The sequence below is a fragment of the Hyperolius riggenbachi genome, chromosome 9 (genome assembly GCF_040937935.1).
Source record: "Hyperolius riggenbachi isolate aHypRig1 chromosome 9, aHypRig1.pri, whole genome shotgun sequence".
NCBI classification, from domain to species: domain Eukaryota; kingdom Metazoa; phylum Chordata; class Amphibia; order Anura; family Hyperoliidae; genus Hyperolius; species Hyperolius riggenbachi.
The window spans coordinates 251,405,507-251,474,542 of NC_090654.1; the positions used below are offsets into that span (position 1 = coordinate 251,405,507).

At 45.9% G+C, this 69,036-nt stretch overlaps 1 protein-coding gene across 1 annotated transcript; it reads right to left on the reverse strand.

Annotated features, from left to right (window-relative positions):
• Positions 1–13,896: 13,896 nt before the first annotated feature.
• On the reverse strand, positions 13,897–46,629 carry PNN (pinin, desmosome associated protein). Its single transcript, XM_068254287.1, has 9 exons — positions 46,440–46,629; positions 31,713–31,790; positions 29,230–29,298; positions 23,316–23,388; positions 23,140–23,234; positions 21,580–21,655; positions 18,246–18,401; positions 18,021–18,159; positions 13,897–15,373 (listed from the first exon to the last, which is right to left on the reverse strand). Exons 1-9 carry the CDS (start codon positions 46,553–46,555, stop codon positions 14,085–14,087), a joined length of 2,091 nt encoding a protein of 696 aa, XP_068110388.1. The 5' UTR covers positions 46,556–46,629; the 3' UTR covers positions 13,897–14,084.
• Between the last annotated feature and the right edge of the window lie 22,407 nt (positions 46,630–69,036).

Below are 69,036 nucleotides of genomic sequence, written 5' to 3' on the forward strand. Positions count from 1 at the left end.
GCATATCTGGCAATCATCTGCAGATCTGAAAATCCATCCTGGTGGATCTGATCTGCAGATGATTGCCTGTTAAACAAGGTGTGTATGATGATCTGCAGATCTCCTAGACTAAGAATCAGGGGCGGACTGACCCGGGGGGACGGGTGGCATTTGCCCCCCGGGCCGCCGCCTCCTCACACATTCAGGGCCGGTTGGGCAGAACTAATTGTTTACACAAGTGTCGCTGCCGAGCATGACTGCAGTGCTGCGACCGCTCGATATGCAGACTAAGTCCCGCCCCCATCAGTAGCTGTTCCTTAGTGTCCAGGCTTTGGGAGAGACCTCCAGCTCCTCCCCGATGCAGAATGGTCCAGGATGGCTTCTCTGGAGTCTTAACTCTGCCCCCGGCCTGGAGCTGTCAGAGGAGAGGCCGCAGCAGTGCTAATACATGCCATGTGCTAGGGGAATTGGAAGAGAACATTGGCTGCAGGGAACCTGTGAACATCGCCAAAATCGCGGTGAAGCTCCGCCCCCAAAATTACCGTGAAGCTCCGCCCCCAAACCGGGTCAAAACTTCATTCCAAACCTTGGAGGTATTCTTGAACTCTGTCTGTAGTGGTGAGTTACATCACCCTTCTTTCACTTGCAAAATCTGTATTGGGGGGCTCCCTCTCTCCAACCACATAACCTGTAAGTTTTACAGGCTACCTATACTTGGGGGGCTCCCGATACCTATCCTGGGGGGTTTCCCTGGCTTCCTCTATGTGGGTCTCTGTGGCTACCTGTACTTGGGGGGCTCTCTGGTACCTATCCTGGGGGGTTTCCCTGGCTTCCTCTATGTGGGGCTCTGTGGCTACCTGTACTTGGGGGGCTCTCTGGTACCTATCCTGGGGGGGTTTCCCTGGCTGTCTTTATGTGGGACTCTGTGGCTACCTATACTTGGGGGGGGCTCTCTGGTACCTATCTTGGGGGGTTTCCCTGGCTTCCTCTATGTGGGGCTCTGTGGCTAATTATACTTGGGGGGGCTCTCTGGTACCTAGTCTGTACCTAACGCTAACCTCACCACTGCTGCAACTAACGTTAACCTCACTGCTGCCTCACCACCGCTGTACCTTACGCTAATCTCACTGCCGCTGCACCTAACACTAGCCTCACCGCTGCATCTAACGCCATCGTCACTGCCTCACTTAATGCTAACCTCCCTGCCGCTGCACCCAACGCTAACCTCACTGCCGCTGCACCTAACGCTAATCTCACCGCTAACCTCACTGCCGCTGCACCTAACACTAATTTCACCGCCACTGCACCTAATGCTGCTAGCCTCACTGCCACTGCACCTAAAGCTATGGTCACTGCTGCACCTAACGCTAACCTCACTGCCGCTGCACCTAACACTAATCTCACTGCCACTGCACCTAACACTAATCTCACCGCCACTGCACCTAACGCTGCTAGCCTTACTGCCACTGCACCTAACACTAATCTCACCGCCACTGCACCTAACGCTGCTAGCCTTACTGCCGCTGCACCTAAAGCTATGGTCACTGATGCACCTAACACTAATCTCACCGCCACTGCACCTAACGCTGCTAGCCTCACTGCCACTGCACCTAAAGCTATGGTCACTGCTGCACCTAACGCTAACCTCACTGCCGCTGCACCTAACACTAATCTCACCGCCACTGCACCTAACGCTGCTAGCCTCACTGCCACTGCACCTAAAGCTATGGTCACTGCTGCACCTAACGCTAACCTCACTGCCGCTGCACCTAACGCTAATCTCACTGCCACTGCACCTAACGCTGCTAGCCTCACTGCCACTGCACCTAAAGCTATGGTCACTGCTGCACCTAACGCTAACCTCACTGCCGCTGCACCTAACGCTGCTAGCCTCACTGCCACTGCACCTAACGCTGCTAGCCTCACTGCCACTGCACCTAACGCTGCTAGCCTCACTGCCACTGCACCTAAAGCTATGGTCACTGCTGCACCTAACGCTAACCTCACTGCCGCTGCACCTAACGCTGCTAGCCTCACTGCCACTGCACCTAACGCTGCTAGCCTCACTGCCACTGCACCTAACGCTGCTAGCCTCACTGCCACTGCACCTAAAGCTATGGTCACTGCTGCACCTAACGCTAACCTCACTGCCGCTGCACCTAACACTAATCTCACTGCCACTGCACCTAACGCTGCTAGCCTCACTGCCGCTGCACCTAAAGCTATGGTCACTGCTGCACCTAACGCTAACCTCACTGCCGCTGCACCTAACGCTAATCTCACCGCCACTGCACCTAACACTGCTAGCCTCACTGCCGCTGCACCTAAAGCTATGGTCACTGCTGCACCTAACGCTAACCTCACTGCTGCTGCACCTAACACTAATCTCACTGCCACTGCACCTAACGTTGCTAGCCTCACTGCTACTGCACCTAAAGCTATGGTCACTGCTGCACCTAACGCTAACCTCACTGCTGCTGCACCTAACGCTGCTAGCCTCACTGCCGCTGCACCTAAAGCTATGGTCACTGCTGCACCTAACGCTAACCTCACTGCCGCTGCACCTAACGCTAATCTCACCGCCACTGCACCTAACACTGCTAGCCTCACTGCCGCTGCACCTAAAGCTATGGTCACTGCTGCACCTAACACTAATCTCACCGCCACTGCACCTAACACTGCTAGCCTCACTGCCGCTGCACCTAAAGCTATGGTCACTGCTGCACCTAACGCTAACCTCACTGCTGCTGCACCTAACACTAATCTCACTGCCACTGCACCTAACGTTGCTAGCCTCACTGCTACTGCACCTAAAGCTATGGTCACTGCTGCACCTAACGCTAACCTCACTGCTGCTGCACCTAACGCTAATCTCACTGCCACTGCACCTAACGCTGCTAGCCTCACTGCTACTGCACCTAAAGCTATGGTCACTGCTGCAACTAACGCTAACTTCACTGCCGCTGCACCTAACGCTAATCTCATCGCCACTGCACCTAACGCTGCTAGCCTCACTGCCGCTGCACCTAAAGCTATGGTCACTGCCACACCTAACGCTAACTTCACTGCTGCTTCACCTAACACTAACCTCACTGTTCCTCACGCTAGCCTACTTTGGGCGGTGCCTGGAGGTGTGGCAGTGGCATGTATTAAAGCCTCTCTTTTTTCTGTCTTTAAAAGCTAGGATGTTTGTTATTCCTGTTGTACACTACAGTGAGTGCACTGTTCTTTCATATGTAGAGTAATGACTGCTGTTTCACATGTGGGGTAATGACTACTGCTATCATATGTCGGGTAATGACTGCTGTTTTCATATGTGGGGTAATGACTGCTGCTTGCATATATGGCACAATGACTACTGCTTTCTCATGTGGGTAATGTTGCTTCCACATGTGGGCATACATTTGCATTTCTTATATGGGGTAATGCTTGCTGCATTTCTGCATTTCATATCTATAAAGGGAAGTGACTGCTGCATTTGATATTTTTGAGTTATTGTTTCAGCATTTGTCATTGAGTGGCCCATAATCACATTCTAATACATGTCTAATACATGATCCAAAAGAAACACAATGATAGGAGAAATTGATATCTCTCACAACCATACATTTTCCTAGTACGGAGTTGGAACCCTTTTTGCATCCAGACTACCATAATACCTCATGGCATTCCTCAAAGATTTTGTTCCACATTGACATATTAACATCACACAGTTGCTGCAGATTTACCATCTGCACATCCATGATACATATCTTCCATCCCCCCACATCCCAAAAGTACTCTATTAGATTGAGATCTGATGACTATGGAGGCCATAGAATTACACTAAACTCATTATGTTCAAGAAACCAGTTTTAGATGATCTGAGGTTTGTGACATACATTATGCATTATCCTGCTGGAAGTAGCCTTCAGAAGCCATCAGGTGCACTGTGGTCATGAAGCAATGGGTATGGTCAGCAACAACATTCAGGTAGGCTGTAGTATTTAAACAAAGCCTAGATGGTGCTTAAGGGCCCGAAGTGTGCTAAGAATATATCCCCCACACCATTACACCACTACCAGCAGCCAGGATCAATCTTATTGCTTTTTTAACCCGACCGCCCATCGGAAAGCGACCAAATGAAACACCCCCCCCCCCCCCCCCGTAAAATGTATTGCTTCTTGACGCTACATATTTTTATACTACATATATTTGTACACAAGATAGATATCTGGTACATTTGGGCTGGGGGTGCCGTAAAAGGGCCTCTAGGTTTTGTTTTCCCCCCAGGCTAAAAGGTCCCAGTCCTCCCCTGCTAAGAATGCATTTTGCACGAAAAGATCTATTGCAGGAAGAGAGCTTTTGCAGATAATGATCTTTTGAATGTGTACGGGCATCTTTGTGTGCAGCATCTTGCAAAGATTTTATCTGATGGTGAGTGCAGCTCCATAGAATAGACTGTGTAGAGTATGGCTCTCATACTACATGGAATGGGGTAAAATTAGTCTGTGATCTTGCCTTTTCCAAAGACTTTTATCTCAAGTGTGTATGCAGCATACGAGTCAACCAGAGAAAAATATGAGTTGTCATTTATAGCCAAGTGCACCATTATAATTAAACTATTTTGCCTTTCGTTGTTACAGCTGATACAAATCCTTAAATCAATTTGCAGTTTCTACGTCATGTTTTATGGAAGCAGACATTGTTTACAGCCTGTACTTTCAAATGGGCTTATTCGCCATGAGCAGTCTTGTGAGGAGGAGGGGGGGGGGGGGGGGATTTAATTACAACTTGTGATTAGACACAAATGTGGGGTAATTACACAGGTTAAACAGGAGAGGTCCAAGGTAAAATCAAAATCCAGCCGTCCCATGCCCTCGCTGCAGCTCTGGTGGCTCCCGGTGTCCTCCGCTGCAGTTGGCTTCCTCTGCACTCCACGGCGTAGGTCACATGGTTTAGCTGACGTCATCAGGTCTGTACTGCGCCATAGAGCGCAGAGGAAGCCGACCTGGTGAGGTCAGCTTCTGCAGCAAAGGACACCAGCAGCCACCAGGCGAGGGCACAGGACGACTGCCAGGGGCTGTAGGAACCCCAAGGTAAGTGGATTCGGATTTTAACCTAGATGTATCCTTTAAAGGGAACCTTAACTGCATAAAAACGTACGCATGGCGGCCGGCCGACTCCCAGTCGGTAAAAACTAAAACTAGCTGGCAGCAGGGGACCAGAGGAGCCATGAGTGACTGAGAGGACACAGGATGGCTGCAGGGGGCTAGTAGATGCCCCAGGTAAGTAAACAATTTTTTTTTTTTACAGTTAAGGTTCCCTTTAACCACTTGATGACCACAGTGGAAAACCCCCCTAAAGACCAGGCTAATTTTTGTGAAAATGGCCACTGCACCTTTAAGGCCAAGCTGCAGGGCTGCACAACAGCGCACACACAAGTGATTCCCCCCTCCTTTTCTCCCCACCAACAGAGCTCTCTATTGGTGGGGTCTGATTGGCGTGGAGCGGTCTTTAAGTAGTTAAATACATACAGTATGCATTTCTGTTAGGTTTTCCTTGTGTCCTGTGCAAGAGTTCAGGTCCACTTTAAGCCACCTAAAAAAAAAAAAGTTTAACTTACCTAAGGCTTCTACCAGCCCCCTGCAGCCGTTCTGTGCCTGCGCCGGTCCTCAACGGTCCTCCATTCCCCTACCACCAGCTAGTTTAATTTTCGCCAACTGAGTCAGCAGGCCACTGTGCCTGTGCAGCCCTGGCCACACGTATCCTTGCTCTTGTTCCCATCCGCAGTAGCGTCCTGCGCAAAAGCTGCATATACATCCCCGATCCCACTCCTGTGGTCAGGAGAGTTCTGCACTTGCGCAGTTTGTAAAAATAGCAACTGCTCGTGCCGCCGCCCACTCCTGGCCATGGAGCACGATCAGGGAGGTGTTTGGCCAGGGCCACATATGCGCAGAAGCCCGTGATTGGCTCGTTTAGCCAGATTTCAGAGGGGCACAGCTGCTGAAAGGAACAACAGCGGTCCCTCCGGTGGTGCAATCATGACCACCAATAGCCCGCTGATGTAGTTACATTTCCGCAAGCAATGTACTAATGCAGTTTTCACATGCTACAAGTGCCACCCTATTTTAAATCTAGGTTAAATGTTGTAAATGTTTAAAAACCTCCCATGTCTTCTTAAGTCCCACCATTCCAACAGAGTCCATCTAAACCATATCTGACTGGTGTAAGCTTCATCTAGCTGTGTTCCCAGCCATGGATGACCTCATCCCAACTAGGCATACATAATGGTTCCACACATGCCCAGTGTCACTAAGCCACAGCTTTATTTTACTCCATGCTCAAATACTTGTCCATGAAGCCATCCGTTCCCCCAAAAGAAAATAAGTAAGGCCTCTTTTCCGCGGACTGTTGAACTGTGTGCTCAGCAAGCAGTTACCAGGCAGCATTGAGCAATTGTGAGTTTGAGAGACATTTCACTCCCCATCAACAGTCCGTGGAAAAGAGCCCTAAATGTATTATAGGACCATGATACTTATATGTCCCCTCAGTTCCTCTGCTTTGCCCCATTCATGAGTCTAGCTGAAGCCAGTGGCACAAAGGCCAAAGGAGCCATCTTCCTTCAGCACATGTTCTGTCCTACTTCACGCTCCATACCACCTAGCTGTGTACATTACAACAGCAATGACTACGTGCATTCAGGAGTCTGTACACTTCAGAAATGCCACTTGTGATACTACAATTTACAGCTTATATGTTACGAGGGGTGAAATTGGGATCAGCACCTGAAGTGCTTTTTGGTACAATAAACCATTTCAGCCTGCTGGGATATTTCACCTTATGCAAAAGAGCAATTTTAACCTGCCATTCATTCTCCAATAACTTTATCACAATGAATTGAACTATATCTTGTTTTTTCCGCCACCAATGGGCTTTCTTTGGGTGGTACATTTTGGTAAGAATTATTTTTTCTAAATGCATTTTAACAGGAATATTAAGAAAAAAAAAATGGAAAAAATCCATTTCTCAGTTTTTGGCCATTATCGCTTTAAAATAATACATGCTACCATAGTTAAAACCTATGTATTTTATTTGCACATTTGTCACGTTATTACACCATTTAAATTTTGTCCCTATCACAATGTATGGCGCCAACATTTTATTTGGAAATAAAGGTGCATTTTTTTCAGTTTTGCGTCCATCACTATTTACAAGCTTATAATTTAAAAAATGTTCATAATATACCCTCTTCACATGCATATTTAAAAAGTTCAGACCACTAGGTTACTTTTTTTCATTAAAAATTTTACTTGGGTAATTTTTGGTGTGGGAAATAAACAGTTAATTTTAAATGCAATAATGTGGGTTTATTGTATTAAAAAAAAAATGGTATGTAGATGTAGTGGTGTGATGATGAGTGATGAGAAGCAGTCGTCCTCTGTCCTATGGTGGTCTCACTGTGCACCCCTGAACAGCGGCCACGTATATATATTTGCCTTCCTGGCTCTAGCGCAGTAGTGGCTCTCAAGATCAGGTGGAAATAGCAGCTCCCAGTCAGGTCCGCTCTACTGCACAGGTGGGATCGGCCCATTGGGAAGTCACTACTGTGCCTGCTCTGGAGCAGGTAAATATTGCAGGTTCTACTGCACCAGAGCACAACAAATTGTCGGCTGTGGCTTCGGAGGGGCCCAGAGAGATCACCGTGGGAAAGAGGATGGGGGAAGCCTCGATAGGATCCAGAGGCTTCCCCCTCCCGAGGGTAAGTACTCCCCCCCCCCCCCCCCCCGGGCAGTACGGAGCCAACCATCTTTGGAAGCACTCGGCTACACAAGTGCTTCAGAAGCCGCCTAACACGGCAAATAAAAATGGGAGTGACAGCGCTGGAACGAGGGGTTACAAGAGAGGACAGGGAAGGCTCTATAGGATCCAGAGCATTCCCTCTCCATAGGCAAGTATCTAACTTTTTTTTGCCTACTCCACTCTTAGGCCCGGTGCACACCAAAAACCACTAGCAGATCCGCAAAATGCTAGCAGATTTTGAAACGCTTTTTCTTATTTTTCTGTAGCGTTTCAGCTAGCGTTTTGTGTAGCGGTTTTGGTGTAGTAGATTTCATGTATTGTTACAGTAAAGCTGTTACTGAACAGCTACTGTAACAAAAACCACCTGGCAAACCGCTCTGAAGTGCCGTTTTTCAGAGCGGTTTGCGGTTTTCCTATAATTAACATTGAGGCAGAAACGCATCCGCAATCCAAAATCTGCAGCAGCCTGGGAGTATGCGTTTCTGCAAAACGCCTCCCGCTCTGGTGTGCACCAGCCCATTGAAATACATTACCCTAGCGGATCCGCACCCGCAAGCAGATCGCAAACCGCAGCAGAACCGCTCTGGTGTGCACTAGGCCTTAGGGCATGTTTCCACTACACACAGATTGGATGCAGAAAAACTGACTCCAATGAATGCCTATGGGCCTGTTTCCACTAAACGCGATTTTTCTGAGGCAGATTTTCCCATAGGCATTAATTGGAGTTAGTTTTTCTGCATCCAATGTGCATGTAGTGGAAACAGGCACTTAACTCATTTTAAGGCCCAGTGCACACCGAGCGGTTTTAGCAGCGATCTGCCAACTGCCTGTGAAAACGCTTGGCTAATGTATTTCAATGGGATGGTGCACACCAGCAGTTTGAGGTTTTTTGCAAACCGCAAACGTGCCTCCTGCTGCGCGTTTTCAGAAGCGTTTCTGCCTCAATGTAAATTATAGGAAAACGCTCTGCAAAACGCTTTATCAGAGCGGTTTTCCAGGCGTTTTTGTTACAGAAGCTGTTCAGTAACAGCTTTTACTGCAACAACTTCACAAAAACGCTCCCAAAAACGCTAGGCATGTTTAGAAAATTTCCCTAAACGAGCCTAGAATTGCTCAGATCTGCTCCAAAAAACTAGTGTTTTGAGGATCTGCTAGCGGTTTTGGTGTGCACTGGGCCTTAGAGTGGAGATCTGAGATTCTAAATGCCAATGGGCCATTTGTTATTATCCTGACCACAAGTAATGTTACCATTTGTGTGGTAAGATATAGTTAATGGATGTGTTATACAAGATGCTTTAGAGAAATACATCTTTTATATAAAAACTTTAGACTCAGAACAGTTTTATTTAAAGTGAACCTGAGGTGAGAGCGTTATAGAGGCTGCCATATATATTTTCTTTTAAGCAATATCAGTTGCCTGGCTGCCCTGCCTCTAAAAAACTTTCAGCCATAGACCCTGACAAGCAAATGCAGGCGTTTCTAACAATATTGCCACAACTGCCAAGTTTAGCTGCATGTTGGTTTCTGGTGTAATTCAGACACTACTGTAGCCGAATAGATCAGGGCTGCAAGGCAACTGGTATTGTTTACAAGGAAATAAATATGGCAGCCTTCATATCCCTCTCACCTCCACCTCAGGTTCACGTTAAAGGAGGCAACAGAATGACAGCCTTTATCAACCTGAGAACAAATGGAAAGAGACTAGCACTACTGAAAAAATGAATTTATTTGCACATAACTGAACAGCTGCAACTGATTGTACAAAATCGTAATACACATACATTGCTGACAAAATATTCTGGTTACGCCAGAGATTTTATTTTCAGACTAAATATACCATATTCCAAACAGGTTTCATTAACAAAGGGATCCGTACATACACACCTCTTTCATTTGCTGAGAAACGCAAATCACCCTGAGATGCTGCCCAGACCAAATCCAGCAACACGGCAATTGTAGCACACCTAACGGCTCTGAAACAACACACTCTGCAAGATCTTGCCCTAGAATTGGACTAGGCCCTGCTTTCACTACACTGAGTCCTTGAAGAGGAACGAGCATGCAGACAGTGATGTATTAACGACTTGCCTTATAAAGCCTGTTCCAGGCCAGTGATTTAACAAGTAGTGAAGCAGGATTTGAATAAAGTTGAAATCGACAAAGATAATTTGCAATAGAAACTCCCATAGGTAAACTACTGACAGGGTCCTTTAAGATCCAGCAACTCAAGAAAAAATGAAAGAAAAGTGGTATGGCATGTATAAGTGCTACATGAATTATCTTGTAACTTAATATTCTTGAAAATTATCTTTTGCCTGGAGATGTACGGTAAACTTATCAATGACATCTCCTGACAGGCACTAGCGGGGAGGGACATGGTCACTGGACATTTCAAACCTGCAACCCCCCCATTATCATTGACAAACCTCCTTAGGGGGAGAATCATTTTAAATATTTTAACACAAGAACTACTCTGTACCCGTTTAAAAAAAAAAAAAAAATGATACAGCAAGGGATAAGGTAGAAAATTGATTACAATATCAGTGGTGAGTGTAACAGATCACTACACACTGCAGTTAGCTTACTACTAAGTAACCTTAGTCCAAGAAATAAGAATCACTAGTTTCTCTGGGCATTTATTGTTCTTATTTGATAAATAAAAGCTGTGTTTTTTCCCTGGCCAGTAATGGCATGGGTTAAAACAGGAGTTGTTGAAAATGTATAAATCCATATAGACTGATCATTACTGGTTGGCTGCAATTGTTATCCCAGCAGCAGGCCAACCCCTCCCACCTTCCTCTAATACCTTTCCTCTCCACAGAGCAGTAGCTGATCAGTGTCTGTAGAGTGATCCCTCCTTGAAGGGTCACCTGAATCAGTCTGCTGTAAGAGTGGCTCATTTAGAATAAACTTTGTTCCATTGTAAGCTGGCGGCTGCATTCCTAAGACCAATCATGCACTAAGTTCTGCATACGGTCGTGTACACATGGTCAGTGCCCTGCTCACTTTCTCAGCTTGCATGCAAACTTAAACCAGCTTGGAACTGGGACGATGAAAGCAACTTCCTGCCGATTTGGACTGGTTTAGTTTCCAGGTAAAACAACACGAAAGCCAAAATCATTAGCATGACACTGACTATCTCTAGTGTAGTGCGCCATACAGATCTAACCTACAGATACAGATCTAACCATGTAGTCATGAGTGTAGGTGAAAAAAAGCTGAAAGGATGCCCTTTTCTTAAAGCACACCAGGTGAGAGGGATATGGAGGCTGACATTTCCATTTAATCTATGCACATTGTCTGGATGTCCTGCTCTTATAGCCCTCCAATTGCCTTTAGCCATAGACCCTGAACAAGCTTGCAGACCAAGTGTTTCTGACTGACGTCTGACTAGATTAGCTGCAAGCTTGTTTCAGGTGTGCGATTCAGACAGTACTGATGCCAAAAAGTAGGGATAGTCAATGAGATGCACATAATTTTAAGTTGATGCATTATACAAATATATGCAGCTTGGAAATGAACCAATCCTGCTGTGGTAAAATTGGACTGGTCCATTTTCACGCTGCATAAATTTGCATAATCCTGTATCAACTAAATTTGCATCTCGTTGACTATCCCTACCAGGATGAGAGGCAACTGGTGATTTAAAGGATACCCGAAGTGACATGTGACATGATGAGATAGATATGTGTATGTACAGTGCCCAGCACATAAATAAGTATGCTGTGTTCCTTTTTTTCTTTCTCTGTCTGAAAGAGTTAAATATCAGGTATGTAAGTGGCTGACTTAATCCTGACTCAGACAGGAAGTGACTACAGTGTGACCCTCACTGATAAGAAATTGCAACTATAAAACACTTATCAGAAAATGGCTTCTGAGAGCAAGAGAGGTAAAAGGGAATTTTTTTTTTATCAGTGAGGGTCACACCGTAGTCCCTTCCTGTCTGAGTCAGGACTGAGTCAGCCACTTACATACCTGATATTTAACTCTTTCAGGCAGCAAAGAAAAAAAAAAAGGAACACAGCAGTTATTTGTGTACTAGACACTGCACATACACGTCTATCATGTCATACGTCACTTCGGGTATCCTTTAAAGCAAATGAAGATGACAATCTCCATACCCCTCTCACTTCAGATGTACTTTTAAAAAGGGCTGGGTCACTGGTAGAACAAGTGCATTTTAGGTTAAGGAAGGGATCTGAACTAAAAACTATGGGGGTTGTCTACAATTATACCAAAGTTAAATGCAAATTAAAACCTATACATATCTGTACAAAATATTGCAGAAGTGGGCATATAAAGCCTAACAGAACCCAAACCATTTAGAATTCAGAAAGGAAGTGTCAAAATCTGCTAAGAGTTCTTGCTATTTGGGTTCACAGTGAGGAGAATTTGACTTGCTCGCTGCTTGTGAGGCAACAGGCAAGGAGGTAAAAAACACAGGTACACTGTTCACACTATGTGTGTTGCTCATTACTACTACATGTGAAATCACTGCCCGTAAAGGTTTTTCGGCATGTCCACATCACTGTGTTGTAACTAATAGAGTTTTCTTTTTTACTTTCTACTAATCCTCTCAGATAAAGTTCTCTTGCTGGGTCTTTATCTCACTCCTCGAGCCCTTTGTCTTCCAACTTCGAGTGCAGCCCTGCCTCCTTTCAGAGAAATGCTGCAGCACTCCATCTCTGATACAGAAAATGCCCTGGCACTCTTCTGAATGGGGGCAAGGCTACGCCTGGAAAGTGGAAACCAGCGGACATGGGGCTCAGGGAGTGAGCTAGAGGAAAAAGACCAGGCAAGTGATTATAACTATCCGAGAAGAGGATCCATAGAATATTTATTTTACACTGAATAGTCTCTTTAAAAGGATACCCGAAGTGACATGTGACTTGATGAGTTAGATGTGTGTACAGTGCCTAGCACACAAATAACTATGCTGTGTTCTTTTTTTCTCTGTCTGAGTTAAATATCAAGTATGCAAGTGGCTGACCCAGTCCTGACTCAGGCAGGAAGTGACTACAATGTGCCACTCACTGATAAGAAATTCCAATTATAAAACACTTTCCTGGCAGAAAATGGCTTCAGAGAGCAAGAAAGCGATAAAAAGGGGAATTTCTCATCAGTGAGGGTCACACTGTAGTCACTTCCTGTCTGAGTCAGGACTGAGTCAGCCACTTACATACCAGACATTTAACGCTTTCAGGCAGAGAAAGAAAAAAAAAAAAAAAGGAACACAACATAGTTATTTGTGTGCTAGGCACTGTACACACCCATGTCTATCTCATGTAATTTCAGGTATCCTTTAACAGGAGCCTGAGGTGACAGGTATAGTGAGGCTGCCACTTTTGTTACCTTTTAAATACGGGCAGTTACCTGGCTGTCCTGCTGATCCACTGCCTCCAATCCTTTTAGCAACACACCCTGAACTAGCATGCAGATCAGATGTCTAACGGGATGAGCTGCATGAATGTTTCAGGTGTGTGATTCAGACAACACTGCAGCCAAATACATCAGCAGGATAGCCACAGGTATTGTTTAAAAGGAAATAAATATGTCAGCCTCCATATCGCTCTTGCTTCAGGTTCCCTTGAACTCTGGATGCAGTGCGTTTTCAATAGATGAGCATGAGATGGCCAATAGATTAGCATTGCTTTAACATTGGGCCGGCTATGTAATTATGTGTTCCAACACTTGCAGTATGCACTGCAGCACACACGTTACAATGCACATGTTACGTAATGCGCAGTGCGACAACCTTCTTTTCTTGTGACCACTTGATGCTCCAGGGCCGTAAATATTCGTCTATGCAAGTAAATAAGAAATGAATGGGCAGAGAAAATTGCTCTGGTCCTCAAGTGGTTTTTATTAATACAGCAGTCTGAAAACCTACTGTGCTAATGTCCTGTTTCACTCACTGTGCTACAATGCCAGAAAAATGAGAAAAAAATATATATAGGTCTTCCCCACTTGAGACACAGATAGAAATAACAAAGATGATGGATCTAACCACACCCTGCTCTCACCTAAGGTTAACAAAAAAGGAGACATTAGATTTAGGATTTAAATTTTATTATGTATAACTGCCCAAACTGGCAAAATGATCAAAGTAAGATCAAGCAAATAAAGAGGCAAAGATAGGGGAGAAAAACCCGGCATGGTTTTTATTTAGAGATCTGAGCTTACATCTCTCAAACCAACAAATTACAAAAAATATGTCATTAAAATAAAAATAAAAAGGTCTCTGTGCTTTCCCAAACAATTAGTACCATGCTATTGTTGCGGGAGCACCAGGCAGCAACTACAGTTCATTAACAGCGCATCTGTCAACGCCTTTTGTCTTTCCTGTCTGATTTACGATCTCTCTCACTTCTTGAGGGTCTTTTTGCAGACCGGCTACCTTCTGCATTTGTCCTCTTGTGATCAGACCGTGATGAGCCTTTGTCCTTGGATCCTTTGGAGTCTCTGCTACTGACTTTTGAAGATGACTTGTGACTCCTCTCTACTCCTGAGGCATCTCTTCGCTTTCGCTCTGTGCTCCTCCTGCGTTTCTCCTCTCTGACATGACCTCTACCTCTGCTCCGGCTTCGACTTTCACTGCTGCTACTACTACTGCTGCTACTGCTGTCTCTGCTGCTGCTCCCACTACTGCTGCTGCTACTGCTTGAACTGCTGCGGCTACTGCTGCTACTAGAGCTGCTTCCGCTACTGCTGGAACTGGAACTGCTGCTAGAACTACTGCTGCTGCTACTACGGCTCCTGCTCTTCATCTTGTTTTTGGTCCTGCCCCTACTCCTCTTCTCTTTGTGGTCTGGGGAACTGACAGGAGGCTGCTCTACCACAGCCTCAGAAGAATTTTCAGCTATCACTGTACTTTCATCTTTTTCTGCCACTCGCTCCTCCTCCTCTAACACGCTATAGTGTGGATCCAGCTTGGTCTGAGGCTCATAGTCAAGAGGTGGACGGAACATTAAATCTGGCTCCCGTTCAGTCTCCCGCCTTTCTGTCGATTCAGGCTCTGTTTCAGGTTCTGGCTCATCTATTTTTTCTGTCTCAATCTCATCAGTTTTGTTTTCCAACTGTTCTTCAACTCGCTCTTCACTTTCTACTTCCTTACTATGGTTACTGTCTTCAGCTATTTCCAGACCACCTGACTGACTGGTATCTACAACTTCCTGATGATCCTCATCCATACTATCTTTATGCTCCTCCTCTTCCTTTACTTCCTCCTCCATCTCAACTTCCTGTTCCTCCCTGGGACTAGCCTGGGGCTCTTCCACCTCAACTCTACCCTCTTCCTCAATCTTTTCCTCAACCTTGGAATCTTCACCATCTTCCATAAGGCTAGTCTCCTGTACTATTTCTACCTCCCTCACAATAACATCCTTCTCTTCCTCAAAGGTATCCTCCATCTCTATGTCATTAGGCAGGTTACCTGTCTCCTCAACTCTCTCATGTCGAGCCACCTTACCATCTTCTCGATCCTCCTTCTGTTCTTCATTATCGACGTCGTGCTTCTTTTCGTGATCTTTTTCTTTCACAGACTGCCGTCTTGGCCTAGCTTCCATTTTGTTTAATTGCTCAGCAAATTCAGTTTTTCTATTTTCAAAGATATCTAAAGGAGAGAAGAAATAAATTGGATTGAACAAACAAGCTATTTGTATGTTTAACATAAAAAAACACTTATTTTAGGCTATTTATTCCCATGTTAAAGTGAATTGAAGCCTTTAAAAACAAAAAAAAAAACAAATACCTAAGGAAAGGGAAGGCTCTGGGTCCTACAGAGCCTTCGCAGTGTTCTCCCCAGGGCTATTTAGGTGGGCGGGCCACCCAGGTGTTTTCAATCCCCGCCCGGCTGCCAATAGTCTGTGCTGAGGGTTTGATTGGCTGGCGTGTCATCGGCGATTCGGCTGGGGGCAGCGTGTCTCAGCCACAAGCAGTGTGGAGTAGGGGAATGCCCACAAGTGCAGAAGCTGAAGTCCAACCTCTATCCCCCCTACCTCTACCGCCGCTCAACCAGCTCCTCTGGCGGTAGATTCAGAGTCACTGGCTCTGCGCTGTCTTGAACGCTAGAGCACAAGCCAGCTGCCTGATCCACACTGTCCTGTCCTCTCTCCGAGATGCTGCACATACTACTTCCTGTTTTAGTGTACGCAGCATCGGAGAGATCTAGGCGTTCAAGACAGTGCAGAGCCAGTAATGCTGAATCTACTGTCAGAGGAGCTGGTTGAGCGGGGGAAGAGGGAGGGGGGATAGAGGTCATACTCCAGCTTCTGCACTTGTGGGCATCCGAGACACGCTGAAGTGCACCCCCCCCCCCCCCCCCGAATCGCCGATGACGCTGGGGGTTTGAGAGAGGAGCCAGTGACGCTGTATCTACTCCGGGGGGCGGAGCCGAGGTAAGTTGCACCTCCTCCCCACTAGCCCACCAGCCTAACCACTAAGCCCGCCAGCCTAACCACTAAGCCCGCCAGCCTAACCACTAAGCCCGCCAGCCTAACCACTAAGCCCGCCAGCCTGACCACCTACCGACCCCACAAGCCTCACCACTTACCAACCCACCCCACTAGCCACCAGCCTGACCACCACCCCACTAGCCACCAGCCTGACCACCCACCCCACTAGCCACCAGCCTGACCACTTACCCAACCCACTAGCCACCAGCCTGACCACTTACCCAACCCACTAGCCACCAGCCTGACCACCCACCTACCCACCAGCCTGACCTACCCACCACACTAGCCACCAATCTGACCTACCTCACTAGACACCAGCCTGACCTACCTACCTACCCACTTACCCAACCCACCAGCCTGACATACTTATCCACTAACCCTCCTTTTCCACACAGCATGACCTTAGGGCCCTTTTCCAATAGCCGTGATCAGCTTCAGAAAGCAGATCGCAGCCGTTTTGATGAGCATTGTTATATCATGCAAATCACGGTGCTCATATCCCACTAGCATGCGTCGTATTTTTCAGAATCACAATTGTTGGGCAATTGTGCACTGTTCCCAGCAGCTATATGGAGCAATCACGGGCAGCGTAAATTGTAGGTTGCGTGATCGCAGCGCAATTGCGATCACACTTCCTAGTGGAAAAGGGCCCTTACTTCTCCACCCGGCTACTTTTTCATGCCACCCAGCTGAAAAAAAATTTCTGGGGAGAACCCTGCTTCCCGTTCACCTGCCGGTCTTCCTCATACCCTCGGAAGCACTTGGGCCTCCGAAGACAGACGGCTCTGTACAGAGAGAGAGCGGGAGAGAGAGCGCGAGAGCGAGCACGCGAGAGAGAGCGCGCGCGGACGCAGTAAGGAGCGGCCTGTCTTCAGAAACCCAAGTGTTTCCAAAGAAGAGCATCTATTTAAAAAAAAAAAAAAAAAAGGCTTCAGACGTCCTGTAAATCAGCTGTCAATTTAAACTGCTTACCAAAGCTTTTGCAATCCTACCAATTAACAAAATCACATTTGGTATAGATAGAGAAAGAATATAGTATATCCATTTTATCTCTATACCCCCGTCCATAACAGAATCACTGTAGCCTAGCAATGGATAAGTACAGCACTCTGCCTTGAGAAAGAAACACATGCAAATTCAGAGTTGGTGACATAAGTTTGACCATCCCTACATATAAGCTGCCATGTTTGCTCCATGTCTGGCTTCAAATGTACAGCAAAGTCCCCGTTATTCGGAACGCAGGCAACAGGAAGTCTCAACTCACCGGCACGCCTGAGCGGATAACGGGGACTATAATTTAAGGGGTTTTTTTGGGGGGGAGCGGGGGTTGCAGGCTATTAAATACTCACCGAGCCTCCAGCGACGTCTTGTAGCTTTGCTGAAGCTCCTGTCGGCTTTACAGCATCCGCGCACAGTTCCCGGTGTGCCGTATATTGAGGAAGCTAGAAAGCTACTAGGAGCTTCTGGAAGGCTACTAAACATCGCGGGAGGCTCGGTGAGTATTTTACACCGGGGGTGGAGTGGAGGAAGCCACGGGTAAGTATTGTTTTTTACTATTTCATAGTCTCTGGTACACTACGTACAGTTTTGCTTTGAAACACCATGGAATAAACCTAGATAAAACTGTTGGAAACAATTAAAGTAAGGGGGCAATATATACTATGGAAGTCATTTCACAGTGGATTATAAGAAAATTTCAATTATTTCTATAGCTTGGGGTAAACTATTGAACATGCGTGGAAATTCTTTTCAATGGGTTACAAAAAAACACAGACCTAGGAAGGGAAGAAAAACAAAAACACTTACTGTTCATTTTTTTCTGCGAATCCTCTAATAATTTGTGTGTCGGTGGGCACATCCTGCTTGGCATATAGAACAGGTGGGGTCTCGTTTTGGTTCTGATAAACTTGATAATTTTTATGTTGTGTTCATTCCACTCTTCTTGCTGGAAGATGCATTAAAGAAAATACATTTAGAAAATGTACAAGCGGAAGTGAAATACTGTAAAGAGACTGAGAACCATCCACTCACCAAGTGTGCCAGCTCAACCTTCTGCTCCAGCAGTCGCAGCTCTGTTTGCTTGGCACGTCTTTCCTCGAACAGCTCTCGCCGTTCATTCTCCACCTGTTTCTTCTCTTCCTCTGCCTGCACCTCGAGCTTCTGCTCAATTTCTAGTCGTCGCTTTTGCTAAAGTAAAAAAAAAAGACAGATTATAAGGACAGCCCAGCAACAATTTCTGGCTTTTACTAAAAGCAGACCTTTTCTTAGATGACCACTTATATGAATAAACTGTAAAAAAAAAAAAAGCCTGTAAACACATACAAATAAGTATGTTTCTTCCAGAGAAAAAATGAGCTATAAATTACTTTTCACCTATGCCGTCTATTACAGTAGTTAGTAGAAATCTGATGAAACTGACAGGTTTTTGACTAGTCTTCCCTTCCTGCGGGAGTCTCAGTAATTTAGTCTTTACGAAAGCACTCCCTGGAAAGGTGATGCAGGTCGCTCCCTCTACCTGTTCACACACTATTCCGGCAGTTGGACTGAGCAAGTGACGTTCACCAAGTGCTTTTGAAAAGAAAGAAAACAGACTCCCCCAACGAGGAGATGGGCTTGTCCTTAGCCTGTCAGTTTTGTCAGATTACTACCTACTGTAAGTGACAGCCACATAGGAGAAAAGTAATTTTACTCTGGGAGAAATGTACCTTTTATTTAAAGCACCTCTGACCTGGTTCCCTCTCCCCAGATTATTTTATTATGTGTTATTACTGGTGCTGTGTGACTGATAGGCCTGAAAGATAAATCGAATTTAGACCAAAATAGCAATCACCAAGATGACAATTTCGGCGATTATCGCAATAACGTAATTTCCACATGGGGGAAGTTTGAAGAAGTGGCTTCAAACTTCCACAAAGCCCCGGCGCGTGTGGCCCGCAGCGTTGGACATAGAGCTGTCCGTCCTCTATCGCCGTCTGCCGGCTCTTGTGCTTGGCAAAGCTCCAGGTTCCTGTATGTCACATGACATGCAGGAAGTATTCTGTGCATTAGAGCCTGCAGGAGGCAAAGTGGATAGACTGGCATCGCTGGACTCGTGCTGGAAGCTATGTCCAGAACTGATGCAGCTTGAGGGACAGAGGAGGCAGAGAGACACAGAAGACATAGAGGGAGCACAGAGAGAGAGAGAGAGAGAGAGAGAGAGAGAGAGAGAGAGAGAGAGAGAGAGAGAGAGAGAGAGAGAGAGAGAGAGAGAGAGAGAGAGAGAGAGAGAGAGAGAGAAACAGAGCGGGCACAGACAAAAAAGGCAAGAGAGCCAGGAGGCATAAAGAGGCAAAGGGGGCACAAAGAGACAGGGGGAACAAAGCTTGATATGAAGGAAATTGTGAATCGAATCAAAATCGCAATATCAGACAGAAATTGCTTAATTCAATTTTTTCCTAAAATCGTTCAGGCCTAGTGACTAACAGCACAATTCCCCCCCCGTGTCCCCTGTAGCCCCGTTACGCTCAGTCGTAATCTTCGACTGAGGCAGGTCGAATGTGAGGGGAGGAAGTGGCAGTTCTTACTCCCCTCTGTCCTTCCATAATTCAAGCCCCCTCCACTCGCCACTACAGTTACCCTTATTATTCTGTGTACACAGCATGCAGGGGAACTGCATGGAGCAGGGCTGTGGAGTAGGAGTCAGAGCAATTTTGGGTACCTGGATTCGGAGGTTTCAGTAAAATGAGGAGGCGGATGATTTTGCACCGACTCCACAGCTCTGCCGATGAGTGCGATTTTGTGGTATTTGAGTTTCGGATATCCTTCACACCTCAACACAAGACTGCACACCGCGCAGCTCCCCAGCACGCTGTTTGCAGCGATTCACATGGGAAGCTACATCGGTGAGTGAAGGAGTGGGGCTAAAGACGGGCAAAGGGGAGGAAGAGCTGCCACTTCCCTTCACCGCACATATTTGTTGTCAGAATGCGGGAGCTGGAGGTGGGAGGGTGGTGCTGTGTGTTAGCCACACAGCTCCAGGAGCAAAATATATTAAAAGTATCAGGGACCAGGTCAGGGGTACTTAAAGTGTTTAAGTATTTTCAAATTTTTTTTGCAATAGAGGTTCATTAACCACTTAAGCCTAACTGGACGAGATTTCTCGTCCAGTTAGGCTGCGTGCACTCCCGCGGGTCGCGCGCACTCCTGCGGCCCCCCCCCCCGTGCGCGCTCCCGCTACCTGCCGTTAGCCGTGTGAACAGTGAAAGGGATTATAGCTCCCTTTCACCGATCGCATCCCCCCGGAGAAAAGCCGACGGCGTCTCTCTAGACGCTGCAGCTTTTCTGCGTACCAAAAAGTTCCGTGTCTTTCTTCTTCCTGGGAGAGAGCTCGATCGCTCCCAGGACTATTTGACTGTGGCCATCTTGTGGCCAAATAGTAAAACTACACCCACATACATTTTCCTTTAGACATATACACTTTTTTACATAAAAAATAAAACTGTTTACCTCCCACACCAAAAATTACCCACATACAATTTTTAATTAAAAAAAAAAAAAAAAATGTACAATAAAAAAAAAAAAAAAAAAAAAAAAAAAAAGTTACCTAAGGGTCTGAACTTTATAAATATGCATGTGAAAGGAGTATATTATATTTTTTAAAAAAATTATGGGCTTGTAAAGAGTGATGGACGCAAATTGAAAAATTGCACCTTTACTTCCAAATAAAATATCGGCGCCATATATTGTGATAGGGACATCATTTAAATGGTGTAATAAGCAGGACAAATTGGCAAATAAAGTACATGGGAATTAATTATGGTAGCATGTATGAATTTTAAACTATAATGGCCAAAAGCTGAGAAATAATGATTTTTTTCCATTTCTTTCATAATATTCCTGATAAAATGGATTTAGAATAAATTCATTTTCAGCAAAATGTATCACCCACAGAAAGCCTAATTGGTGGCGGGAAAAAACAAGATATAGATCCATTCATTGTGATGAGTAGTGATAAAGTTATTGGCAAATGAATGGGAGGTGAAAGTTGCTCAGATGCAAAAAATAAACAACCCTTTGGGCTTAAGTGGTTAAATCTGCCAAAAAGTAAAACAGTACTATCAAACTACCAACAGTTATTTTTAGAGAAAATTAAGTGTAGTCCAGGTCACTGCTCAGACTTTACAGAAGGCTGAACCGGCAAGGCCGTCTCCTCTACAGCATATGGTAATACACTACATCACTTGCAGACTTACTTAAAAATCCTACTATCTTGTTGATGCCACAGTGCAGACTAGTTTAGCTGCACTGTGACATCATAAGAGGGGGGATATGGTTCAGAAAATACAAGCTAGGCAACCCAGCATTTCATGAATATAAAGTTACTTACTCTTTCTGAAGCAACATTTGACTCTTGCTTGAATTTTTGAAGCGTTCCCATCAACAGGCCAAATATTCGCCGATTTCTAAAAAAAAAATAAAAAAAAAATTATGAAAGCCTTGACAGCCATCAGTGAAACACAAAGTCCCCATTGCAAACCTTAATCTTCTCTTCCCATTACCAAATTACGTATATGTTATCTGCGTTTCTATCAGAAATTCAATCACACACTACTGCAGCCAAAAGGGCCAGGAAGACAGTAAGCAACTGTCATTCTTTAAATGTAATATGGCAGCATCCATAGCCCTTTCACTACAGGGTTCCTATAAGAGATCTAAAGCCCCATCTACACAATACAATTCCACATGCGATCAAATTTGATTGGATCAAATTCGATTGGATCGATTAATTCCGACATGTCCGATCGGGACTCAACCGATAGTGTGATAGAGTTTGGTTAGCTATCAATGCAAAAAAAATCCACCACACTATCGATTGAGTCCCGATCGGACATGTCTGATTTAATCGATCCAATTGAATTTGATCGATCGCACGTGGAATTGTATCGTGTAGATGGGGCTTAAGAGCCTAGTACCCCAAGAGAGACAGATGGGTGCATGAGGCAAATATATAAAAATGTATAAAAAGAAGAAAAGCAAGAAATAAAGAGAAGTAAAGAGTGGCATACTGCACCTTCAGGATCCCCCAAGGCCCACCGAATTCTCAGTATATTTTTAAAAGAATAAACCCCCATGCAAACTGGTATATTCAGCCGGCTATAGTGAGGCTTCGCCTCGAACAATTCAAGTGAGATTGTGGCTTTGCCCACTTGTAGAGCATAAGAACTGCTCAACACACAGGAATAGTGGCAGCTACACAGAGAGAAGGGAAAGCGAAACCGTTGGAGGTAGGTACCAACAAGCTCACCTGCCCCATGACCGCATTTTTCCTTGGTGGGAAAAACAACTAAACTGAGGTGGATTGGGAAAAGGTTATATAGGGTAAAAATGATCGTTCACTATTGTGAAATTTCTAAAAAAAAAAAAAAAAAAAAAAAAAATGTATTCTGGAAAGAATGCTAGAAGGGATAGTGAAGGGTTAAGAATTAGTTAAAAAAAAAAAAATCACCCTGCTGTTTACACATTCACAGCAGCATGAATGTGACAGCTCTACCAACAGATAGCACCTATCTACCTATCTGCCTGGCTAACATCACAGGAGGAGACAGATTTACTGCTTGAAAAGCCTGCAGTACAGTCTAATAATCTTAGCCAGCAGATAGGAACTATCCATCAGTAAAGATCGGTCACATTCGCGCTGCCGTGAATGTGTAAACAGCAGGGTTATTTTTTTTTTCTTAACGAATACTTAACCGTTCACCAATTCCTTCTACTAGCATTCTTTCCAGGATTTTTTTTTTTATTTTTTTTTAGAAATTTCGTGATAGTGGTCCTTCAAGTGTTTCCTTTAGGGGCGGAACTGGCTCCCGCTAGTATTCAGCCATCTTGGAGGACAATTAAAACAGACTGGCTATAAATCCGTCTAGTTCATCCAAGTACTGGCGCTTACCTCTGCTTCCCCTTTTCATCCATGTTTTGATCCTGTATAAGATCTCGGCGAGTACGTTCTTTGGAGGTAGCAACGACTGAGGATTGCAACGCTGGCTGTAATATAAAACAACAGAGTCACCATCGAGAGCAGCCAAAAGATTCTCAGTCTCACAAACCGCTTACAAAACAACATACCTTTTTATCATCGTCATCCTCAGCGTCGCTCTCCTGGCGTGACTCTCTCCTCTGCCGACGCTCCCCGCCCAGCCTGGAAAAGGTTAGGTGGAGGTTAAAAATATGGTCAACAAGTTCACCATTTCTGAACAGTTTAAAAAGGTGCTAAGCTCAGGCATAAAATAGACAGCCATCACAGGACCCTTCTGGTGTAGAGCATTATACACATACTAACAGGAAATCACCTGAGGCAGCCATCTGGGCAGTCTTAAAGGACGTGATCGTGTGGCTTATAGAACTGGGTTTGCCTATAGGTGGGGGTATCGCCCCTCTAGACCAATAAAACCAAAAGGTGGAAAGCCAGCTCCAATACAAGTTCCAACAGAGGCAGAGTCAGTGGCTGAGTCCGACTCCTCAGTTGTCAGTGGGAGTTCGGGGGCAGCCGGTGACCCTAAGACCTCTCCAAAAGGATCCAAAAGATACGATACTAGATCTAACAACAGAAAAAGGGTAAAAGAAACAAAACGTATCCCCAAGGGTGCCCCGAAGGGTCCAGTATGTGGTGGTGTTTCGGACTCTGGCCCGGGAGAGGGAGATGGCGATGGGTCCTCTGTGGGACCCTCGTCCTCACCTTTTTTAGGGTAGGTGGGCTGACGGAGAGGGGCGATTCCGACGCGACAGTACTTGAATTGGATCACAAGGATTTACAAGTTATTAATCTCACTGGTGAGGCCCTTTCCGCACCTATGCATGCACTCCTGTCAAGAGGCCTGGGGTTCTGCCCAACTTACAACTTTGATATGTTTGAGGTAATAACGGATATACATATCTTTGGACGTAAAATTCTCATGAAGCTGTTAAGCGATGGTTCGCTGCAGAGGGATATACAACCCCCTCCGCAGATTGTTCTATCGGATCAGGATAAACGGGCCCTTGCTGATCTCATGGATCTCCACGGTGAGATCAATGAGGCTGCTGGCAGCATTGATGCACTGCCGGATACCTTACCAGTGCAATATCAACCATCATTAGACGAGTTGGAATTGAGAAATCGGTCTCGTCGGTTTCCGCCCCTCTCTGTCAGCCCCAGTCTGCGGACATTTATATCAGTGGTAGAGAGAGACATCATGCGCCTCTCTGGCAGGGTCTCTGATGCTCAGAATCTGACGACGGAGGAGTTGGATGCACTTGAGGAGCTCGGGTCGCAGACGAGATGGGAGATTAAACCCTCTGATAAAGGGGGGAATGTGGTTGTAATGGGGGTGCTGGCCTACAGGGACATGTGTTTGCAGATTCTTGAGAATCAGGATTGTTATGTTCGTGTCTCCGCGTCCAGGGTCACCAGATGTCAAAAGCAGCTATTTACCATTATCGATGACGCGCTGCGGCGCAGTATCATTGGGGAAGATGGGAGTCAATTTTTGAAAGTGTTATATCCCATAACACCTACGTTTTATGCCCTACCCAAGATTCATAAGCAGAAGGAGCGCCCTCCTGGGCGACCAATTGTTTCAGGCCGTGGGTCCCTGACGGAGAGGGTGAGTGTGTACATTGATCGGCATCTTCAGCCTCATGTGCAGGCCCTCCCCTCTTATGTCAGGGATACCATGCACCTACTTAAAGTATTGGAGGGCACTCAGGTCCCCTCAGACGCGATTCTGGTGGCCTTGGACGTGGAGGCACTATACTCTAGTATCCCCCATGATTTGGGGGTGGCGGCTGTGGGTACCTTCCTTGGTGAGCTCGACGTGCGACAGACGGCACATAATATTTTTTTACTTGATCTGTTAAGATTCTTGTTGCTGAATAATATATTCGTTTTTGACGGGGCACACTACCTCCAGGTGCAGGGCGCGGCGATGGGCACTACTTGTGCCCCGTCTTACGCAAACCTGTACCTGGGGGAGTGGGAGCGCACGATTTTTGCCGACGATGGTCTCTCGATGTACCTGTGCCACGTTTTGATGTGGCATAGGTACATCGATGACATCTTTATCGTTTGGACGGGATCCTTGAGTGATTTGCGTTCTTTCGTGGGTGCTATTAACCGTAACACGAGGAACTTACATTTTACGCTAACTTATGATTTCAGCAGAATTCCATTTTTGGACACCTGGATATTGATTGATGATCAGGGCCGCCTGTCGACGGGTCTCTATAGGAAGGATACGGCTACAAACGCCCTTCTTCGAGCTGATAGCTTTCACCCCGAACATACAATTCGGGGTATCCCTGTGGGCCAGTACCTCCGTGTGAAAAGAAATTGTTCGGAAGCCTCTACCTTTGAAATGGAGGCAGCAAACCTACGCTCCCGTTTTAGGGAGCGAGGATATCCGGACAATCTCCTGAGAAGGGCATATCAACGGGCGACTGCGGCTGATCGCACGGCTTTGATTATGAGGGGCGGGTCTCGGAGAGATGGTAGTGAGGATATACGATTTTGTACCAAATATTCCGCTCAACATAAAGAAATGGCGCGTATTTTTGAACGCCATTGGTACATTCTGATCAACGATCCTAAAATCAATCCTCTGGTGCCATCGGAACCCAAAATTGCCTTTAAGAGGGCACCATCCCTCCGGGACCTTACAGTCAGGAGTCATTTCCGTGGGATTGAATCCACACGTCCCCATTGCAGAGTGACTGGCACATACAGCTGTGGTGGATGTGGTATATGTCGATTTCTATCTGTTGGGAGGGAAGTTGTACTCCCCAATGGACATCGTTGGCGATTGCAACATTTTGTCAATTGCAATACCCTGTTTGTGGTGTACCTCCTTTCTTGCCAGTGTGGGGCTTTCTACATTGGCAAAACGGGACGTGATTTGAAAAGTAGGATTGGTGAACATCTTACCAACATTAGGAGTATCACATCCACTACACCTGTGGCCAGGCACTTCAAAACGATGCATGGGGGCGATTACCGTGGCTTACGAGTCATTGGTCTTGACCGTATACATACAACGATTAGGGGAGGCAACTATGATCGGTTGCTTCTTCAAAAAGAATCCCGATGGATTTTTGAATTAGGAGCCACCGACCCCCCAGGTTTGAATGATTCAATCGGATTCTCAGCATTCTTACCCACTTAACCTGGGTCTATATTGACTGTGGGCTATCCACATTCATCTCCCTTCCCTGTATCCCGGTCCCTCCCTCGGTGCTGTTCCTACCGGTTAGTTCTGTGCGCCCTGTGTCTGTGGGCGTATTGCTCTTGTCGTGCTTTAGTTTGGGTTCTCCCTCTGCGGCATGGCTACATATGACGCAATTGAATTTCTGGATAACTAACATTTTTCCTTGTTTAGTGAATGCTATTTGATTTGGGACTTGTTGACTCAATGTTTGGGTCATTTTTGTCCCATAATTATTTATTAACTAACTTCGTGTGTCCATGCGTCGGCTCCATTTAATTAAGAAAATAAAAAAATTTTCTTTGCTATTTACATGTATCGCTGTGATGTGGGTGATAATCATTACCTGAGCAGATCGTGTGTGTTATGTGTTTGAGTGATGTCTGTCTGGGCCCCCCCCAGCCGTGGCCCTTTGCCATCCCTCACCACCAACCATCAGCGTGTGATGTTTTACACGCAGGAGTTGTTTACCTTTGTATCCACTCCTCCTGGTGTTCGATTGGTTCTTGGCCCGTCCGGGAGGGGGATGACGCGCACGCCTGCCGTTTTGACGGCGGCGTCGTGCGTATTTAGACAGCGCATGATGACGAGATGAGTCACGCCTCCCTTTGAGAAAGCCGGAAGTGGCCGGCGAAACATGTCAGGGCACCTGGCGTGACTTTGGCTACCGCACTGCCGCCCTGCCGGGCCTGCCCCCCCCGCTACTCTCTGCCAGTCCGCTACAGCCACCTCATGATCCTGCTGTGTCCAGTGCTAGCCACTACAAGCAGTGGCGGGAAATTACGCCTGGGAATCCGTGTCTGCATCAGCAACATCTGATCTTGGTGAGACTCCTTCCTGGTTCCTCCCCTAGCCTTGGGCCCTGGCGGTGGGTTGAGGAACCTTGAGCACAAGCAGCCATCCTAGAGTGCCGTCGCCCGGAGTGGGTACAGTATATGGCTTTTCTTGCAATCCATACACCTGCGAACTAACTCTATGTTTGACCTATATGCGGATCTGCCGCTACAGTCTACCCTGCTTGCTTAAGCCTTACCTATTCCTGGACCTGAACTGCATCTGGTCATCTGCTGAATCTTCTGGCTGGCAAATTAACACTCTGCATTTGTTGCCTCCACGGCACTACTTACAACCTTGCTTATGCTAACCTTCTCTGAGCAGGACACCAATCATTTGCTAGATTGATACGGTTATTTTTGAACCTTTTTTTTTTTGGGGATCCCTAACCACATTAGGTGGTTCAAACTAGGAGCGGTGGTGTGTGGTGATGTAAGAGAGTTGTGGTGCGGTGTGTTCTGGCGAGCGGCTGACGTGTGGTCTGTTTTTAGGGGTAACTCTCTGGGTTTTTTGACAATAATTAATAAAGGTTTTGTATTTTTATAATTCTTGTGTTTATAGTGAACTTATTACACATGCCTCCCAACCCCCCCTTTCCCTTGACCTTTACGCTACCAGTCTTAAAGGAAGACAGAGGCAAAATAAAAAAGGGGTAATCTGAGCTCACACATGTGTTTTCTCCCAATAGGCTCCATTTGCCAATCAACTCCGCTAGCAGCCGCAACTAGATTCAGTCGGTAACTTTTGAACCGAAGGTGCTTGTGAGGCGCATGCACAGTATTTCATTTCACCCCATGTCTGTGCTCCAGATCAACTTTACATTATTTGCATCCTTCACCATTCCTACTGGGGGTGGAAGTACAACTCTTCTCTCTATTGCTTGGGAACTGCAGTCATGGCTATTGAGATTATAGAAATAAACCTAATGGAATGCCAGCTTCCTAGAAGGCAGTAGATGGATGTCTACACCAGTTGCTGAAAGTTTAGAGAGTCTGCTGACTCTTGCACAAGCCTTGGAGACGTTAGCAATAATTTATGATTCCACTAACAATCTTGTTGAAAGTATTTTAAAGCTATATTAAAGTGAAGCTGAGCTGAAGCTCGGGTTCAAAAGAAGTTCTTACCCTGCAGAGGGAAGCCTCAGGATCCTATTGAGGCTTCCCTCGCTTGATGGCAGCCCCTCGTTGCAGAGCGAGGGCCCCCTCCGAGTCAGGCCGTGCAGTAGCCTCACAAGCCCGCCCACTCATGCACAGTAGCACGGAGCCTCCGGCTTACTGCGAGCTCAGTCTGCTATAGCGCGCCCGTGTACAAGGAAGAGGAGCTGCACAGCCCAAATCTGATTAGCGACAATGCATCGTATTACGTTACACTATTCACACCATGTCCTCCAGTGAAATGAGAAAAGTGGGTGGCAAACCCATGATGCAACCTGCGTTACTTTAAAATGTACATTGAGGGAAAAAAAAATGTCAATAGGGGGTAGTACCTCAGAAGGGAGAAGCCTCTGGATCCTAAATAGACTTACCCATACTCCTCAGCAGAGGGAAGCAGCGCAGGAACCCCTGAAGATCCACTTGGCTGGAGCAGCCTGCAGGCACATTATAGGCTTTGGCAGAAATAGCCTAGCTCAATCGGGTCCGCTCTACGGTGCAGGTGCAAGCTGTCTTGCAGGTGCTGTGCAGTAGAGCGGACCGAATCGGCCAAGTGGGTAGCTGACACTGCACCTGTGCGAGGCTCACAGATGTAACTATTATGGTGGCAGCTTCTCCAGGGGACCCAGCACTGGATCTGGGCTGCAGAGGATGGCATGCTGGGGGGGGGGGGGGTTGATTAAATGGGCAGGCATGCCTCATTAGGATCCAGAGGCCCCACCCAAAGAAAGTACCCCGAGATTTACTTTAAAGCTCTATGTTAAGAATGCTTTAAATACCTGACTAAAGTTTAATGACTTCATGCATAAAAGCCTTTACCTGCCCAGTGCACCTTCAAAGTCCCGCTGTTTGGCTGGGGGTCCTCCTCCACCTTCTGAGAGTCCACGCCTGGTTCAGGAAAGTAAGGAAAACAGTTTAATGTCCAGTAATTAAAGAATGAAGACAAGATTTTTACCACTTTCCTTCGCTGATGCTAATGAGATTGTAGGCAGCAGACAGTTTAACAGGTCTCATAAAACATCTCATCAGAGTTGGGACAAGGTCCTCCAGCACCCAAGGCTCAGAAACCAAATTGCACCCCTCCATCCCTCAGGACCCCCCCCCCCCCCCCCCCCAAAAAAAGGGGAATAATAGCTGGCCGAGTAGTGCACCCCCTCCTACACTGCGCCCTGAGGCTGTACAGTGTATGGCTTGGAACCCACTAAAAGCACTCTTCTAAGCGCTAGTGATTTGAAAAGCGCTTATGTAAATGCTATGTGGGATTTATTTACAACAGAATTCACATCCCTCAAGTGGGATCAGACACAGTGCATTACATTAGCAGATCACAAGTGCTTAGAAAAGTGCTGCTAGTGGGTTCCAAGCTTTACTATTTAGACATTGTCAGGTGTGGCGGATGCCCATTGACATACACCGACTTCCGCAGACTTAAAACTGATGGATCAAATAACACTAGTTTTTGATGGGCCAGTATACACTGACCCATTCAGTAGGGAACCCACTGTGGAAGTAAAAAAAAAAAACCAAAAAAACTGCACTATGTTGCCATTTGATGGATGTCATACATCTGCACCAGGGTGGTAGTGGACTTTGTCAGGGATGACAGTGCTTCTGTCAAAATAAATACAGTATGGTCCAACAATAGCGTGAGACAAGCAATCTAAGGCCATCTTAACATACATGCCTGCATGCTTTCCTGCTATGGGTGTAAATCCACACAAAAAATGTAAAGAATATAAAAATTCCCCACAGGTAGCGTCCTGGCAAGGGCTGCACGATATATCGTTTTGAAACCGAAATTGTGATAAGACAATTTCCTAATCGTCAAAACTGCGAGTTTTTTAATGCTTACAATTTTCAGCGTTCCATGCGTATAATTATTAGCCTCACACGCAAAGTGTTGGCCGCGTTCCATGTCACTACGCAAGGAGGAAACGCGGTAGTGATTAGTGTAATGCGCCCAACACTTTGCATGAAGAGGCGAGGGATCCTCACATCTGACACTTCTGTTCTGCACTTAACCCCATCTCCCACGGTGACACTGTCACAGTACCGTACATTCTGAATCCTGTTCTGTAGCACGTTACAAACATGACAGAAAATGACATCCTATCAATTTGATGGTATGATGTCATTTTCTGTCAATGCATGCTTGTAAAGGTTACTGTACCTCAGTGGTCCTCAAACTAAGGCCCGCGGGCCGAATGTGGCCCCCTGAGGCTTTTTTACCGGCCCTCCACACACAAAATATATTACTTATAGATGCGGTCAGCTACATCTTTAAATATTGGTGGTCCGCATATAGAATAGCAGTGCTGGCACCACCAATCCACATGAAAACCAGAAAGCAGTAATTTGCTAGTTTCCAATCAAATTCCACATCAGGTGACACTGCTGTCCAACAGGACTGCAAGTGGTCACCAGGGTACGCTTCACTGTCTGGCCCACAAAGACTTCTACATCATTTTATGTACACTCCGGCCCCTCAGCTGTCTGTAGTATTTTGACCCGGCGCTCGACCCAAAACGTTTGAGGACCTCTGCTGTACATTGTGAATTTAGTGCTTTTAGTGCTAAAGCTTAATTCAAAGAAACAAAATTGAGAAAGTAAAAAAAAAAAAAAATCGAAATTGCAACTAGACAGAAAAACTCCTAGACTTGTCATGGCTGCTTACAGCTTAGAACCTTTACACTAAATAATAATAATGTATAAATGACTTACTCAGTGTTTGCCCATTATAAACTCTTTCCTCTCCCTGATTTACATTCTGACATTTATCACATGGTGACATTTTTACTGCTGGCAGGTGATGTCAGTGGAAGCAGCTGCTGCTTGCTTTTTTGGCAGTTGGAAAAAGCGGTTATTTCCTACAATGCAACAAGGCTCCCACAGTGTGATGTCAGCACCATGGTCCTGACACTGTGGGAGGGGTTTCACCACAATATCAGCCATAAAGAGCCCCCTGATGATCCGTTTGAGAAAAAGAAAGTATTTCTAATGGGAAAAGGGGCATCAGCTACTGATTGGGATGAAGTTCAATCCTTGGATAAAACCAAACACATGTAAACTGTATCCACCACCTTCTTACGTCAGACACTACTCAATGGCACACAAAGGCCAACCGTTATAAAAAAAATACATGGGGGGGGGGGGGGGTTAGAGATTTGAGCTGAATTTAAGGAGTACTCTTGTATCTTGCAATAGGTACAAGAGTTTTCAAGTCTAGTTTCATCACCCCAGAGAAGAGTGAATGAAAAGGCGGGGGGTGGGGGGGGGGGGGGGGGGGGGGGGGAATCACCTACCGTAGCGTAATGCCACCACGGCCTCTACCTCCAATCGCATTTGGACCTGTGAGAGTCAGCCGTCTTGCTGGTGCAGGCCTGAAATAGAAAAGAGAATGTTAATTCCTACTATTGAAAAGATAATTTCTTAAATTGGTGTTAACTCATCCTACATATGTACCAGATACATATTTGTCTATTTCAGCTAGTCAACCATTCTGAGTGCATTGAAGTGGACCTGAACTCTTGCACAGGACAGAAGTTTAGCCTGTCTAATTACCCCTCATCAGTGTTCTCCCCAGAATTTTTTTCCAGCCGGGTGGCATGAAAAAGTAGCCGGGTAGGGCGAGATGAAAATGCAGGGCAACTGTGCTTACAGCATAGGAGGAGGTGAGCCAATGACAGCTGGGTGGTCACCAAATCTAGCCGGGTGGAGCACCCAGCTAAAAGAGCCTGGGGAGAACACTGCTCATATGTGACTAATCGCCAGCATAATCTGATTTCTCAGCTATATCAGCTGAGAAATCTCCTCTGCCACGGCAGAGCATCTAATTTGTAAACATGGGATGTGAACATGTCTGCTTCCATGAAAAAAGAAAGTAGACAAGATTCATTGTGGGATTTGTATAAGCTGTAACAAATGTTTTTCTTTAAAGGTTAGTATGCTGTTGCTTATTTTACAGCAAAGAGTAAGTTCTGAGTTCTGCTTTAAAGCAAACCTGAAATAGCAGGACGGTGGTGGGTGGTTCTTATAACACTCTAAACGCTCAAGAGCTGCAGCCACTGAGACACGCTCAGGGGGGCCACCCTGCAGTGCTAGGGAGTCTTGCCTTGAACTCCTTACTGAATAGGTTGAAGCAGACCTGGGCATTCTGCTAACCATTTGTTTTCTCTTCATTTCCTTTCTTGTCTCTCTTTTGCTGTCTACTGATCTCTGGGTCTGGTTTCTGTCTAAAGGTAGCTATACATTTAGCGATTTGGTTGTACAGTTGTCCAAATTCGACTTGAGAATTGTATCTAATTAAGCGGTTTCCAGTATGCTCAATCGATGAAAAGTAGCCAATACGTCGTTCGAGCAGAAGGAAGCTATCGGTCTATCACACAAGTATTGGCTGCGGTTCACACATCTCATTAACCACTTCATTTATGCATTTAGAGCATAGAGGCACAACATCGGTCACATCGATTAGTGAAGGTTAATCACATAGGATATCACTTGTGTGTGGGTCATTAGTCAGTCAACCACACTGAATCGCCCAAAAGAGTTGATTGCCTTATCGACAAATATAATCACTAAATTTATGGCTACCTTTAGGTAATCAAAACTAACTACAGGTAGTCCCCGACTTACGAACGATCCACCGATGCGAACGGCATGGATTCTCTGTTTCCATGGGAACAAGCCAAATTTTTTTTTTTTTTTTAAATTGGACTTTTAGTATGCAAAAATTGATTTTAAATAAAATCAAAGAAAAAAATGGCATTTAAACTTGTATAAACAGGAACAAAGGGAAGAGGTGACACAGAGAGGGACACTGAATGCACTGGGAGGCACAGAGAAGGTACAGGGGCAGAGATGGCACAATGTTCCGACTTCAGAACAGATTCAGGTTAAGATCAAACCTACAGTCCCTATCTTTTTCATTAACCGAGGACTACCTGTACTGTATGCAAAGTGATGGCTCAATCTCATATCCTACAATGGCCTTATAGAGTACCAGAGACGAGAAGCGTCTCTGGTACAATACTTACCTGGGGCTTCATTAAGCCCCGTTAAGGATGCTCATCCCTCGCCGTCTCCCTGGGTGGCTCCTGTCACATGCAACTGTCCCTGAAAGCCTGGCCGAGCAGCCCTTCATGCATCCATCCCTGGGAGCATTCTGTGCCTGCATGGTAGTACTGTGCAGGTACAGATTGTTCCCAGGGACAAGAGCGCGTCTGGCCGGGCTGTGCAAAGAAGCACGTCTTGGCAAGGCTTTTGGGGACAACTGCGGGTAACAGGAGTCACCCAGAGAGACTGAGGGACGAGCAGCCTTAACAGGGCTTAAGGAAGCCCCAGGAAAGTATGAAACATTAGCCGTTTCTCGTCTCAGGTTCACTTTAAGAAGAGGCACAGAACCAGGGCTGTGGAGTCGGTCCAAAAATCCACAGACTCCGACTCCTCAGTTTAGGATTCCACCGACTCCGACTCCTCTAATTTGCATATTACAATTTTGTTGATTAAAAGTATGTAACATGAAATTCGTCTCTTAACTGCCAACGCTTAGGAATTTTACAAGACAACTGAAGTGAGAAGGATATGTAGACTACTATATTTATTCTCTTTAGACTAAAACTAGTCCTTGGTAAGAGTACTTGTAAAAGGTACAAACCGGAACAAAGAACATCTATCAGGCCCTAGGCAATGCAAGTGTGGGTACATGTAAGAATGATGTGCAGGTACTCTGCAGGGGAATGAGGAGATTGTAAACAGACAACACCTCTGTGTTCAATGTGCACAACATTCTCAGTGGATTCCCTGCAGCTCTGTGGGGAGTGCATATGTAGAGTATAGTACTACTGTGTAACAAAGTAAACCTGAGACAGATGAAATTAAAGTTTTATACATACCTGGGGCTTCCTCCAGCCACCTTCAGGATAATCAGTCCCTCGTTGTCGTCCTCCACCACCTGGATCTTCTGCTATGAGTCCAGGTACTTTAACCAGTCGGGCGTAGTGTGCATGCACACACTCCGCCGCCAGGAGCATACTACACCTGTGCAGCACTATTGCGCAGGTGCAGAATGTTCCTGGCTGTGAGAGCAGCATGCGGCCGGACAGCGCTGACTGGCTGAATTACCAAGACTCATAGCAGAAGATCCGGGTTGTGGAGGACAGCGAGGGACTGATTAGCCTGAAGGGGGCTGGAGGAAGCCCCAGGTATGTATAAAAAAAAAAAAACTTTACTTTTCATCCGTCTCAGTTACCCTTTAATTTGTAGTCACCAAACCAAATTTTAACAACATATCAAATTATTTGATTTCATCAGCAAAGGGATTGCATACATTTGCATAAATCAGCATCAATGCAGAATTATTTCCATCTCGTTGACCATCTCTATTAGTGACACAGCTACACATCAGGCTTTATTCTTACAACACAGATGTTATTTAGTATATATAAGAGATTCCTGTGTACACATATATACAGTCACAATCAGATGTGTATATCTGACCTTAAAAATACGGGGGACTGCTTTATTGAAGCAGCACAAGTAACTAATTTTGATTGGTTTATTTCATTTTTGTGGACTGAGCACAGCTATTACTGTATATATACATTATTTTTAATGACTATTATCTGAGAAATAGAACATTTTATCATATTTTCTATTTTAATTACAGTTATAAATTCATTAGGAGTCGGTGCATTTTTTCCCGACTCCGACTCCAGGAACCCAAAATTGCCCGACTCCACAGCCCTGCACAGAACGATTAAAATGTGGTGTCTTTTTAACTGATTCTATGTGATTATGACTGTCACTTCTGTGATACGCAAATGTTCTGTGCAACTGTCCTCTTCTGCTACAATTGAAAATTCTAATAAATATCTTGAAGTAGAAAGCAAACCTAAAATGAAAATAAACTAATATACTTTTATAAATAGCAGTAATGGTAACATGTCAGTTATAACTTATCCAAGGTCAGTTATCAGTTAAAAGTGTTAAAGTGTTGAGGACCACAGTGTTAAACTCCCCTAAAGACCAGGCCATTTTTCAGCGAGGCCTTAAAGCTGCAGTGGCCTGTTTCTTGAAAAACTGCCTGGTCTTTAACACTGCGGTCCTCAAGTGGTTAAGACCGCCTCTATGGAGCAATACCTTTAATTCAGTTTGCAAATTGCAAAAGAAATGCACGTACAAGATTGCATAAATTTGCAAGCATATCTCACATGCTCAAGAGATATGCTTGCAAATTTATGCAATCTTGTACATGCATTTCTTTTGCAATTTACAAACTGAATTAATTGTATGGCACCATAGAGACGCTCTCTCCTTTTTCTACTACAGACACGTGTCAAATCCCACCACCGAGAAAGCTGCATTGGACTCTACCTTTCCTCTTTTCATTGTCTGATGCTGGGAATACACGGGTCGACCCGGCGGCTCGATTAGCCACCGGATCGACCACCCGCCGCCGTACGGATCGATTGCCGCTCGTCCCCGCGGGCGCTTGCTTAGCTTTCGCTCGATTCCCCGCTATTGTTTGCCCGCGGGGAATCTATCCAGCGGGTCATCGGACCTGTCGGATATTATCAATCAAACCACCAGCGGCTCAATTGATAAGCCTGCCTCGACCCCGTGTATGCCCAGCATGACACTGGCATTGGAGAACGGATTCACTTTGGACATAATATCCTTTAGCCCTGGTTGTAACACGCAGTGCGCATATATTTGTCTATTGTTTGGTTCACACTGACATGGCTGCTGTGCACATCTCAGCGTCTAAAGAAATTATATTGACTATTTTCAGCTCAGGGTTCCTTAAAGCGGAACTGTAAATACTTTTTAAACACATTGTTTCACTTACATGGGGCTTCTGCAAGCCCCCAGCAGCCATCCTGTCCCGCGCCCCTGTTCTCCCACCGCCAGCTACTTTCGGTTTCACCGCCAGGCCACACGTATCCTTTCTTCGCAAGATACAATTGGCAGGGCTGCGCTGGCATTGACTTAGAAGTCGATGTACGGAGCGGGAGAATGGAGGCTCGGGCAGGACGGCTGCCGGGAAGCCCCAGGTAAGTGAAACACCGTGTGTAAAAAGTATTTACAGTTCCGCTTTAAAGTCAGGCAAAACTACAATCACACAAGACATTTCACAAGCCGAGCTGGTATACTACAATCATATAAGACTACATCATAAGTATGTAGTGCCCATGCACAGAACACTCCCAGCCGTGGGATCAAGGAAACGCGTCTCCGGGCAGCACTACAACATAAGGGGGGGGGGGGCTGGGGGGAGGAGAACGGGGTAGTGAAGGAAATGAGGAAAGCCTCCTTCTTGTACCTGTTCCACCGTTTTAAAACTCTGAAAAGGGCTAAGGTATCCTTTAATAGTGAACCACAAGCAGAAATCCTGAAAGCTAATATGACCCCAAAAGGGTGTATACTCCCCAGAACCACCATTATACCAAACCATTAACAATATATGTGATGTGCATCCAGAAAGGATTGCAAGGATGTTGGAAAGTCACATCACACGTTTTTAATACGATATGACAGTCTATAGACTGCTCATTCACACTATGTGCTGCGCTGTCAGTTTTGACGCAACGCACATTGTACAGGATGCATATGGCAACATGAAAGCCCATAGACTTTCATCTTACCATTCACATTACAGGTGTGCGTTCCATTGCGTTACCAAGTAACGCCTCTGGGGACATTTTATCGAACGACACACGCTACCAGATGAGTACAGCTGCCGGCCACGACGTGTATTCCGTGCATTGGCAACGCATGCACGAAATAGTGTTGGTGCATGCATTGTGTAGTGTGAATGAGGCCTTATACTTCAATGCATTCAGAACAGTGCACATCACCCGGTAAGGCACTGCTGGCATCGCACCTCTAACATGCCAGTGTGAAGGCCCCATAGAAATCTAATTGCCTCGCAACTATACTTTCTGTTATGCAATGAACATAATGTGAAAGGAGCCCAGGGTAAAAAGCTACACTGGATGCCACTATTGTGACTGTAACAGGACTCTTACTGGCATCTGCATAAGGGCTGGTTGAGACGGACGACCAGCACCCATCATCGTCATTTAACACGGGGATCAAAGGTAGTGTGCATGGAGATAAAAAGGCAGCAATGATCTCCGTACATTTACCATCAATTGTGTGACTGCGCGGTCAATCGAAATGCCTAGGACGTTGCGTGTACATTCAGCAATTCCATGCCCCCTATGGGAGCTCCAAAAGGAATGTAAAGACAGGAACCAATGCCAAATGCTGTTATACGCTGTAGCATAAAAGCGTTTACTATCGGCTAAATAAATGAGTCATCTGTCTGAACCAGCCCTTAAGGTGCCCATACATTAGAACGAGTATGGGCAGATTCGACCAAGAGAAATTTATCTCTAATTAAATCTGCCCATACACTACAGGCTGATTCCCGTCCGATTTCAGCATAAAATCCTCAGGGAATCTGAGCCGCTGCATCCCCCTCGCCGCTGCCCCCAAAATGTATAAATGTAATGTAGTGCATCTATACATTACCTGTCCAGTGTCGGCCTCCACACGGCGACCGTCCATCTCGCCGGGTAAGCCGCATACACGCTAGCGGCGTGTATGTGGAACCCGACGAGATGGATGGAAACCGCGTGGAGGCCGACACCGGACAGGTAATGTATAAATGCACTACATTACATACATTTATACATTGCAGCGGCAGCGGCGGGGGTTTTGTTGTCTCGGGCCGAAATTTACCAACATGCGCGATTGAATGTGCGGACAATTTCTGTCCCGAAATTGGACGCTTTATCGGTCGGGCATCCACTTGGGAGCACCAATTTTCATCCAATTCGACTATAATAATCGAATTGGATGGCCGCCTAGTGTATAGGCCCGTACACACGCTTGATGAGTAGGGACGGGTCCGTCAGACCCTCCCGCTGGGCGGGCTTTCCAGCGACAGTCCGGCGTGTGTACAGTCTGTCTGCAGACTGATAAGGCTGTTTCTGAGCGATCCGCTGAGGAGTGAAGCTGATGACAGCCGGGTGCAGCACCAAGCTAAAGGGGCCTGGAGAGAGTAATGTACAGGGTTGCTTCCTAAATGATCAAAAATAATCATGATCATGTTTTGAGTGGCTTATACTGGTTGTGTACATAGCTTTATTTGCTTAAAATCAGTGAAGCACAAGATATTAGTAAATAAAACACTAAAACATTCCCATATGCATTTCAATGCCAATGCAAAGTACTCCGTTTTTAACATTCCATATTACCAACAGAAACCACAATGCCCTATACAACAATGGAAAGAAACAAAAATGAAAGCCCAATTTCCATTCAAAGTAAACTTAACAGAATAATCATGTCCTGTGAGCCAAATGTAAATATTTACAGAAGTCTATAGGGAACAATTCTCCAATCACAACAAGGTCTACAACTACAAGCAATCTAAATTTGATTAAAAGTGGGGACGTATTACTACAAACTATCTGAAAACTAGCAAATCAAGAAGGTTCTATCCACCCAATCACTTGTCTTGCAGTTTTCTAAACACCATGTGTGTTTGTATGCAAAAAATAAGCACAGCATTCACAGCAGCCCAAGTAATTGATAGAGAAAACTGACAAAATGTGCATGCCAATGTTTTTTTTTCTGCGAGTGAAACCTGCATTCAGGGCTACAACCCACTAGAGCAATTCAAAAAGCTAGCGATTTCCCTAAACGCTCAGCTAATGTTAATGGATGGGATAACTTCCACCGCTGATGCAGGACATGCAGCATTTTTGAGCGTTAGCGTTTCTGCAATGTAAAGTATATAAACGCTGGCGTAATCGCGTTTATGAATCGCTATACAGAGCTTAATTAAATTACTGCACGCTGTAAAAAAAGTTTAAATTAATTGAAAGGACCAACCAGAATTAAAACCACTAATCGCTACAAAATCGCTGTCAAAAAGCTTACACTTTAAAAGGTCTACAAAAATCACCAGAAAATGCTCATGAAATCACTTGCAAAACGCTCATTAAAAACGCTAGTAATTGCGATTTACGCTTTGTAGTGGGTTCCAGGCCTCAATGTTAACCCATTGATATTAGTCCATTGAAATAAATAAAGAGATTAACAATAGTTCTGTTTTTCTGTGCAAAACCCATGCACAGTTAAGTTTGTCCCCTATTGAATCAACTCAACCATCTCTATTCCACAGAACACAAGAATAGATCCTCTGAGAACTAGTAAAATGTTAATCTCAAATGCCTCTTTGAAAAAAATGGTATGATTGGTTGTGGGCAGTATGTGTTTTTTTTTTTTAACAGTTAATTTTTATTGAGTTTTGTTAAAGTTTACATCACAAGAAGAGAAAAGCAGACAGTGCAAATTCAGTTTCCACCATAGTAAAAATTACAGCATCATGTCAAATATATGGGTACACCGGGCAATATTGCAATAAAATATTCAAACATTAAGGATTATAGCGGGAGAGTCCCGGTGAAACATTGTACACATATTTTCCAGCAAATGGAGGGACCAGTTCGCACTGAGGAAAAGAAGTATAGTAAAGAAAGAGCCTTAGTTTGAGTAGCATCAGCCGATGCTAGGCCCATAGAGAAGGAGAGAAAAGAGAGGAAGAAAAAGAAAAGAGGTTGCCCGCCTACCCCCAGCCCACCACCCACCCCACTGCCACACGCCCCAGCAGCGGTTTAATCAAGAATGGGTATAAATTTATCATTGGTAGGGTCTAGAATCTTATCCTCCCAGATACCCCATACTTTATTAAATTTTTTGGGACTTTTCCTGTTTAAATATGATTCTGTATAGTGGTAGGGCAGTATTAATTGACTTGGCCCAGGCACCTACCGTTGGGGCAGAGGTCTTTTTCCAGGACTTTAAAATCTCTTTCCTTGCTTGGAAGCATAATATTTTAAGCAATAGTTGCTTGTGTTTTGAAATGTTAACCGTCTCCAGTTTGCCAAGTAGTAATAGGCCTATGTCTAAGGGAAGGACAACTTCTAGCAAAGTATTAATGATTGAAAGTATGCTTTCCCAGAAAGGTATGATTATCGGACAGGACCAGAATATATGAACAAAGTCTCCACGATGTATCACACATCTCCAGCATCTATCTGAGTGGCGTTCATTCTGTTTAGTCGTGTAGGAGTTAGGTATATCCTGTGTAGGAACTTTGTTTGGATAAGGTGGTCGTTCGCTGAGATCACTGTAGAAGGAAATTCCTCTAGTATTATATCCCATTCCTTATCGCTAAGGGAGGGGATATCTGCCTTCCATTTATGATAGCATTTTTCCAATCTGGGGTTGTTGAAGTTTAGCAATTCGGAATAGATAGCCGAGAGGGTCTTCTGAAGATTTTTTGTCAGTAGGAGTTGTTCTAACTTATCTGTTTGCAAATCGGGTGGTTGAGAGCCAAATTGTGACCTATAAGCATCAGTGTTCTCCCCAGGCTCTTTTAGCCGGGTGCTCCACCCGGCTAGATTTGGTGACCACCCGGCTGTCATCGGCTCACCTCTTCACCTCCTCCTATGCTGTAAGCACAGTTGCCCTGCATTTTCATCTCGCCCCACCCGGCTACTTTTTCATGCCACCCGGCTACTATTTCATGCCACCCGGCTGGAAAAAAATTCTGGGGAGAACACTGAGCATGGTGTAGTTGTAGGTATCTAAACAGGTATTTGTTTGGGAGATCACATTGGGTCTTAAAGTGAACCTTAAGTGTCCCAAAAAAAATGAGTTTTACTCACCTGGGGCTTACCTCAGCCCCCTGCAGCTGATCGGTGCCCACGACGAGTCGCTCTGATGCTCCGGGTCCCGCTGGCGGCCACTTCCGGTTTCGCCGCCAGGACCCGTCAGGCTGGGGAACGCGGCTGATACTACGCGTTCCCAGCCAAAATAGCACCCCTATGCGGCCATATGTCCGCATAGGCACCCGTATGCGGACATATGGCCGCATAGGGGTGCTATTTTGGCTGGGAACGCGTAGTATCAGCCGCGTTCCCCAGCCTGACGGGTCCTGACGGCGAAACCGGAAGTGGCCGCCAGCGGGACCCGGAGCATCAGAGCGACTCGTCGTGGGCACCGATCAGCTGCAGGGGGCTGAGGTAAGCCCCAGGTGAGGAGTGCCCTCTTATTTGAGGGACACGGTGGAGGTGTTGCAGATGTTGGAGCGTGCCACATGGGTCCCAGGAGACAGGCTGGCCACCATTGATGTGGTCAGCCTGTACAGTCGTATCCCTCAGGACATGGGGGTGCTAGCGGTCAGACAATTTTTGAAACGTACCGAGAGGGACGACGACTATGTCGATTTTCTATGCAAATGTTTGGAGTTTGTGTTGAAACACAATGCGTTCCTATTTGATGGGCGCTGGTTCCAACAGACCGCTGGCACCGCCATGGGGACCCCTGTGGCATGCTCCTTTGCTAACCTCTTCCTCGGGGCGTGGGAGGAGTCTGCCGTGTTCTCCGAGAGGAATCCATTCAGGAGATACGTCAGACAATGGTCGAGGTATGTGGACGACGTCCTGGTGGTGTGGTCGGGTACTGACCATGAGTTTGACTCATTTATGAGATATTTGAATATCAATGAAATCAATATGGAATTTACTGCAGAGTTAAGCCATACAGAGGTCACGTTTTTAGATCTAAGACTGGTTGTTCAGGACGACGGGATCCATAGCAAGGGCTATGGAAAACCGACAGCCACAAACGCAATTTTACATGCCAATAGCTTCCACCCGAAACATGTACTTAGGGCAATCCCATATGGACAATATTTAAGATTAAGAAGAAATAACAAGAAAGAGTCAGATTTCGACCAACAGGCAGACGAGATGACAGTAAGGTTCATTAACAGAGGCTACGACTCTGTCCAATTAGAAAAAGCTAGACAGCGGGCCAAAGAGCAGGACAGACTTGATCTGTTAAACCCCAAAATAAGAAAGGACTCAGATACAAAAAGGATGACTTTTTCATTTGACTACACTCCTCTGGCGGACAAGGTTAGAAGGACGGTTTTTAGACACTGGGATGTTATCATGAAAGACGCGGACCTGTCGAGAAAAGTGGGAGGCTTGCCGCGAGTAGCTTTCAGGCGGGCACCCACCCTGAGGAACATGCTCACCCGAAGCGAGTTCATTTCCCCCAGGAAAACAAATTGGTTGAATAGAAATATTCCAAAAGGGAACTTCAGGTGTGGGCATTGTGTCCATTGTCCCCACATGCTGCTCCAGAGGAGCACACAGGTGGGGAAGGAGATATTCCAGGCCAAGGCTTTCTTTTCTTGTATCACTGACTATGTCGTTTATGTTATGTTCTGCCCTTGTGGCCGATATTATATAGGCCAAACAACTCGCCCGTTAAAGGTTAGAATAGGAGAACATTTAAGCTTGGTGAAATCTGGAAAAAGTGGGACAAGATTGGTGACACATATGCATGAGGCACATGGGGGAAACGGTAGAGGCCTAAGGTTTGCTGTTTTGGAAAGAGTTGAACCACAGAGACGTGGAGGCGATAGAGAGAAAATGCTACTGAGGAGAGAGACATGGCTGATTTTGCAAACTAATGCAATGGGCCCCCTAGGTTTAAATGATAAGATAGAACTCTCATGCATGTTAGACCCCTGAGATGCCCCTTTAGAAGAACCCTGACCCTTAAGAAAAATCATCCCCTTCTTTCTTTTTTCCCCCCCTTCCCCCCCCCCCCTCTCCCCCAGTGTCAATATGTGTGGCTTTTATGGATTGTATCAAATATAGAATCATAGATTGAAATCACTTAAGGGATATTGAGACCCTTTTCCTCTTTTCCTCCCTTTCCATCCACCCCTCCCCTTTTGTCCTGGATGTGATGGCGCTATCGCGCAATGTTCCCCGCATCCCCGATAAAATGTGGCCAGTAATTTACATAGTGATGTTTAGGCATATTGGGATAATGGGCCTTCCGGGACATTTATAACTGTTTGGTCTCCATCCTTCTCTCACTCCGCTCCGGCTTGTATTGATTTTAGTCACTGTGTGGAATTGTGGTTACACTTTACATTGTGCACTAATTGTATCGGCCGCAAGATGGCGCTTGGTTCATGGGTGTGCATGAACTAAGGGACCAGGAGGTATGTACCGTTTGGACATACCTGGAGGTGGTAACACTTCCGCATATGCGCAGAACAGGGTGGCGTGTCGTATAGGGATACGCCGCAACCGGCAGACTTGAAGTGTAAATTTTTGCTTTTTGGTCTGTCATGCGACCTGTAGGTCGCATCTGTTGCGCGTCACTGGTTCCCGCATGCGCACTGTGAGCCAGGCCCTCTCTGCCAGCCGACCAATCACCTCCGAGGATGGGCGCCGTCGCGCGACCGGAAGGGGCGGGGCTTTTCCCCGTCATATGCCGGTCCCGCTTCGGCTGCCTTTCTTGTGGAACGCAGCGTGACCAAGCGTCCTGGTGGACGCGAAACGGCCGTCGCCGACCCTTCTACAGCCCTGAGCACCCACCTCCAACCCACTCCACATACGCCATGGAATACCAGGTGACAACTATTTGACTTTGTACACTGTACACTGCACAAGCGTTTTTACAATAAATAAGCTGAATGACGGATGGTGCCCAGATCTGCTTCTTGTTCACAATGGCTGAGGTAAGCCCCAGGTGAGTAAAACTCATTTTTTTTGGGACACTTAAGGTTCACTTTAAGCGTATTAAAGGTGTGGATAGATTGCTCTTGCTGTATATGAGAAATATTTTTTATTCCGGGCAGTATGTGTTTACACCTAATTAAAAGTGGATCTGAGACAAACTTTTGGGGTTTTCATTTTTGTGCCCCTTACATATAGTTTTTGGGGCATTCTTCCCCCCAATGCTTTTTTTTTATTACATTAATAGATAATACTAATCTAAACTACTGGAGCTGCGCCCCCAACACCTCGGCGTTCAGCTCCATGCTGCAATTAACCATGGGAGCTGAGCCTGGCGAGGAAAAAAGTCATAATTTGCCTGCCCCACTGTGCGCTGATTGGTGGAGGTGCACAGTGGGGCTGGAGTGGAGGAAGGAAGCCACTGTGCAAGGAGGGGGCCATGGGCAGCACGCACTGACATCTAGACGGATGTCCGCTTCCCCTGTAGATGTCTCCCTCTGCTACACAGACCGCATGTCAGAGAGACCCGCTGCGCCGCTATGACAGGACAGCGGGTCGCTCATCGGCGTGCTTACAGGCAGTCTTCCTGTATGCACGCTGATAGGCAACCCACTGTCCCGTCATAGCGGCGCAACGGGTCGCTCTGACATGCGGTCTGTGTAGCGGAGGGAGACAGTTACAGGGGAAGCGGCCGTCGAAAGTAAGACGATCGGCAGCCCCCCTCGGGGGGGGGGGGGGGGGGCGTGCTTGAGGGCGACACCAAACTACCTATACTGACTGGGGCCAACTATACTGGGGGTAACTACACTAGCTATACTAACTGGGGCCAACTATAATATCTATACTGGGGGGCAACTATACTAGCTATACTAACTTGGGCAACTATTCTGAGGCCAACTATACTATATACTCTGCTCTATACTGTATACACTCATTTTAGATGCAAGGGGGTGGAGAGGGGAATGGAGTTCACAGGCTAAGGGTTGGACTTACAGAGCAGCTTTGCCTGTGTGTGATGACAAGCAAAACATGGCAGCGCTCATTGTATCACAGGAAGAAATGATCATATACTGTAGAAGCAGTTGGCAGCTGGATTGCGTACATTTGAAATCGGCGGTAGACTTGGGCGAAGGATTCAGCCGGTATAAGGCTGATCCTGCTTCTGCACAAGTCCGGCCCGTATTAATTACTATTCCCCCTCCAGGCCGCCATGGATAGTGGGGGAATGATATAATTCAGCTTACAGCGATTGCTGGAGGCCGAATTATTGTGTTTTTTAAGCAACTTCGGCTCCGTCTTCCGACAGAGCCGACGTTACTCACTGAGCGCCGCTATAGACTGATTCCCATTACAGTCTATGGCGGTGCTGGCTGCGCCCAAATCTAGCAACGCTGAAAAGCACTGCTCCGGCTGGATTTACTGTGTTTAACTATCTAAACTTTAGGTAAGATATATAGACAAGTTTCTTGCTATAGTTATTCTTTCACTTTGGATCCGCTGTAATCAATGATTGGGAAAGCATATGTGGAGCACAGTACTCATACATACTTCAGCATCTCCATACATAACTGTGGGGTGCAAAAATATATTGGGAATCTCTAATGCACACTATATATAGGGGACCTACCTATGAAGATACAGCCTGAATTCTCGCCTTCACTAACGGGATCTACTATACCCCATACATAGCAATTGCAAAAACGGGCATGATTCACAATACTTTTCCACATGTTTTCCTCTGTTTTTCTGCTTATCTATGTTACATTTTTAAGCTCCAAAAAAGCAAAAATATAACATAAAGTAAGGAAAGTAATATTGAAATTTACTTTGAGTGATAATTTTGCTTGTAAATGTGCTGAAAGGTTATTTTTATCAATCAATTGATAAATAAGTGACGTATACGAAGTTTGTGAATAGAGCCCAATGCGATAAAAAGACAAAAAGACAAACACTTATATTGCGCTTTTCTCCTGGCGGACTCAAAGCGCCAGAGCTGCAGCCACTCTATAGGCAGTAGCATTGTTAGGGAGACTTGCCTAAGGTCTCCTACTGAATAGGTGCTGGTTTACTGAACAGGCAGAGCTGAGATTCGAACCCAGGTCTCCGGTGTCAGAGGCACTATCCAGCCACATGCCCGTCTCCTATGAGGATTAGTACAGAGAGAGTGCATGAAGCATGGGCAGCACGCCTCTGACCTCCCCGCACACCGTAATGCACAAACACCAAATTAAACTCATAAATGGCAGAAATAACCACTGCACGTTCTGCAGCGAGGTCCCCGTCGCCGCACTGCAAGTCCCAGCATGCCCGTGCAGCTGCAGAACCCGCGCCAGGCCGGAGGAACACGCGCCCCGCAGGCAGACACTGCCACGCAGCCGCCTCCCGCTCTCCCCGCAGCCGCCTCACCTGCTGGTATCGCCCGGGTCGCGGCCGGTCAGCTTGCGGATATTCTCGTCCACGCTCTTCAGGCTCTCCTTCGCCTTCTCCAGCTGCTCCTGCAGGGTGCGCACGGCCACCGCCATCTTGTCCGCCCAACTCGCTTCAGAGAACCTCTTCCGGGTGACGACAGCGGCCTGGCCTAGTCTTTCCCACCATGAGAGGAAGGGACGTCACGGAGGCGGATTCACCTCAGTCCGGCCAATCCGGGGTAAGGGGCGTGGAGTAGCTTTTTACAGACTGTACACAAAACAGGCTCATCCCAGGCGGGTCAGGCTGATTGTTTTATGTAAACACGTTCTGATAAAACAAGGGGTGTTTGGGACTTTCACATTAGGGCAGATTTTCTGCGTTTCAACGCAACGGGTAAAGTTTGTGTTACCCAAGGTAAAATGAAAGTCCATAGACTTTCATTTTAGCTTTCACATATAACGCAACCTTTTTGTGCGTTGCGTTGCACTGCACCCAGGCGCAGTTTTTTGGCCGACGCTAGCTTTATGCGTTACAATGTTAGTCAATGTAAAATGCACATAATGCGCGTTTTTAATCCGTTAACGCAGGCAATCAGTCCCAGAATGCAACAGAGGAACAATGTAGAGAGTTGAGAACTAAAAGGAAAAAAAATTACCTGCGTTTTCCTATGTGCTGTAACGCATTGAAAACGGATTAAAAACGCACACTCACTGCAGTGCAACGCATATTAAAACGCATACAGCAAAACGTATGCTTTGAGCGTTCTCCAACGCAAGCCCTGATGTGAAAGAGCCCTAGTACAATGAGCTGAAAAGCACATAGCTTAGGGCTGGTGGGTGGAACAGAAAGATCAATTCCTTTATTTTCCAGGCTGGCAGGCAGGTGTGTATGCAGAATAGCTGGTCCATAACACACTTGTTCTTCACTGAAGTCAGGGCCTTTTTCCACTAGCCTGCGATTTGCTATTTGCTTCTGATCACAAATCGCAAGGTACATTAAACTAATGGAAACTGCAGCAGCAATTTCCATTAGTGCGATCCGATTGCGATGCGATTATGGTCAAAACACGACCGTCGTCCTGCCGCGTTTTGGATGCGATTGAGCTGTACTATAATGAGTATAGTAGCTCAATCACGATCGCATTTCATAGTGGAAAAGAGCCCTCAGTGCTGTACATAATCGAAGCAGGTTACCTCAGCGCATAGCACTGAGCGCAGAGACTGGCTGCCCCATAGCAATATAAAATACCCCCCCCCCCCCCAATATAATGCGGTAATTTGGGGCTCTGGCGGTTGCCGGTGTAATGAAAGATTTTGCAACCCATTATATTTTGCTACTTGCCATAGAGGACAGTGTATAACTGCTTAGGCATGCTTTTCTCTGTTAGCACACCTGTCATTTTTTGCAACCACTGATCCCATTGAGCTAGAAGGGGGATTGTTTCCTCCAGGGGGGTTGTTCCCTCCAGGGGGGGTTATTAGTTGAAGCAAGAAGGAGGGGATTGTTCCCTCCAGGGGGGGCGGGTTTATTAGTTGAGCGAGAGGGGGTGATTCTTCCCTCCAGGGGGGGGGGGGGGGGGGGTTATTGGTTGAGCAAGAGGGGGATTGTTCCTGGGGGGGGGGGGCAGATATTAGATGAGCAAGAGGGGAGGGTTCTGTGTGAGAATAGCGTTTGGTTGGGTTGCGTTTTCTGATAGAAAGGTTGAAGTCAATGGTTAGGTTGCACTTTCTGATAGCTATACCTGTAAATAAGTGCAACCGGTTGCAAAATCTGATAAAGTTGCAAAATATTTCACTACACCAGACCCTGAATTACCCCTCCCTCCGAGTGGAATAGTATTGAACGCTGCCGGGCAGTTTTGCAGCAGCCGGGAGAGCCGTCATTCAGGCAAACTGCCTGGTGCCGTAACAATATGTTCTGGTACAAAATGGAGAATACCTTTCAGTGTCAGTGTGGAGAGAATGAAATTTGCATACATGCAAAAACAGTTCCGGGAAATTTGGGTAGAGGGTGTCACCCTGCTCCTGCAAAAGTGGCTTTAATTACAATTCCCCCATGGAATCCATGGAAAGACGTAATTTGGCCGCTAGCTATTACTGGCGGCTGAATTACGCTGTTTTTAAAATAATTTGGGCTCTATCTTTTGACGGCGCCCAAATTACTGTCTGGCCACATTATGGGCTAAGGCAGTGCATGGTGCTCCCAAATTTCTCTGCCCTGTTTTGGATAAATTCTTCTCCTGTTCTAAACTTTTTGGGTGAAAATGTATGTTTGCCTTTTCTTTATCATGTGCCATGACATCCTCAGCAGCTGCTAATCAGTGATTGTTACTGCTGCTGGGCCACGCGACAGCTAAAGCCTGCGGGCCCCATGGAATTAACAATGTAGAGAGCTTTGGGGGCACCAGAAATGGCTCGGCAGGCAGCATTTGGCCCCCTGGCCGGACTTTGGACATGCCTGGTGTAGAAGGACACTGCACTGGAATGGTGAGCTGTAGGAGGGTCTGGGAAGCCTATGGACTATCCAGAGGCTTCCCACTACTTTAGTTTTTATCACTTTAGGTTTAAAAGGAGTATGGAGGGCAAGACTGCTGGCTAACCTGAGTAACATGTATATGCAAACAGTTTGATGATTTGGAAATCATTTAGACCCTGTATTTTCATCAAATAAGGAAAAAGAGGAGTAGTGGGCTGGCACTCAGACAGCAATATGCAGTGAAAGGCCCTATAAACTTTCAGCATTGTTGCCAGTTCGCTAGAGCGTGCGCAAAGCTTCTAAAAAACAGATTAGCATAAATAGGAGAAAGTCAGAACAGCTTGGCACTACTCAGTTTTTATTGATCACACAAATGCATAGAAATATATAACAGTCCATTGACATGAAAAGCTTGTACTTATCATGGGTTGCGGGGGATTGCTGGGATAGCAGTGGGTGCCGGTTAAGTACGCATTAAGTACAATCTTTCCATGTCAATGGACTGTTAAATATTTGTATGCATATGTGTGGCCAATAAAAACGAAGTAGTGCCAAGTTGTTCTTTCTCTCTCCTATTTAGACCCTGTATTCAAATAATACCAGTTGCCTGGCTGGCCCACTGATGCTCTGCCTCTAAAGCCTTGTAGACACGCCTGATTTAAGTCGGCTGATAACGACCACAATCAGGCATGTGTACGGCACCAGACGCCCAACCCGTGAGCGATCCGCCGGAAGGATCTATTCAACTCCAGCGACACCAATCACCCTCTGATCCCATTGTTCACACCGCTGCCCCAGCCCCCTGTGGGATGTCACGCATGCGCCGTGCTTCGTCCATCCTTCGACCCCCCCGCATAGCAACGCAACGTGTCGTCAGCTACACAGCTGACATGCGTTGGTGCAGCCCAGCCCAGTAATGTTGTCCAAGGGGATCAGCCCCTGATCCCTGACAGGCGACATCAGTTGGGCATGTTTATGCAGCATAATACTTTTAGCCATAGACTCTAAACAAGCACGCAGATCAGATGTTTCTGACAAAAGTCTGACAAGATTAGCTACATCCTCTACTACAGCCAAAGAGATCAGCAGGATAGCCAGGCAACTGGTATTGTGTAAAATGAGATAAATGTGGCAGCCTCAAATATACCTCTTACTTCCGGGTCCCTTTAAAGGGCAACTGACCTGAGAGTGATATGTAGGCTGCCATATTGATTTCCTTTTAAACAATGCACATTGCCTGGCTATCCTGCTGATCCTCTGCCTATAATCCTTTAAGCCATAGACCCTAAACAAGCATGCAGATCAGATGTTTGACTGGATTTGCTGCATGCTTGTTTCAGGTGTGTGATTCAGACACTACAGATATGCCTGAAAGATTAGTAGGACACCAGGACAACTGGAGTTGTTTCAGGCCCCTGGCGCTATCGCCCTGTGTTATGCTTTCCCTGCCGCAAGGGCCATGCAAGTCTATGGAGACTTGCACAGATTACGTGATGCGGTGTGCCGGAAGTAGCAAAATTGCCGCAATCCCGACGTAAAGCCTGCAGTGCGTTACCACATGACCCGTGCCTGCCGCATAGATTATGCAGCAATGGAAGTCAATGGGCAGTGCAGTAAGTGTGCACAATGGAAGTGTGGTGTGATGCAGTGCACATGTGCAAACCGTTAGTAATATGTGTACCCGCCAATAGTTATTTATGGTACCTCCTCAATATGTACCTAGTTATACTCATGTTTGATTTATGTAACTGTATAGTTTATTATGTAATTGTATGCAGTGGCGTACCTACCATAAGGCTGCAGGTGCTCACAGCCTCGGGTGAAGCCATGGCTAGGGGTGCCGCTGTGGTGCTCAGTCACTGAGTTCTACCACCTGGTTAACTTTTTTTCATAGTTTGGGCAACATTTGGGAAAATAGCAGCAGGCAGGGCAGGAGACTGTACTACAACCTGCACTAGATGTAGCACCCCTCCCCCTTCCTGCCCCGTGGGAAATGTGTCTCCTCGCTCTCTACACACAGCCTGCAGTGAGTGAATGTGCAGAGCAGCAGGGTGAGTAGAGAGAATGATTCCTGTGTTGAAGCTGGGACATTAGCAGGGAGAGGTGGCAGGATGTGTTTAGTGCTTCAGAAGTTGCCTGTCAATAGTAGCCATGTGCACTAGGCTGCTGTAATACCAGAGTGCCCTAGACTATTGATTATTTATCCTGATCAAAGTAAATAATCAGCACCGGGTGTCAAATTCCCTAGGTACACCATTGCTTATGTATGTCTACCTCCAAGCTGTTTGTGCCGCAAACAATTCCTTGTACGCTACCTTGTACTCGGCGAATAAATAGAATTCTGATTCCTATTACCCTATCGCCTCACAGTGGCACAGGTCATATGAAGCCTAATTTCTGCTGTGCAATGTGGTGTTCGCAACCTCAAACTTTAGGTGTGCAATCGGCCTACAAGGAAATGGCAGCCTCAACATCCCTCTTGGGTCAGTTGTCCTTTAAAAATAAAAAGAATATCAGAGATACACAAAATACCCTTCTTCACCAACACCAGAAGCACCTCATTTACATGTGAAAGGCGTGTGGTCCTGGGCTGTGTGTTTATTGTGGGTGTCACTGCCTTTTCCAGTCAGTTGAATTCACATTAAATGTGAAAGGAATACAATTCTTATTCTATTGTTAAGATAATTAAATCAGTTTGGGGCTAACTTTCAGTAAGCAGGTGTATCAACAATAATCTGTTGTTTTTTTTTGTAATCATTCAGTAAAATAAGATGTGATTAGATGCTTTAGGATTGCATTCTACCATATGGGATAACGTGGTTCCCTACTTACAAACAGGTTCCGCTCAGGGACATTGTTTGTAAGTAGAATTTGTTTCAAATGGAGTCCCGTGTTACGCCCCATTCACACTGGGAATCACAAAACGCTAGAAAAAAAAACAAGTTTTCCCCTGATTCTTCACTGTACATGAAAGTGATTTTAGAGTGAGAGTTTTGTGTTTCTTTAACATTGAAATGCAATCGCTCCAAAAATGCACCATGCGCCAAGCTGGTTCTCACTGAGCGCTTTGGCGATTGCCGTCGATCATCAAAACACTGTTTTTCACCTTACAGGAAAGTGATTTTAGAGTATTGCGTTTTGTGATTCTTTAACATTGAAATGCAATCGCTCCAAAAATGCTGCATGCACCATGTTTGAGATTTCAGCAAATCGCTAATCACTGGCGATCATTACAGTGTGAACACTACCATTGATTTGCATTGGCAGAAGCACTTTGCTGATTGTTGGCTATCATCAAAGCGCTGGCAAAGCGCCCAGTGTGAACTAACCCTATGGTCCGTGCAGCGTTTTTGGAGTGATTGCATTTCAATGCTAAAGAATCTCAAAACGCAATCACTTTAAGGCTTTGTTCACACTACAAATCGCTAAACGCAAACGCTGAGCGTTTTTCTGTCGTTTTCCTCAACAGTATTTTGAGCGTTTTTTCACTGTATGGGATAGCGTTTGTCAGCGTTTTCCAGCGTTTTGCATTTATAAAGGAAATGGCTGCTAGCCAGGAAACAGAGGTGTTTTATGGATAATCTGCTCTGTCTTGTGGCTAATCTGCAATATTTACTGAGTAAAAGCGCTGGAAAAATGCTGAGGATTGTGAACAGCCCAGCGCTTTTGGGGCGATTTTGAAGTGCTCCTATCTTTAACATTGAAGCGCTAATCGCTCAAATCTCTCAGAAATGGTGCAGGTTACGAGTTTGCGTTTCAGCTAATCGCTGAAAAACGCTAAATGCTTAAATGAGAACAGCCACATATACTTAACATTGACCAAGCGCTTTTCAAAACGCTAGTGATTTTCAGCGATGCTGAAATCGCCTGAAAAGTGCTCTAGTGTGAATGGGGCCTAGAGGAGTACTGTAGGGGTCGGGGGAAAAAGAGTTGAACTTACCTGGGGCTTCTAATGGTCCCCTGCAAACGTCCTGTGCCCGCGCAGCCACTCACCGATGCCCCCGTCCCCTCCTCCGGTTCACTTCTGGAATTTCCGGCTTTAAAGTAAAAAAACCACTGCACCTGCGCGGCCGCGCCCTCGCTCCCACTGAAATCGCCAGGAGTCTATTGCGCAGGCCCAGTACGATCTGGCTCCTGGTGACGTCAGCGGGAGTGAGGACATGGCCACACAGGCACAGTGGTTTCCGACAGGGTTGCTCGTAAACTACGCCAGCGCGAATCTACGCATCGCAGTACGCAACTACGCATCGTAGTTCGTAGGCGAAGTTTAAGAACTACACATACGCATTTCCGCGTAGTCGTAGTCCCGGTATGCGTAGCTTCGCCCGCTACGCGTAGTTGACGTATGTATTGCGAAGTCAACTACGCGTGCGGTAACTGCATTTATATGGGTCATTGCGCATGCGCATACATTTTATTGCCCTTTATACGCATACAATTCCGCATTGGATGGTGGAATGTATGCTTATATTAGTTTGTGTATGCGCATAGTTAGCAGATTATTGCGGACATTTTTCCGCATAAGGGCATAAGAGGTCGCATCAACTACGCTACGCGATACGTGAAGCTTGCGTATTTAAATGCGTAGTCTACGGTATGCTAACGTAGCGAAGTGGATGATTTCGGAGCCGTAGATTGCGAAGCGTATTTGCGTAAAAATACGCGTACTTCCAGCGTAGCGAAGTTGGCTGACTACGACCATCCCTGGTTTCCGACTTTAAAGTCGGAAATCTCAGAAGTGAACCGGAGGCGGGGCCAGAGCATCGGTGAGTGGCTGTGCGGGCACAGGATGTCTGCGGGAGACCATTAGAAGCCCCAGGTAAGTTCAACTCTTTTCCCCCATACCCCCTACAGTAGTACCTCCCTGGCGGTACAATAAATCCGCCAGGGGGCAGCGCAACACTTTTGTAAAAAAAAATTTTTTAAAGCATGTAGCTAGCCTAGCGCTAGCTACATGCTTCCCCCCCTCCCTTCGCTATCCCTCCCACCCCTCCAATCACCTCCGCCGCTTTTACCCTTCTGAACGGGATTCCCTGTATGGGCTTCCCCGTCGCTATGGCAACGATCGCGATGACGACACCAACGTCATCGACGTCGTGACACCAGCGGGTGTTCCGATCCACCCCTCAGCGCTGCCTGGCACTGATTGGCCAGGCAGCAAAAGGGGTCTGGGGGAGGGGAGGGCGGCGCACCGCGGCGGATAGCGGCGAATCTGCGGGTAGCGGCGGCAATCGTTATGTACACGCAGCTAGCAAAGTGCTAGCTGCGTGTAGCAAAAAAAAATTATGTAAATCGCCCCAGCAGGGCCTGAGCGGCACCCTCCGGCGGCTTACCCCGTGTCACACACGGGGTTACCGCCAACGAGGTAAACCTCTTGAGGACCACAGTGGTAAACCCCCCTAAAGACCAGGCTGGGGTCAGCCATGACAAGAGAGCCGATCGCTCTCTTGTCATGGCTGTCCCCAGTACAGCGCTGCTGCTGATCGCAGCGCTGTACTGTGTAAATAAATGGCGATCACGCCGTCTAACAGTCTCCCGAGCGGCAATAGACTGAAGACGGGGTGGAGCTCTGCCCCCCGAGAAGGAGAGGTGCGCGCACCCTACGCGCGATCTCCTTCAGTAGCCAGCTCCAGGACCTGATGCTAATCGGCTAGTTGGTGTGGAGCGGCCTTAGAGTAGATAAAATCACTTTCCTGTGCTGTGAAAAATAACATCACCGGCGATCAGCTAAATGCTACCAAAGTGCCCAGTGTTAACTATTTCAGCAAATCGCTGATCACTGGTGATCTCTACAGTGTGAACTACTGCTTTGCATTGCTACAGCACTTTTTCAAGCTCTAGCTAAAATCGCTAGTAAAACGATCCAGTGTGAATGAGACCCTAAGGTGCGTACACAACTTTGACGGATGGGCTGCACATATGCTTGTCAGCTGTGTAGCTGACAACACGCTGTATTACTATGCGGAAGAATGATGTAGGGACGAGCGGCACATGCATGACATCATGCAGCTGGCGGGGGAGTGGTGCGAAAATGGGCGTCGGCGTCGCTGGTGGTGAGTAGATCCACGAGGCGTATCGCTTGGGTGTTGCCGCGCACAGGCCTGATTATTGACACCAAACACACCACATTTAATATGAAAGGCATGACTTTCCTGGGCTGTGTGCTTACTGTGGTTTTAACTGCCTTTTTACACTCAGTTCAATTAACATTTAATGAAATACGAATGGAATACAATTCTTATTGTTACGGTAATTAAGGCCTCTTTTCCAAGAGTTGCTGAAGGCATTGCCTATCAGCTGCTCCCATCCAAGCGCGCAGAGCACAGGCGGTGGACAGGCAGGGGAATCGATCGAGCGGCAAAATCGAGCCGTATATGCCTAGCATAAGGCCTGGAGCCCACTACAAATTGCTAGCGCAGTTAGCGTTTTGTAAGCGATTTTTGGAGTGTTTTCCACGATTTTAAAAAGTGTAAGCATTTTTTGCCAGCAATTGTGTAGCTATTTGCGATTAGCGATTTTAATTCTGATTGGTCCTTTCAATTTATTATATTTTTTTTTTACAGTTTGCAGACATTTAAAATCACACACAAATCGATATTTGTAGCGATTCATGAGCAATTTTCCAGCGCTGATATACATTACATTGAAGTGCAAACGCTCCCAAAATACTGCATGTCCTGCGATTGCGATTTTGCTAATTGCAATCGCTACTGTGGAATTTGTTACATTTATTTACATTGACAGAGCGTTTAGCGAAATCGCTAGCGATTTATAGCGCTCCTTAAATGCTCAAAAAACAAACAAACGCTCTAGTCGGTTCCAGGCCTAAAGCTGTGTACACACATACAACTGTCTCCCGCAGGAATCGGGACACGAGCCGTCAGGGCCCTTTCACACTGAGGCGGTGCGGTATTTTTTCCGCACCTCAGCGCCAGGCAATGAAAATCTAGGGAGACTTTCATACTTGTGCAGTACGGCGTGATTCAATGGAAGTGACTTTTTGGTGCATCCCCGACGCAGGTCACGAACTACGTTACCGCTGTGGCGCTGCATCAAGTTGCAGTGATCTGCATCGGCCAGGAAGTCATGATAGTCTATGGCGTACATTTAAAAAGAAAACACTGTGGCATCGTAGCTGCGCTCATGCCAATGCTCATGCCGTATTTAACCAACACGCTTCCATGCACTTCTGCATACCCGAAGCAGGAAGTGACGGCAAGCACGGTGTTCCCTGAAGGCCTCTTTTTGACGGTGCGATGCATTGGGTGCGTCGCACCACATCGCTGATGCTGGTTTCCAGTGTGAAACAAGCCTTAAAAGGGCTCAGAGCTGACATTAATAAAAAGATTTTATACATACCTGGGGCTTTCTCCAGCCCCATCCTCCTGGATCGCTCCCACGCTGCCATCCTCCGCTGCCCGCAGCTACGAGAACCGGGTCCCATCCCTGACGTCATCGGAGCCAACCTATGCAGGAGAAGAGCGCCCTCTATGTATCTCTCCAGCGGCTGCTGAGGAGATACGTAAACAGCGCACTTCTCTTGTGCTAGACTGGCTCTGACTGATGGAAGTGCGGGGACGCAGTTCTCGTAGCTGCCGGCAGCGGAGGATGACAGCGTGGGAGCGATCCAGGCGGATGGGACTGGAGGAAGCCCCAGGTATGTATAAAATCTTTTTAATTTTCAGCTCTGGTACACTTTAAAGTGAACCTAAAGTCACTTAAAAAAACGAGATTAACTCACCTGGGGCTTCCCTCAGCTCCCTGCAGACGATCGGTGCCCTCGCAGCTCCGCTCCGATGTCCCAGGACCCGCCGGCGAGCACTTCCGGTTTGGCCGTCACCGGCCGACAGGGATGGGAACATGAGTGATTGTTCGCGTTCCCAGCCTGTATATCGCCCCCTATGCTGCTATTGCGAACTCCTGGCCGCAATAGCAGCATAGGGGGCGATATACAGGCTGGGAACGCGAACAATCACTCGCGTTCCCATCCCTGTCGGCCGGTGACGGCCAAACCGGAAGTGCTCGCCGGCGGGTCCTGGGACATCGGAGCGGAGCTGCGAGGGCACCGATCGTCTGCAGGGGCTGAGGGAAGCCCCAGGTGAGTTAATCTCGTTTTTTTTAAGTGACTTTAGGTTCACTTTAAGCTAGATCAAAATGCACGGTGCTTAATATCCAAGGATTTGCATACAATAATCATGCAACAGCTTTCACAGGAAGCATAGGTGTCACCAGTTAATGGAGATACAGTATTTAGTGTGCTCCTCTGTCCACTTTTCTGTGCAGCCTAAATGCTACTGTAGTGTTGCAGCCGTGCACAAGCAAGTCAGAGATGACAGGCAATTCCCACAGGCTAGGCAGATCGCTAGCGTTGTGGACAACATTGGCGTTTTTGCTGCTAATGAAAGTCTAAGGGCCGCAATGGAAAACGCATATGTGTGTATTTTACAGTGTGTGTTATTAAAAAGTTTATTATATCTGGGATGACTATACCAGGCATTACTCCCATATACTTATAATGGTGCTTGGCCAGGACCTGGACATTTAGTTTACTATACCCAAAGTTTTACCATATCATCGTTAACTATAAAGAGATTATACTGTACTTTGGTAATATGTAACTGGCATAATGTGCTGCCTGTGCATGGCAATTTGTGGTGGTGTGTGGGGGGGAGTAACTTCACCTGATGCACTGCTGTGATCTTGTTCCCAATGCTTGCACAGTGCTCGGGTTTCCTCTCAGGGCTTGTTCACACTGTAGGCGTCTTGGCTTTTTTTACACGCAGGCGATTTCTAAAATCGCCCTCCAAACTATTGTGCAATGAATGTCTATGAGAAGGTTCATATTAGCGATGGTCGTACGCTATGCGTGCAGCATAGCGGTGCATAGGCCAGTTTTGGGGCAATTCCGCCTTAATGGGAAGTATAGAAGAAACGCAAAATGCTCACAAAATCGCTTAGTGTAGCGATTGCGTTGGCTAAGAATAAATACATTGTATTTATTATTTTCTGGGTCAAAGAGTTCACTTCCTGACTTGCGTCAGAGGGTGAATTAAAAAACCCCGCTTGGGAAAAGAGCATAGAAATGCGCTTTGCACAAAAAGGAATCGCCCACCCGAGTGCCGGGAGGAGGAAAAAAAAAGACCTCTTCCAAAGACGGCTAACGCGAACGGCCACGCGAGCGGAACGCAATGAGAAGGAGGCCTCACTGTCAAACGCAGGCATGTGCCTGTGTGACCATCAGGACAGGACTTTCCCTGCAGTGGACGGAGAAGGGGAGGGGGGTGGACAGACAGAGAAGAGGAGAAGATGGACAGAGGGCAGGGAGTGGACAGAGAAGGGAGGAGGTGGACGAAGAGGGGTGAGCAGAGAGCAGAAATGTTTTTTTTTTGCACACATTACCCACATGTTGCAATCATATGCTTTAAATATATTTCACCTATATGTGCATCTGTATACTTTGCAAACATCTCACAGTGAAAGAAAGCATTCCCCATCCCAATGTGTCCTTATCTCACCTTAGGGTTGCCAGGTGTCCGGTTTTACACCGGACAGTCCGGTTTTTGTGCGCTGTGTCCAGTGTAAAAAAACATGCTAAACCGGACAATTAAGTTGTCCGGTTTTAGAGCCCCCCCGCAGCGCAGGAGGAGAACAGCGCAGCAGAGAGAGAGCTGGGAGCAGCGGTGGAGAAGGGGGGCAATCTCCCCCCCCCTTCCCTCACCTTAGGGTGCTCTCTCTCCCCCGCTGTCTCCTCCAATATGATGTGCAGGGCTGGCGAGTGGCTGCAGGTGGAACTTACCTCTGTGTCGCTCCAGCGCCGGAAGTTCGGGTCCCGCAGCCGCTGAGAATCTCATTCATGAGCCGGACAACACTATCAGTCTGAATAGTGTTGTCCGGCTCATGAATGATTCGGATCTTTGATCCGGATCTTTTTTGAGTCGAAACTCAGCGGCTGCGGGACCCGAACTTCCGGCGCCTGCGACACAGAGGTAAGTTCCGCCCGCAGCCACCCGCCAGCCTGCACTGTGCACATCAATATTGGAGGAGACAGCGGGGGGGGGGGGGGACAGCACCCTAAGGTGAGGGAAGAAGGGGGGGGGAGATTGCCCCCCTTCCCCCCGCCCCTGGCTACCTATTCTGGGCACATATAGCCCCTGGCTACCTATTCCGGGCACATATACCCCCTGGCTACCTATTCTGGGCACATATAGCCCCTGGCTACCTATTCTGGGCACATATAGCCCCTGGCTACCTATCCCGGGCACATATAGCCCCTGGCTACCTATTCCGGGCACATATACCCCCTGGCTACCTATTCCGGGCACATATACCCCCTGGCTACCTATTCCGGGCACATATACCCCCTGGCTACCTATTCCGGGCACATATAGCCCCTGGCTACCTATTCCGGGCACATATAGCCCCTGGCTACCTATTCCGGGCACATATAGCCCCTGGCTACCTATTCCGGGCACATATAGCCCCTGGCTACCTATTCCGGGCACATATAGCCCCTGGCTACCTATTCTGGGCACATATACCCCCTGGCTACCTATTCTGGGCACATATACCCCCTGGCTACATATACTGGGACATATATACCCCTGCCTACGTATACTGGGACATTTACACCCCTGCCTACATATACTGGGACATATATACCCCCTGGCTACATATACTGGGCACATATATCCCTGGCTACATATACTGGGAACACTGGCTGTTTGTCATTATGTGCATTTAGTGGTGAAAAGCTGTCTCTTTTGTGCATTTACTGGTGAAAAGCTGTCTCTTATTATGTGCATTTACTGGTGAAAAGCTGTGTCTTATTATGTGCATTTACTGGTGAAAAGCTGTCTCTTGTGCATTTACTGGGGAAAAGCTGTCTCTTATTATGTGCATTTACTGGCGAAAAGGTGTCTCTTATAATGTGTATTTACTGGTGAAAAGCTGTCTCTTATGTGCAGTTACTGGTGAAAAACTGTCTCTTATGTGCACTGGACCAGTACTACTGGTGAGGACAGTTAGTGACATGGCTATGTACTCTGTAATGTGCTGCAGAAGATGTCAGTGCGATATAAATACTATAAATTTTTTTAAAAAAAAGCCCATTGCTTAGCCCCACTCTACATAAAAGTGCGCTTCTGACTCCGCCCCTAACTCCACCCCTAACTCCACCCCCTGTCCGGTTTTCTCCATCAGCCGACCTGGCAACCCTATCTCACCTCCAACACTCATCATAAGGATCATATTGCATCATCCCCTCAGTGTCACACACGTGCACGTGGGGGCGGAGCTTCCTGTGGACTGGGGGTGGAGTTTCACGTGGTTATATGGGCGGGGTTTAGCGCCTGGGACCCCCTCAGTGTCACACACAGGCACGTTCTCGTGGAGGCGGAGCTTCCCGGGGACTGGGGGCGGAGTTTCACGTGTTTATATGGGCGGGGCTTAGCACCGGGGACCCCCTCAGTGTCACACACAGGCACGTGCACGTGGGGGCGGAGCTTCCCGTGGACTGGGGTGGAGTTTCGCGTGGCTATAGGGCGGGGCTTAGCGCTGGTTGATGGCCGGACAGTCTCGTTGTTCTAAAGTGTTGGAATACTGGCTCCCTTTCAAATGTATTTGATATAATCTTAGATTAGGTTATATTATGGGATGTATTACTAAAAGGACTTTGGTCAGGTGAGCTGGGGGCGGAGTTTCGTGCCGTTTTTGGGCGGAGCATACTGACCATTCGGGCGGAGCTTCGCGCTGGTCACAGCAGCCTTTTAAATACATGTAATGTAAGAGATTCAGTAATAAGATGAAGCAATGTCGTGCTATTGTATATGGCGTTATAGTGTATATTACAGTACTGTGGCCGGGGGAGCTGGTGGCACGCCCCCATCACGTCACATGCACGAGGCAGCCACATGACATCATGTCAGTGCTGCTGCTGCCCGGAAACAGCCCTCCGCGGACACACTAGCTGCGGACAGGGAAGGAGCTGCACAAGTGGAGGGGACATCTCTGAGCAGCAGCAGAAGGGAGGAGTGTCGCATAGCAACCAGCAGCATCACAGGAGCAGCCCGGAGCCCGTATGTCAGCCGAGAGGACGGCATTAGCTGTGCCGGAGCGCCACCTGCTGGCCGGGATCAGGAACAGCACTGTGAGAATGTCACACTGAGTTCTGTGACGCTGGAAATACATATCGGGGAGACAGCGGAGTGATCGGATATTGTGAGTCTTATTTCTGCATTATAGGAATCCCGTACATGAGGCTGCTCAGCGCACAGGAATAGGGCGGCTGCATACAGAGCTGCACCGCAACAGGGGCGCCGCTGCCAGTGTAATTAAAGTGCCGCACATACTATTATTATTATTATTATTTAGTATTTATATAGCGCCGACATATTACGCAGCGCTGTACAGTGTATATATATATATATATATATATATATATATATATATATATATATCTTGTCACTAACTGTCCCTCAAAGGAGCTCACAATCTAATCCCTACCATTGCCATATGTCTATATTATGTAGTGTAAGTACTGTAGTCTAGGGCCAATTTTTAGGGGGAGCCAATTAACTTAACCGTATGTTTTTGGAATGTGGGAGGAAACCGGAGTACCCGGAGGAAACCCACGCAGACACGGAGAGAACATACAAACTCTTTGCAGATAGTGCCCTGGATGGGATTCGAACCAGGGACCCAGCGCTGCAAGGCGAGAGAGCTAACCACTACGCCACCGTGCTGTCCATATACTATAAGGGGACCATCAGAAAACGTGAGCCCTCATTGCGTTTATTTTCTGGTGAAATGCTGCACTCATTGCGTTTATTTTCTACTGAAATGCTGCACTCGTGTTTATTTTCTGGGGAAAAGCTGCCCTCATTGCGTTTATTTTCTGGGTAAATGCTGCCCACATTTCGTTTATTTTCTGATGAAGTGCTGCACTCATTGCGTTTATTTTCTGGTGAAAAGCTGCCCTCATTGCGTTTTTTTTCTGGTGAAATGCTGCTCTCATTGCGTTTATTGTATGGTGAAAAGCTGCCCTCATTGCGTTTATTTTCTGCTGAAATGCTGCGCTCATTGTGTTTCTTTTCTGGTGAAATGCTGCACTCATTGCGCTTATTTTCTGCTGAAATGCTGCACTCATTACCTTTATTTTCTGCTGAAATGCTGCACTCATTGCGTTTATTTTCTGGTGAAATGCTGCACTCATTGCGTTTATTTTCAGCTGAAATGCTACATTCACTGCGATTATTTTCAGGTGAAATGCTGCACTCATTGCGTTTATTTTCTGGTGAAATGCTACACTCATTGCGTTTATTTTCTGCTGAAATGCTGCACTCGTGTTTATTTTCTGGTGAAAAGCTGCCCTCATTGCGTTTATTTTCTGGTGAAAAGATGCCCTCATTGCGTTTATTTTCTGGTGAAATGATGCCTTCATTGCGTTTATTTTCTGGTGAAATGCTGCACTCATTGCGTTTATTTTCTGCTGAAATGCTGCACTCACTGCGTTTATTTTCTGGTGAAATGCTGCACTCATTGCGTTTATTTTCTGGTGAAATGCTACACTCATTGCGTTTATTTTCTGCTGAAATGCTGCACTCATTGCGTTTATTTTCTACTGAAATGCTGCACTCGTGTTTATTTTCTGGGGAAAAGCTGCCCTCATTGCATTTATTTTCTGGGTAAATGCTGCCCACATTGCGTTTATTTTCTGATGAAGTGCTGCACTCATTGCGTTTATTTTCTGGTGAAAAGCTGCCCTCATTGCGTTTTTTTCTGGTGAAATGCTGCTCTCATTGCGTTTATTGTATGGTGAAAAGCTGCCCTCATTGCGTTTATTTTCTGCTGAAATGCTGCGCTCATTGTGTTTCTTTTCTGGTGAAATGCTGCACTCATTGCGCTTATTTTCTGCTGAAATGCTGCACTCATTACCTTTATTTTCTGCTGAAATGCTGCACTCATTGCGTTTATTTTCTGGTGAAATGCTGCACTCATTGCGTTTATTTTCTGCTGAAATGCTACATTCACTGCGATTATTTTCAGGTGAAATGCTGCACTCATTGCGTTTATGTTCTGGTGAAATGCTACACTCATTGCGTTTATTTTCTGCTGAAATGCTGCACTCGTGTTTATTTTCTGGTGAAAAGCTGCCCTCATTGCGTTTATTTTCTGGTGAAAAGCTGCCCTCATTGCGTTTATTTTCTGGTGAAATGATGCCCTCATTGCGTTTATTTTCTGGTGAAATGCTGCACTCATTGCGTTTATTTTCTGCTGAAATGCTGCACTCACTGCGTTTATTTTCTGGTGAAATGCTGCACTCATTGCGTTTATTTTCTGGTGAAATGCTACACTCATTGCGTTTATTTTCTGCTGAAATGCTGCACTCCTTGCGTTTATTTTCTGCTGAAATGCTGCCCTCATTGCGTTTATTTTCTGCTGAAATGCTGCACTCTTGTTTATTTTCTGGTGAAAAGCTGCCCTCATTGCGTTTATGTTCTGGTGAAATGATGCCCACATTGCATTTATTTTCTGGTGTCTGGGGTAACTGTTGCTGCATTTATTATTTAATGGTCATAGTTGGCTATATTTGCTGCTTTGGGGTTACGGTATGCTAATAAATAGCAGCACACAGTTTCTGCACACCCATGATGCGAATCCTCGTTTGACCACATCATGGCGTAAACACTGCTTTCTTATGCCTCGCTGTTACATCATTACGTTAGCTCCACCCATACAATGTCACGGCCACGCCCATTTTTTCAGTGCTACTCGCGCCACAAACACCCCCACCCCGTGTTGAACCCAGAAAAATGTGGTCACTGTAGGTTTGAGGGCCTGGTATTTGTCATCTCTTCTGAATGGGGGGTCATTTTGTTCAAATTAGCGTGTTGGCACTTTACGAGAGACAAGAGACTTTTGAGTTGAAGTTTGGGCATTCGGTCTCGAAAAGGTTTGCCACCACTGATCTAGAGGATGGGCACTCATATACCTACAGGTAATTATTTCCTAGTCTGTCACTAAATGTTAAATGGGTTCTCTGGTGTATAAAAAACCCACTTACCTGGGGCTTCTACTGACCCCCTGCAGCTATTAAGTCCCAAGCCGTTACTGAACCCCAGTGGCGGCGCCAAGGGGGTGCTTTGGGTGCTGAAGCACCCCCTAAAATTCTTCAAGCACCCCTAAAGCACCCCCCAGCGTGAACTGACTTTCGTCGTCTAATGGACGCAGCGGCAGAACAGGGCTAAGGTAAAATGGCGTCCGAAGCCCTGCTCTGGAGACTTTGAATCCGCAGTGCAGGGCTTCGGGCGCCATTTTCCCGTAGCTCTGCTCTCAGCGCGGGAGTTTCAGTTGCTGGCTGCAGAGGATCGTGGGAGCTGCGTGCCGGAAGAAGGCCGGGACAGGAGGTCTTCAGCAGATGAGTAAATGTTTTTGTTTTTTTATTTATTAACAGGTGTATTTTCTGTGCAAGTCTGCCACACATGATTGAAGTGTTTTCTGGTTAAATCTGCCACATGATTGAAGTGTTTTCTGATCAAGTCTGCCGACGTGATTGAATGTATTTTCTGGTCAAATCTGCCAACATGATTGAGCGTATTTTCTGGGCAAATCTGCCAACATGATTGAACATATTTTCTGAGCAAATCTGCTCACATTACTTGTATTTACTTGAGAAAACCTGCAAAATTCTGTTAATTTTCTGGGGAAAGGGTCACCAAAACTTGGACCCACTGTCTTTGCATTGCACTTTTAAAGGGAACTCAAGATGAGAATAATATTGAGGCTGCCATATTAATCTCCTTAGCAAAACCAGTTGCCTGGCTGCCGTGCTGGTCCTCTACCTCTAATTCTTTCAAACATAGACATGTACAAGCATGCAGCAGGTCAGGGGTTTCTGACAATATTGTCAAAACTGACAAGATTAGCTGCATGCTTGTTTCTGGTGTAATTCAGTTCACTACTGCAACCAAATAGATCAGTAGGGCTGCCAGGCAACTAGTATTGTTTAAAAGGAAATAATTATAGTAGCCTCCATATCACTCTCACCTCAGGTTCACTTTAAATTACAGCTAGCTCCGCCCTCATCCGGTCATGACCATGCCCATTTTTTTACCGGGGCTATAGCCACTCCCATTTTTTGCGCGCTGTGGGTCGTCAGCTACCCCAGAAGTTGGTCCAGCACCTGCATAGCACCCTCCCCCCCAAAAAATCCTGGAGCCGCCACTGCTGAACCCCCCTCTGTTCGTCGCCACAGGTGACCTGCAATTTATTTGTCTAACTAGACGAATAGTACTGCGACTGCATGGCCATGGCCACGCGTGTCCTTGATCCCACACGTGTCATAGGGAACTTACTGTGCAGGTGCAGAACTGTACTGCGCCTGCGCAGTAAGCTCCTAAAGACGCATGCGGGAGTGAGGACGCGCACGGCCGCGCACTTGCAGTGTTATTTGTTTAGATAGATTAATAATTAGCGAATTAACCCAGGGAGCTTCAGTGACGGCGTGGGACTTAATAGCTGCAGGGGGGGGGGGGGGGGGAGGTAGAAGCCCCAAGTAAGTTTTTTTATATACCCCAGAGAACCCTGTTAAGGCTTTGTGCTAATTATCAAATGTTGGTTTGGCTTTAGATTGGTGCTTAAAGGGAACCTGTACTGAGTAAAATTCTTTAAAATAAACACATGAGGTAACTTCAAATAAACATTAAATAGTTACCTTGCCATCAGTTCCTCTCAGAAGCTCACCATTTTCTTCTGACAGTGATCTCTTCCAGTTCTGACAACATTTTGTCAGAACTGAAATATATAAGTTGCTGTCAGTTATATATCAGTTGCTGTAAGTTATAGCTGAGTGGACAACTGAAGTGCCTGGTAATGTCCATGTTTCCCTATGGCTCAACTGGGCGATGTTACAGTTTAACAGTGTGCTGACCAGAAAGCCGTTATGGGGTAATGGCCATTTTCAAAATGGAGGATGGAGAATTCCCTTGATCACATTGGACAAACAGGACACGGGAAAGGAGAAAGAGATTGAGGAGTAGTCTAGACTCTACACGGGAGGTAAGTGTGACTTGTGTATGTTTATTTTGACTTTTAATTTTCAGTTCAGGTTTTCTTTAAGGGCCAATTCAATTGTAATAGTTCTAAGCTAATCTCAGCAGCTCTGTAACTGGATAATTCCCAGAATATATTCCTGTGTACAGATACAGATTCCTGTGCAAAGTCTCCACATCAGAATCCTGGTAAACAGGTACGGCTCATTCTCTTGTGAAATATAATCTAAATCCAGTTTAACAAACTCAAATTAATTTGCAACTTTACGCTTTTGTAGATGGTAATTCTCCTTAGAATATCAGCAGGTAAGTTCCTATGACTTTCTCTCAATTTCAACAATAATTAAACTTATACCAGCTTCTTCTTCTTTTTAGATTTCCTGGCTCATTCACTTCCCTGCAAAGGTAAGTCAGAAAGAAAACTGTGTGCACATCAATGTGTCATTTTAGGAAAAAGGAACAGTAAAAAACAAATTAAGGTGTTTGAAGATGGGAGAAGGGATACACAGTAGGGCAGAAGTAAGACAGCAAAAAAAATTATAGAAAACTGGATAAAGGAACAAGAAGATGAAAGACAACAATTGTAAGTATGAAAGCAAAAAAAGGCAGCATACATGTGTGTCATTTAAGAAAAAAAGAAGTAATAATTCAAAGGAAGGCATATGCAAGTTGGAAGATGGAAAGAGGAAGAAAAAGGAAGACAGCAATGGTAAGTCAAAATAAAAACCGTCGGTATATAAATGTGTCATTTTAGGAAAAAGGAGCAGTGAAAAGAATAAAACGTGTAGGAAAATATGAGAAGGGTACACAGGAAGGCAAAACAAAAGGAAGACAGCATTGGTAATTATAAGAGTAAAAATAGACTGCATGTATGTCATTACAGAAAAAAAGACATAATAATGAAAAGGAAGGAATATGCAAGTTGGAAGATGGAAAGAAGGAGAAAAGGAAGACAGCAGTGGTAAGTCAAAATGTAAATATTTTGTATATGAATGTGTCATTTTAGGAAATAGGAGCAGTCAAAAGTAAGAAAAGTCCTAAAACATGCGAGAATTGGTACACAGGAGGGCAGAAGAAAGACAGTGATGGTAAGTATGAGAGCAAAAAAAAGACTGCATATATGTGTGTCATTTCAGAAAAAAACAAGTACTACATAAGAAGGCATATGCATGTTGGAAGATGAAAAAAGAAGAAGCTGTAGGATATCAAAAGTAAGTCAGAAGGAAAACCATTTGTATATAAATGTGTCATTTTAGGAAGCAATAGCAGTATAAAAAAGAAACGTGCTGGAAGATGCAAGAAGGTGTACACGGGAGTGCAGAAGGAAGACAGCAATGGTAAGTATGAGAGCAATGGAAAAGACTGCATATATGTGTCATTTAAGAAAAAAAAGAAGTACTAATACAAAGAAAGGCATATGCAACTTTGAAGATAAAAAGTGAAAGAAAAAAAGAAGGAAATGGAACAACAGAAAATGTAAGGTAAGTCAAAACAAAAACAGCTTGTTTCCAAATATGTCATTTTAGGAAGAAGGAACAGTGAAAAGAAAGAAAAGTCTTAAATCATGTGAGAATTGATACACGGGAGGGCAGAAGAAAGACAGCAATGGTAAGTATAAGAGGGAAAAAAGACTGCATGTATGTGTGTCATTTCAGAAAAAAGGAGTAATGATGCATAAGAAGGCAAATGCAAGTTGGAAGGTGAAAAGAAGATGATGATGGAAGACAACAAAAGTAAGTCAGATGAAAACAGTTTGTATGTAAATGTGTCATTTTAGGAAGCAGTAATAGTAAGAAGAAAGAAACATGCTGAAAGATGCGAGAAGCAGTACAGAGGGGGGAAGAAGGAAGACAACGATTGTAAGTATGAGAGCAATGAAAAAGACTGCATATATGTGTCATTTCAGAAAAGTAATAATACAAAGGAAGGCATATAGAAGTTGGAAGATGAACAAAGAAGAAGATGGAAGTCAACAAAAGTAAGTCAAAAGGAAAACAGTTTGTATATAAATGTGTCCTTTTAGGAAGAAGGAGCAGTGAGAAAAGAAATCTTTGAAGATGTGAGAAGTATAACACAGGGGGGCAGAAGGAAGACAGCAATGGTAAGTATGAGAGCAATAAAAGACTGCATATATGTGTGTCATTTCAGAAAAAAATGAGTAATAATGCATAAGAAGGCAAATAGAAGTTGGAAGATTAAAAAAAGGATTACATAAGAAGGCATGTGAATGTTGGAAGATGAAAAAAGAAGAAGATGGAAGACAACAAAAGTAGGTCAGAAGAAAACAGTTTGTATATAAATGTGTCATTTTAGGAAACAGTAATTGTAAGAAGAAAAAAACGTGCTGAGAGATGCAAGAAGGAGTACACAGGAGGGAAGAAGGAAGACAGCGATTGTGAGTATAAGACCGATCAAGAACACTGCATATATGTGTGTCATTTCAGAAAAAAAGGAACAATAATACATAAGAAGGCATATGCAAGTTGGAAGATGAACAAAGAAGAAGATGGAAGACAACATAAGTAAGTCAGAAGGAAAACAGTTTGTACATAAATGTGTCATTTTAGGAAGAAGAAGCAGTTAGACAAGAAATCTTTGAAGATTCGAGAAGGATTACACAGGAGGGCAGAAGGAACACAGCGATGGTAAGTATGAGAGCAAAAAAAGACTGCATATATGTGTGTCGTTTCAGAAAAACAAGGACGTAATAATACAAAGAAAAGCATATGCAAGTTTGAAGATGGAAAGAGGGAGAAACTAAAGACATCAGTGGTAAGTGAAGAAAATATTGTATGTAAAAGTGTCATTTTAGGGAGAAGGAGCAGTAAAAAGAAAGAAAAGTCTTAGAACATATGAGAACTGGTACACAGGAGGGCAGAAGGAACACAGCGATGGTAAGTATGAGAGCAAAAAAAGACTGCTTATGTGTGTCATTTCAGAACAAAGGTGTACTACATAAGAAGGCATATGCAAGTTGGAAGATGAAAAAAGAAGATGGAAGACTAAAAAAGTAAGTCAGTTTGTATATAAATGTGTCATTTTTGGAAGCAGTAATAGTAAGAAGAAAGAAA

Coding starts and splice junctions, on each gene's coding strand:
- PNN (XM_068254287.1), bottom strand. CDS start 46,555: ATGGCGGTGGCCGTGCGCACCCTGCAGGAGCAGCTGGAGAAGGCGAAG. Junction 31,791..46,439: donor GACCCGGGCGATACCAGCAG/GTGAGGCGGCTG, acceptor TTTCTATTTCAG/GCCTGCACCAGCAAGACGGC. Junction 18,160..18,245: donor AGGTTGAGCTGGCACACTTG/GTGAGTGGATGG, acceptor TGCATCTTCCAG/CAAGAAGAGTGGAATGAACA.